The 70,345-nt window shown below is 50.4% G+C and overlaps 1 protein-coding gene and 1 long non-coding RNA gene across 4 annotated transcripts; both read left to right on the forward strand.

Moving 5' to 3' along the window:
- Window positions 1-25,002: 25,002 nt before the first annotated feature.
- RRM2 (ribonucleotide reductase regulatory subunit M2) lies at window positions 25,003-32,316 on the forward strand. The gene is made up of 10 exons (XM_028099528.2): window positions 25,003-25,167; window positions 25,260-25,334; window positions 25,706-25,849; window positions 26,137-26,253; window positions 26,790-26,923; window positions 28,589-28,683; window positions 28,813-28,946; window positions 30,341-30,445; window positions 30,532-30,645; window positions 30,723-32,316. Exons 1-10 carry the CDS (start codon window positions 25,060-25,062, stop codon window positions 30,873-30,875), a joined length of 1,179 nt encoding a protein of 392 aa, XP_027955329.1. The 5' UTR covers window positions 25,003-25,059; the 3' UTR covers window positions 30,876-32,316.
- Window positions 32,317-33,018: 702 nt separating this feature from the next.
- LOC114205924 (uncharacterized) lies at window positions 33,019-51,756 on the forward strand. 3 transcript variants are annotated; one of them, XR_015768894.1, is made up of 4 exons: window positions 33,019-33,344; window positions 42,770-42,872; window positions 43,262-43,329; window positions 50,859-51,756. It is a non-coding gene; the product is annotated as an uncharacterized LOC114205924 (long non-coding RNA). The 3 variants fall into 3 exon arrangements; XR_003608497.1 differs by having other exon boundaries at window positions 42,770-42,867; XR_003608498.2 differs by lacking the exon at window positions 50,859-51,756 and adding an exon at window positions 48,611-49,209 and having other exon boundaries at window positions 42,770-42,867.
- Window positions 51,757-70,345: the final 18,589 nt, after the last annotated feature.

Here is a 70,345-nt window from a genome sequence, read left to right on the forward strand (position 1 = left end):
AGAGAGGAAGGAGGACTGACATGAGTTAACTCGAGAGTGGTCAAGAAAGCGTCGTGGGGCCAACACCGGAGCTGGGTTTTAAAAGAGGAGCAGAAGGTGAGTCTTCAAAAGCAGAGGTGAAGGCACGGGGATGTTCGGAGACTTGGGGGGTGGGGAGGGCAGAGAAATGCTGCCTTCTTCCAAATGCCCTCTCGGGCTCTTAGCTTCCTGCTCCAGTGGAAACAGCAACCTGATTTTTATTTGTTTATTTTATTATTTTATTTTATTTTATTTATTTATTTTGCAACCCGATTTTTAAATAGAATCCTGCTCTTGGAACAAAATGAAATCCTCGAGTAAAGAAAGGCTTCTCCCGGCCCCAGCCCATCTCCCGTTCCCAGCGCGGATGTCATTCTGTCACTTGGAGCATGACCCCCACGGGCCCCTGCTGGCGCTGCGTTCTAGACTAGACAGCGATGGTGAGGGTGCCACACAGCAAACACGGGGCGTGGAGTCAGCCCGGGAAGGAGCCTGAACACGCGCTGAACAGAGTCCTGAAGAAGGAAAAGTGACTCACCCAAAGTCCTGCGGCCAGACTTTCAGAGCTGCAATTTATTAAGGGCTCTGGGGCCCTGGCCCTCTGTGCGATTCTGATGGTTTGACCCGTAGCAGCATTATGGGGTAGACCCCGTGGTCCCTCCGTTTGACAGACAAGGCACTGAAGCTCAGAGAGCCCAAGACACTTGCCCACAGTCGCACAGCTCATTGGAGCCTCGGGCGGTCTCGCTGCAGAGCCCATGCTCTAGTAACACCAGGAGCTAAGGCCACGTGCCCTGGTCCCCAGCTGTGCCCTCCATCACCCGCAAGCCACCCCAACTAGCAGACCAGCAGACGGTAGCATGGACGGCTTTGGTGGCATTTACATAGCGTGTGGCCCCATCCTCTGAGGAGCCTCTCTCCCAGACTGAGGCTGTACCAGCATCTTCCACCCCCTGGAAAGATCCCGGTCCATCTTCAGTTTGCAAAACCTAGTGCTCACATGCCCACCTCCAGTGGCCGACTGCAGAAGAGAGTTATCTGAATGCGCGCGGAGCCTACACCATCGTGACAGCATGCGTCTCTAAGTCTCTCTTGTCCGGTAAGATGCGAGCACCTCCGCTCTTAAAGCAAACTTTGGTTACCATGGTAACTGGGCCATCAGCCTCTTCCCGGCCTGAACAGTGCCAGCAACACCCTGGTCTTATCTCTAAAACCCAGCACTCAGTGAGTCACTCACGCACCTCTAGCTGCAGGCTGCCGAGCTCTGGGTGGGGGCCGAGGGGGCGAGGTGGGGCAAGGAGGGGCAGGGAGGCTCTCCTTACTGGCGCCAGCGTTCTTCAGCCTCGGGAGCAAACCGCTGAGTCAGTACTTTGATCCTGGTAGAGTTAGGAGAGCCTTTCCTTAGCCATCCGTGTTTTGTTGGGGGAACAGGCATCGCGGGCGGTGCGGGGGGGGCCTGCTGCCTCCCAGACCCGGCTTCTGTTTCTTTGTTGTTGTTGTTGTTGTTGTTTAAGATTTTATTTTTTTAACTAATCTCTGCACCCCACAAGGGGCCCGAACTCACAATTCCAAGATCGAGAGTTGCACGCTCCACCAACTGAGCCAACCAGGCGCCCCCCAGCGGTATGGATCAGAAGTGGCCCCGGTGTCCAGGGACTGGCGGTCCCCGAGGCCAAGAGCTGCAGCGAGCCGGGGACCAGGGCGTTGGGCCAGGCCAGGGAGAGAGTCCCGCTGTGGCTGCCCTTCTCTTGGTGCTGGCTGCCTGGGCCCGTGGTCGGAGCTCCCCATGGCCCCCCCCCAGACCGTCGCCCAGACCTGGGGCCCAGCAGGAAAGAGGAGAGGTGCCAGGCAGTTAACAAGGAGGCGGAGAAACGGTCTCAGGTTGGAGAGTCAGGAGACATGGCAACACAACACAGGAGGGGTCCTGCACCCCCAAAATGACTGTAGGTGAAGATCTAGGAAATTGGGATCTAGTCTACAGGAACGTTAACGGTATGGTACTTACCACAGTCAGTGTCCTGGTTTTGTAATCCTACTATGGTGATGCCACATGTCAGCACTGGGGGGAAGCTGGGTGTGCTATGGAAAAACTCTTCCATAGCTCTAAAATTATTTCAAAATAAAGTGTTTAAAAATTGTGTGTTTTTCCTCATGAGAATAAAAGGAGGTACTGCCTTTCATATTTTGGGACCTCATAAACTCATTTTGCCAGACTGCCTTATATTTCCTAAATTCTTTACTGCTCCAGTTACTCAGGCCAAAAACCTTGGGGTCATCCTCAACTCCTCTCTCTCTCACATCACACCTTCAAACATCAGCAGTTCCCTTGGTTTGGCCTTCCGATGACATATCCGGAATCTGGCCACTTCTGACCACCTCCATGGCCCTCTCTCATTCCTTGCCAGCCTCCCTGCTCTCCATGCCCACCCCCGATCATGCCAGATACACGCACACCCCAGGGCCTTTGCACTAACCGTGTCTGTGTCACTCTTTCAGAAAGCTGCACACCTCACGTCCATCCACATGGATGGATCCTACTCAGTCCCATTTCATCATTGTAGGGAGGCCTATTTTCAATCAACCCCCCACCCTACACTTCAGACCTCTTTATTTTGCTCTATTTTCTTTCCATAGCACTTTCTCCTTCTAACATATAATTTAATATACTTATTGATTATGTTTATTGTTTGCTTCTGTTTTCCTCCTGCTAGAATGTACACCCCCCGGGAGCAGGGATTTTTTTCTGTATTGTTCCCTGCTATGCTCCCAGCACCCAGAATAGTACTTGGCCCTCAGTAACCATTTGTTGCGTCACATGCAGTCATTTCCTCTCCGGGGACAAGCATGGGCAAACTGTCCACAGAACTATTCTTTTGTAGGTGTTTGTTCTTCTAGAGCAGAAATATGTCTGGCTACACGCTCGCTGTCCAGCCAATGCCAAAACAGAAATGGGGTCTATTCTCAGGCAGTGGCATTTGGAAACGAAGACACTCAGATGTGAGTTTACACATCTCCACCATCTGTGTAGCTCCAGATAGATTATTTAATCTCACTGCGCCTCAGCCTCCTCATCCATGGAATGGGGATTAATAATTCCCGCGTCATCGTGTTGTGGGAAGTGAATACGACTGAATGTAGGCGTGCATGTCAAGCCATCAGCATACAACAATGTCGAGCACGTAAGAGGCACTCAGAGAATGTGAGCTAAAAATGCATTTGCAAAAGGTAACTGTTTAAAATTCAAAATGCATTTTTTTCCCAGAGAATCAATGAAAAAAACTGAAAAAAATGAAAAATTCCCTAGAGCGTCTGAGAAAATTTGGTAACAGAACTGAGGACGTATAATCGGCTCAAAGCTGGTATAGTTCAGTGAACATTTACTGAGGGCCAGCCAGATGCAGGCCACTGTACCAGCCACATGCCGGCCACTGTACCCATGACAGGTAGGACTGACTTCTTAAGCAGGGCACAATTTTGTCTACCTTCTGGCTCTGGACTCATCAAGAGGAGTAGAAATCAGTTGTCAGCGCTCAAAGGACACTTAAATGCCCATCTTTCCAGGTGGGCAAGCTGAGACCTGGAGAGGGTGTAAATAATTTGCTCAGGGTTACACAGCTGCTCCTGTCCAAAATTGTGTTCCTTTTGATGTTCGACATGACTGTATCAACGACTATTAGATGGAATAAAATGTCTTCTTTGCAATACAAATGTGTCCCAGCGTCTTCTATATAATGAACAACTGTGTCACTGCTCTCAGGCGAACGTGAAGCCTGAGCTCCCTCCTCCAGCGTCTCCTTGAAAACATGTTTTCTATCAGCTTTTCTCAGGTGTCCTAGGCAGCAGGGGAGAGGTCTCCCGTTTTGTTTGTTTTGCTTCCAGCCTGGAGGCGACTGACGTAGCGCCGAGCGCGCCCCCTGCCGACCATGAGTGGTACCGCTCTTCCAGGACTCCAATCCCGGCTCAGGCTGAGTCGGGGTCTCGCAGAACCTCTCTTTATGAGCAGGGCTGAGGGGCAGCCATCTGCCCTTAAGCTGAGGGTGGGACACTGGCTGTGGGACTTGACTTTAGCCTTTGCAACGCGCCCTGTTTGATTTGGGTGGGGGTGTTCATTTGAGGAGGGCTGAGGAGACACGCCCCATCCGCTCACCCCCAACACCCCACACCATCACCAACTCGTTCCTTCAATGGCACTTGGCTAAATTTAATATCTAGCATGTCCTACCACGTGCAAGGCATTGTCCTCAGAGCTGTGGGAAATATGGAGATTAATAAGATCTTTACGTAAACTCACAAAGACGAAAGCGCAGCGTGTTGTTCCGTCCACCCCGCGCAGCCCCTAATACGTGCCGAGGGTTGTGCTCTGACACAGGGCTGCCAACGTGGGACACCGTGCGCGCTCGATAAATGCTAGGGCTCATCATCTTCACCACTGGTCAGGGTAAATGGACTCACTCAAGGTCCGGGAGTGGGAGATAAAGGGCGGAATTAAAGGTGTATGTATATACCTGCTTTGGTTCAAATGATTTTTCTCTTAGTGCCTCCATGGCGCTAGAAAAAAGAACTTGGGCTTGAATGGCTTCTCTCTCTTCCTGGAAAGGCCAGTGAGAGTGGAGTGGGATCTTCTTTCCCACACCTCCTCCTCTAGCTGGAGAAGATCCAGGGGCTGGAGGCCAGGTGGTGGGTCCAGCGACCGGGAGCGGGGGGTACAGGCCACCTGTGCCAGTCCCTGAGACTGATAGGGTCTTCCCTGCAGGACGTCTTGGGTCTCCAACCTGCTGACGTGGCCCCAGGGAAGGAGATGGGGGGGTACCATTTCCCAGAAGCCTTTGTCAAGGAGTATCTCTTAGGGATAAGTTTTCAGAGAAGGAGATGGAGTCCCCATGGCTTTTGGGGACCCTGTGCAGCCCACTGGGATGGCAGCTGTCCTTGGTGCTTCTGATGTCAGCCCGGGCCAAGTGGAGTCACCTCGAAGAGCCAAGCTGGCCAGAGCCCGCTACAGGGGAAGAGGAAGACAAGAGGTGGTTTCCTAGGAATGATGCCTGAGCTGCGTGCTCCCAAAGGGGTGGGAGAGAGAGAGAGAGTGTGTGTGTGTGTGTGTACATTGTTTTAAGGGAATATTGTCTAAATTCCAAAGACATGTTGTTTGTTGTCAGGCCCTAAATTGATCACCCGTCTCTATGAGGAAGTAAGTAAAAAGTTCAGATTTTAAAGTACTAAAAAATATCAGGAGGATTTTTTTTTAAAGTAACATTAAGTAATGTTTAGACCTTTTCTGCGCTGTTCCTTTAGCTCTCCTTGAGCTGTTAACACAGAACCGAAGGGTGTCTCACACACACACCCCCTCTGGTCTTAGAAGGGGCAGGAGGGCGAGAAAGGTTGGCCATGTGTAAGAAGATGCCTGGGAATGAACAGGCATGGGGGTGAGCATGTGAGCAGGGCCGAATGATGGTGCCAGAGATGGGGTGGAGGTAGGGTACTTGCCAAACTGATGGCACTTCTGGGTGCCAGGGGCGGGGGGGCGGGAAGGGGTAGGCAGGGTGGGACAGCTGCTCTGGGCTTTTCAGGCACTTAAACCAATAAACACCCTTTTGGCTCAAGTGTCTTATCACTTGCAACCAGTGGAGTTCTGAGTCCCCTTCTGGGTTCGTTCTGCTTGGCTCTGCATTGAGTCCACCTTCCACTCTGTGCTTCCGAGTCTCAGGCTTAATTCTCTAAACTCCAAATGCAGCAGGAAGTCAAAGCTTCTCTTTCCGCCCGTGGCCAGCAAGCGGCCTGAAATTGGGCTTCTTTAGCCCAAGGCTTGAGTTGGTTGCCCATTCTTAATGGGGTAAGAGCCGAGAAATTGCCAGGGTCATGTCCTTCCCCTACACCTTTGGGGGTCCAGGAGGAAAGTGGGGAGCTGACCCATGGGCCTTGAGGGCCTTACAAGGACTTGGACATCTGCTTGTACGAGATGAGACGAGTGAAGTGAGAGTGATCCAGCCCACGCTGGGTGTGCAATCCAGGAATCCTTCTACTTCCTGGAACACCTTCTTGACACTTTGGGTTATATGAACCCACCCACAGTGTGATTCTGCCGGTTTCGAACCTGCCCATCTGGCAGGCCCCATCTCTAAACTCCGTAATCTCCCCACACTCCTGTCCTCAGCTGCAGGCCAAGCCTAGATAAGCCTCCCTAGATAAGCCTGCCCATCGGGCACCAGCAGAGAAAGAATAATGACACCTCCCCTGGGTCTCATCAGGCCATGCAGTGGGGCTTTTGGATGGTGGGTCCAGGGGGGCCCTTGGAAAACTCTGGAACAAAACTCCTAATGCTCATAATAGCTACCACTTATTGAGGACTACCAAACGCCAGGTACTCCACTAGACGCCATAAATTCTTTCACTGAAGCTTCACACATCCTACTGAAATATAAATGCCCCATTTTATAGACGAGGGAGGTAAGGCTCAAGGAAGAGGCAACTTGCTCAGTTACAGAGCAGGATGTGACAGAGGACAGCAGACGAGGTCTGTCCAACTCCAAAGGCCACGTTTGGAGTGACAGCCCTCTGTCTCCATGGCCCACCTCAAATGAATCTCTGGTCTCTTGTCAAATGTTTTCAACCCTTTTCACCAAATAGGGTTATGTGATAGGCAACAGATAACAGTATGAATTTTGTTCCCAACTCTACATCGTCAGCCTATTAAAATACTCCTGTAAAAGTTAATGCTGGAAATGCAAACCCAAACCACAATGGGTATTATTTTAAAAACCCATAAAATAGGGGCGCCTGGGTGGCTTAGTCAGTTAAGCATCTGCCTTCGGCTCAGGCCCCGATCCCAGGGTCCTGGGATCAAGTCCCACATTAGGCTCCTTGCTCAGTGGGCAGTCTGCTTCTCCCTCTGCCTGCCACTCCCCCTGCTTGTGCTCTCTCTCTCTGACAAATAAATAAAATCTTTTTAAAAAATTTAAAAATAAATAAATAAATAACCCATAAAATAACAAGTGTTGGTGAGGATGTGGAGAAAAGGGAGACTTTGTGCCCTCTTGGTGGGAAGTAAGAGGGTGCAGTCACTATGGAAAACAACATGGCAGTCCCTTAAAAAATTAAAAATTACATTATTCTCTGCATCTTTTTAATTTTTAAAAAAATGAGGAAGGAAGGAAAACGTACATGTCACATTTTCTGGTAAATTATATCAGAGCAAAGAAAATATGTAAAGTTTCTTAATTTTATCCTAATGAAGCCACTTGGATTCCAAACTATGTGAGAAACAGAGTGGGAATGAAAAGATATCTAAAATTGAAATCAAATTGTATGGATAATTAACATTTTTGACTTTCTAAATCACTCAGATGAAGGTGGAAATCAAAACCAAAAATTCAGAAAGAATGCAAAAATGAGATCACACCCATTAAAACCTGTGGAATTTGGCCAATATATACTCAAAAGAACATACAAGGGCATTAATGATTTCATTAAAACAAACAAACAAACCAGCTAAGCACAGTGTGGGATCCCGGATTGGCTCCTGGAACGTTAATGAGAAATCTGGTAGAATCAGAATAAAGTCTGTAGTTAATAATTTGGTACCAATGTTAATTTTTTCACTTTTAACAAAGGTAAGATGTCATTATTAGGAGAAGCTAAATGAAGAGCACGTGGGAACTTTCTATAACATCTTTGCAATTTTTCTATAAATCTAAAATTATTTCAAAAGAAAAAGTTCAAAGAAAAAGATAGCAGCTTAGAGCTACACGGGTGTCGAGAGGAAAGGCACAGAGCATCCACTCAGTGGCAGGGATCCTGGCTAAGCAGTGTGGACTTGACCCCTATGGGGGCCTTGACCTCTTGATCCCTGTCCTCTGGTCATGGCACCAGTGGCAGCTCCCTTGGGGGTCCAGCTCTGCGGTGCTCTGGAAATTGCTCCCGTAAGCTCCCCCCAGAGCCCAGCCCTCTACCACTTGCAATAATTTTGTAAGCACTGACTCCCCCTAGTCAACCCTTTTTCTGCTTAAATTGGCTACAGTAGTTTCTGCCTCCCTCACTGAATGATCCCTCACTGAGATGCAGATAGAAATACTGACTATCGGGGCGCCTGGGTGGCTCAGTCGTTAAGTGTCTGCCTTTGGCTCAGGTCATGATTCCAGGTCCTGGGATCGAGCCCCGCATCGAGTCCCGCATCGAGCCCCGCATCGAGCCCCGCATCGGGCTCCCTGCTCGGCGAGAAGCCTGCTTCTCCCTCTCCCACTCCCCCTGCTTGTATTCCCTCTCCCGCTGTATCTCTCTGTCAAATAAATAAAAATAAAATCTTTAAAAAAAAAAAGAAATACTGACTATTTGTACCCCAGAGAAGGACGTGAAAAAGTTATCAAAAGTTTACCTCCCTCCGCACAAAAAGGTGCTAATCCTTGAGAGTTTTTACAGGCAAGTTCTATCAAGCTTACAAGAGACAGAGCATTTAAACTCTATCAGAGCAAAGAAAAATATATAAAGTTTCTTAGTTTTATTCTAATGAAGCTACTTGGATTCCAAACTATGTGAGAATAGAAGATTTAATAATTTAAATATTAGCAATTTTTTTGTGTGTGACTGATGCAAAATCTAAATAATGCTATTGGTTCTAGTAGAGTAGTAAAAGAATAAAAGACCATGACAGACACAGACTAACCTTGGGGTTAATTGCACAGATTTAAGAACAAGACTGTAAGGTTCATATCCTAGTTTCACCTGTTTGATCTTGGGTACGATACTTAACTCCTCTGTTTCACCTTCTTCATATGTAAAATGGGGATGATGACATACCTCCCCTGTGCAGTTGTCAAGAGCTAAAATGAGTAAATACAAAAAGTGCTTAGGACAATCCCAGTATATAGTAAACGCTGTGTATTAGTTGGCTCTTATTATTAGCATCATTCCAGGATGCAATGTAGCACATTGCATTAAATAGGTTTAGGTTAAGAATCACACAGTTTTCTTGGTAGATGCCAAAAGAGTATTTGATTAGGGGCGCCTGGGTGGCTCAGTCATTGGGCATCTGCCTTCGGCTCGGACCATGGTCCCGGGGTCCTGGGATTGAGCCCCGCATTGGGCTCCCTGCTCGGCGGGAAGCCTGCTTCTCCCTCTCCCACTCCCCCTGCTTGTGTTCCCTCTCTCGCTGTGTCTCTCTCTGTCAAATAAATGGATAAAATCTTTTAAAAAAAAAAAAGAGTATTTGATTAAATTCAACACTTCTCATAAAAGCTCTCTGTGATCTGGGAATACCATGACATTTATTGAACATAATAAAGAATATGTATCAAACACTGACAACAGATACTTCAGGAGAAAGAGGGTGAAGTGAAGCCAGATCACAGATTCTCCTTCCCGTCATTCAGTGAGTATTTGTCAAGAACACACTGGGATCCTGTGCTCGGAATGCAGCAGTACACGGCTTGCTGGGTCCCGCTCTCATAAGCTTACATTCTAAGTAAGAAAAAATTCAAGTGACTAACAAGTGCTATGGAAAACATTACAATAGGGTTGTGTGTCAGAGTGACCAAGCCAGTGACACTCTGCTGAGATCAGAGTGAGAAGAGTGAGCTGTGAAAGAGACCAGGAGAAAGGGCATCTCAGGCCCTGAGAGCTACCCCGAGGGCTCTAAGTGGGGCTCAGTTTGGGATGGCCGTGGAACACAAAGAAGGAATAAGCACTTAGCTATAAAGATACTGAGAATTTGGGGCGCCTGGGTGGCTCAGTCAGTTAAGCGGCTGCCTTCGGCTCAGGTCATGATCCCAGGGTCCTGGGATCGAGCCCTGTGTCGTGCTCCCTGCTCGGCGGGGAGCCTGCTTCTCCTTCTCCCTCTGTCTGCCTCTCTGCCTACTTGTGCTCTCTATCTCTCTGTCAAATAGATAAATAAAATCTTAAAAAAAAAAGATACTGAGAATTCAATCCAAGGAGAAATGTGCAAAACCTACAAGAAGAATATGATAAAACTTACTGGTGGTCATTGAACAAAACCTCAATGAAGAAGTGTATCATGTTCATGAACAGGTGGACTTAGGATAATATTTTCCCCCAGATAATCTATAAATTCAATGAAATTATAATTTAAAAATTCTGGTAGTTGTTTCTAGTTTGTTTTAATTTGGAAATTGACAAATGAATTGTTAAGATTCATCTGACAAATAACTGTGCAAGAATAGTCCAGAAATACTTGAATAAAAGAATAATAGGGGCATCTGGCTGGCTCAATCCATAGAGTGTGGCTCTTGATCTCAGGGTCTTGAGTTCAAGCCCCACACTGGGTGTGGAGCCTAAAAAAAAAAAAAAAAAAAAAGGAAGAAGAAGAATGAGAGAGTCATGGCCTAGCAGACATAAAAAATACATTACATAACTGCAATAATTAAAAGAATATGGGAATTGATCAGTGGCACATAATTGAGAATTCAGAAATCATACATATGGAAATTTAGTACTGTACTTTATAGGATAAGGATACATTTAAAATTAGTATAGATAAAGGGGCTGCTGCAGGGCACGTGGGGGGCTCAGGCAGTTAAGTGTCCGCCTTTGGCTCAGGTCATGATCTCGGGATCCTGGGATTGGGGGTCTGCATCCAGCTCCCTGCTCAGCGGGGAGTCTGTTTCTTTCTCTTTTTTTTTAGATTTATTTATTTATTATTTATTTGTCAAAGGCGGGGGGGAGGGAGAGCATGAACAGGGAGCCTGATGTGGGACTCGATCCCAGGACCCTGGGATCATGACCTGGCTGCAGACGCTTAACCGACTGAACCACCAGGTGTCCCAAGGGGAGTCTGTTTCTCTCTCTCCCTCTGCCTCCTCTCCCCTTCCTATGCTCTGTCTCTTTCTCAAATAAATAAATAAATAAAATCTTTAAAAAAAATAGAAAAAGGGGCAGCTGGCTGGCTTAGTCGGTAGAGCGTGCAACTCTTGATCCCCAGGTGCTGAGTTCAAGCCCTACTTTGGGTTAAGTATAACTACTTAAAAAACAAAACAAACAAAAAATCCCTATCAACTAAAATTATTATAGAAAGGATAAGTGGATTATTCAATAAGGCTATTGGAACAATGACCTATCAATTTAAAAAAGCAGAGCTCAGGGGTGCCTGGCTGGTTCAGTTGGTGGAACATGAGGCTGTAGATCTCAGGTTATGTGTTCAAGCTCCACATTGGGTGTTGAGCTTACTTAAAAATAAAATATTAAAAAAAAAAAAAGGAGAGCTCAGCTACTAAAAAGTAGAGTAGAGCTCAACCTTATTCAGCAGATCAGAGATTCAAGCGTACAAGGTAAGTCATCGATATTCTGTAAGAAAATGTATCTTTGTCTGGTGTGTTAGCAGGAGAGCAAAACCAGAAAAGGAAATTTTTAACAGCCTCACCACATAAACACTTACAAACCTCTGAATGGTAAAAGACATCATGAATGATATTAAAAGATAAATGGCCAAGCCACAGACGGGGAGAAAATATTTACAAACCACCTGCCTGACAAAGGACTTGCCTCCAAAATATAATAAAGAACTCTCTAAACTCAACAGTAAGAAAACAACCAAAAACATCACCGGACTTTGCCAAATGTCCCTGGGGGTTCAAAATCATGCCCAGTTGAGGACCACTGAACTAGAAAATGAGCAAAAGACCCGAACAGACACTTTGATGGAGAGGATGTGTGAATTGAAAGTAAGCACAACATGCAAAGAAGTTCAATATCATGAGCCAGGAGGGAAATGCCAACTAAAGCTCCATTAAGACATTACTATACACCTACTAGAATGCTAACATGGAAACTACCAACAATATCGAGTGCTTGTGAAGACATGGAGCCCCTGGAACTCGCACTCCTGGCTAGTGAAAATATAAACGGTACAACCACTCTCCAAAACAGCTTGGCAGTTTCTTATGAAGTTAAACAGACACTTAGCATATGAGCCAGCAATTACACTCTTGAGTATTTATCCTAGAGAAATGAAAGCATATATTCACACAAAAATCTATGTATGAGTATTCACCATAGCTTTATTTGTAATAGCCAAAACCCAGAAAACAACTCAGACGTCCTATACCAGGGGAAGGGTTAAACACACGGTGGCACATCCACACCATGGGACACCACTCAGAAATAAAAAGGGATAGACTACTTACACACTGAGCAACATGGGTCCACCTCAAGCTCATTATGCTGAGTGCAAAAAGCCAATCTCCAAGGGCTGCATGCTGCATGATTCCATTTATATAATATTCTCTAAGTGACAAATTATGGTGATGGAGACAGATTGGTGATTGCCAGGAGTTAGGGATGGGGGTAGTTTGGACTATTAAGGAGTAACACAGGGACTTTCTTTGTGGTGATGGAAGAGTTCTGCATCCTGATTTGGTGACGGTTACTTAAATCTACACATGTGACCGATTTCTAAGAACCATGGACACACGGTGTTTACTCCCAGAAGTGCATGTAGAAACTGGTGAAATCCGGGGCGCCAGGGTGGCTCAGTAGGGTTTAGCGTCTGCCTTCGGCTCAGGTCATGATCGCCCGGGGTCCTGGGATGGAGCCCCGCATCGGGCTCCTTGCTCATCGGGCAGACTGCTTGTCTATCTCCCTCTGCCCCTCCCCCCCCCAGCTTGTGTGCTCTCTCTCTCAAATGGATAATAAATAAAATCCTAAAAAAAAAAGAAAGGAAGTAATTGGTGAAATCCAGATAAGCTTCAAAATTTGCTTAATGGTATTGTGCCAATGACAATTTCCTGATTTTGACAATCCACTATGATTATGTAACATATTGAGGGAATCTGGGGGAAGGGTACACCAGAACTCTACTAATTTTGCAACTTCTTGTGTATCCTAAACTATTTGAAAATTTAAAAGTTCTCATTTTTAAAAAAGACATACATGAAAAACCAGGAAAACATAACTGCTGTATATATGAGAGAGAAAGAGGTACTATCCCAAACAAATAGAGCTCCTGTAAATCAGTAAGAAGATGATGAATAATCCAATCAATGTAGTGACAAATATCAGGAAATTCGGAGGAGAAATATAAATGGACATTCAATAAATATCCATGTGTCGAGGCGCCTGGGTGGCTCAGTCAGTTAAGCTACCGGCTCTTGATTTTGCCTCAGGTCATGATCTCGGGGTCATGAGATCGAGCCCTGTATCGGGCTCCCCACTCAGCGTGGAGCCTGCTTGAGATTCTCTCTTTCCCTCTGCCCCTCCCCCCACTTGCATGCGCACTTTCTCTCTCATTTGATAAATAAAATCTTGAAAAATATCCATGTGTCCATATTCAATCTCACTAATAATTAAATAAATTCAAATGAAGACAATAAGCAAATATTAGTTTCCATCCATACAAGACTGATGGCCAGCGTATAGACAGACGGACACTCCCATTCACTGTCAGTGTAAATTGGCCAACAAATTCACAGGTAGCTTTATGGTACCGACCCAGATGTTAAATGTTTACACCATTTGACCAAGTAGTTCTACTTCCAAGAAATACAAAGGTGTACATTGCAGCATTGTTTAGAATAGTGAAAAATCGGAGATGACCGAAATGTTCATTACAGGTGATTGGTTAGACAAAATAACAGTAATGGCCACAAATATTTATCTGGTGTTTTTAACGTCCCAGGAACTTTCTTAAGTGCTTTACATGTATCGATTCACTTCATCCTCACAATAATCCTATGAAGTAGGTTCTAGGTACTGTTAGGCTCATTTCACAACGGGGGAAACACGCTCATTAGCAAGTGGGGAAGCTGGGATTCACGCCCAGGCATCCTGGGTCTAGAACTTGTACCCTTAACCAAATACCACATTTCCAGGTGCTGATGTGGAGGGATGTGCTGGCATAAGAAGTGAGAAAATCGGTATGTTATAAGAGGATCCCAGACAACAGTGTGGATATACAAAGAAAGTTCCGACGTGATCTTTGGGGCTAGCTATTATGGGAAGCATTTACCTTTTGTTTATACGTTTTTATATTGCTTGAATTTGTTATAATACAAAATGTATGGTTTTTATAATTGGAGAGATTATAAGGATATTTAAAGGCAATAGACCAAAAATTTAAGATAGGAGAGAGGGAGAGAGAGAGAGGAGAAAGGAGAGAGGGTGAGAGAGCAGAGTGGAAGAGGGAGAGAAAGAGAGAGAGAGAGACACCAGATAGGAATTTAACAGCCTCAAGCTCTTGGTCTACTCCCCACCCCCTCTGCTGTGGGAGGGTCTCCCCTCAGGCAGGGGCTCCTTCTCCTGAAGGTGAATGTGGAATCTCCTGGCTCAGTGGTAGGTGACGGGCCACCTTCTTCAGGCCTCTTCAGGGCTGGCCCTGCCCCAACAGCTGATACTGCCCCGGGGAAGAGGAGATCACAGGCCCAAGTAAAACTACTTCAAAAGAAAAACAACAAACTAGATTCCAAATACCATCAAAAACTGGAGATTAGAAGGGACAGACCAAGAACTTAAAATAAGCATAACATAAGAGACTCTTAATCATAGGAAACAAACTGAGGGTTGCTGCAGGGGAAGGGGGTCATCTGGGGATGGGGTCCCTGGGGGATGGGCACTAAGGAGGGCACGTGATGGAATGAGCACTGGCTGTTGTATGCAACTGATGAATCACTGACCTTTACCTTTGAAACTAATAATACACTATATGTTAGTTGATGGAATTTAAATAAATTTTTAAAAATTCTAAAAAAAATAATTTAGTCTCATAAGAAATTCTCTTACCCTGAAGCCTCTTGAGATAAATCAAGTTGTGGTTTATTTTCTTTTTCTTTTTTGGATAAGGAATTATTTATGTGTTTTAAATATGAACTCAGATTTTATACATGACTTTACAAAGTAACTACAAATTTATCAGTGCTATTAAATTTGGTGTTTTCTATTTAAAAAAATAAAGTATTTCCCTTCGCTATAAATAAATAAATAAACTCATAACAAGCATACAGAAATCTGTGGATTTGAGGTTCTAAAAATCACACCCGTCAAGCTTTAAAAATGCTAATATTGGCAACATGGTAAAAATTGCATCCCCTGCTATGATTTAAACTTATGATGAAAAAGTTCCAACGTCAATTTAGTGTGTACAAAGGGGCACACCACTTTTTGACATCGTTTTAGGGGCTACCTAAGCAAAGAGCACACCACCCATCCCAGCCGGGCCGAAGCTCTGAGTCTGCACACCCTGGAGGTAGAACTCTGCCAGGCTGTGAGGCAAGAAAGCAACTTCTTGACTGGGATCCAAGCTTAAAATGTATCCACCCTCCTTGGGAGGAACAGAAATAGGGTCACTTTGTGATTAACAACCCCATCAAAAAGCTCCATCTATTTGGAGGTAAGGGATGGGGGTGGGAGGGTGGGAGAGCTTCCAGCTTAACCATTTCCTGTCCAGGACTGAGTGAGCTGCCCAGAAACTAATTACAAAGTTTTAACTTAAGGGGCCTGGAGCAAAGCAGGGAGCTGCTCCCTGGGGTTAAGATGCTGCCCAGAACAAGGCCCTGATTTATGCCTGAGTGCAATAATAGTTCATTTGCTGTGTTAAAGAACAAAATTCAGCTGAGTAAATTTCAAAGATCTTTAATTTTTTTATTTTTTTAACTTTTAAAAAAGATTTTATTTATTTATTTGAGAGAGAGCCATAAAGAGAGCACGAGTAGGGGGAGGGGCAGAGGGAGAGGGAGAAGCAGACTCCCCCCGAGCAGGGAGCCCGACTCAGGGCTGGATCCCAGGACTCCAGGATCATCACCTGAGCCGAAGGCGATGCTCAACCGACTGAGCCACCCAGAGGCCCGGGCTTTATTTTTTTTTAAAAGATTTAATTAAGAAAAGCAAAGCTGGCGGCATCACAATTCCGGACTTCCAGCTCTATTACAAAGCTGTAATCATCAAGACAGTACGGTACTGGCACAAAAACAGACACATAGATCAATGGAACAGAATAGACAGCCCAGAAATGGACCCTCAACTCTATGGTCAACTCATCTTTGACAAAGCAGGAAAGAATGTCCAATGGAAAAAAGACAGTCTCTTCAACAAATGGTGTTGGGAACATTGGACAGCCACCTGCAGAAGAATGAAACTGGACCATTTCCTTACACCACACACAAAAATAGACTCCAAATGGTTGAAAGACCTAAACGTGAGACAGGAGTCCATCAAAATCCTAAAGGAGAACACAGGCAGCAACCTCTTCCACCTCAGCCACAGCATCTTCTTCCTAGAAACATCGCCAAAGGCAAGGGAAGCCAGGGCAAAAATGAACTATTGGGATTTCATCAAGATAAAAAGCTTTTGCACAGCAAAAGAAACAGTCCACAAAACCAAAGGACAACCGACAGAATGGGAGAAAATATTTGCAAATGACATACCAGATAAAGGGCTAGTATCCAAAATCTATAAAGAACTTATCAAACTCAACACCCAAAGAACGAATAATCCAATCAAGAAATGGGCAGAAGACATGAACAGACATTTTTCCAAAGAAGACATCCAAATGGCCAACAGACACATGAAAAAGTGCTCCACATCGCTCGGCATCAGGGAAATCCAAATCAAAACCTCAATGAGAAACCACCTCACACCCGTCAGAATGGCTAAAATTAACAAGTCAGGAAACGACAGATGTTGGAGGGGATGTGGAGAAAGGGGAACCCTCCTACACTATTGGTGGGAAGGCAAGCTGGTGCAACCACTCTGGAAAACAGTATGGAGGTTCCTCAAACAGTTGAAAATAGAGCTACCATACGATCCAGCCATTGCACTACTGGGTATTTACCACAAAGATACAAATGTAGGGATCCGAAGGCATACGTGCACCCCAATGTTTATAGCGGCAATGTCCACAGTAGCCAAACTGTGGAAAGAGCCAAGGTGTCCATCGACAGATGAATGGATAAAGAAGCAGTGGTATATATACACAATGGAATATTATGCAGCCATCAAAAGGAATGGGATCTTGCCATTTGCAACGACGTGGATGGAACTGGAGGGTGTTATGCTGAGTGAAATAAGTCAATCAGAGAAAGACATGTATCATATGACCTCACTGATACGAGGAATTCTCAATCTCAGGAAACAAACTGAGGGTTGCTGGAGTGGTGGGGGGTGGGAGGGATGGGGTGGCCGGGTGATAGACATTGGGGAGGGTATGGGCTATGGTGAGCACTGTGAATTGTACAAGACTGTTGAATCACGGATCTGTACTTCTGAAACAAATAATGCAATATATGTTAAGAAAAAAAAAGAAGATAGCAGGAGGGGAAGAATGAAGGGGAGTAAGTCGGAGGGGGAGACGAACCATGAGAGACGATGGACTCTGAAAAACAAACTGAGGGTTCTAGAGGGGAGGGGGGTGGGGGGATGGGGTAGCCTGGTGATGGGTATTAAAGAGGGCACGTTCTGCGTGGAGCACTGGGTGTTATGCACAAACAATGAATCATGGAACACTACATCAAAAACTAATGATGTAATGTATGGTGATTAACATAACAATAAAAAATTATTTTTAAAAAAGATTTAATTAATTAATTTATTTAGAGAGACTGCACACATGCAAGCAAGGGTAGAGGCAGAGTGAGAAGCTAGAGAGAGAATCTCAAGTAGACTCCCTGCTGATTATGGTGCTCCATGCGGGGCTCGATCCCACGACCCTGAGATCACGACCTGAGCTGAAATCAAGAGTCCGTCGCTTAACCGACTGAGCCACCCAGGCGCCCCTAATTGGCTTTTTTAGTTGATTCATGAATCAGGCAGCATGCCATCTAGCAAGTAAAGGGGAGCACCATGGAGCTGCAGAAAAGGACTTTTAAAGCTAGGAAGGAAGTGAGAAAAAGAAAATTTTAGCAAAGAATCCAATGTTTCAGGCAAGGTCTCCTAAGGGTAACTAGCTGAAAGGCTCTATCTGTAACTTTCCTAGTGCTGACCAGTATTTTCCAGGTGTCCTGGTTAAAGGTTACATTCCCAGGTTGCGGGGGGTGGGGGTGGGGTGCGGATTGTTGAAACTGCAGTTAAGTTAGGTATTAAGTCTCCGTTTACTGACCTGGGGATCTTAATAGGAATGACTCCGTTTGGGGCCTGTGTTTTTCTTGGTCACAGCCGTCAATACGAAAACAAATTTTGAAGAGCTAACATTGAACCAAAGAAGAGACACTCTTTTTTAGCAAATGCCAGTACCCTTGGAACAATGAAAAAGTGAATTGCAAAGACATCCTCCTGCTCACTAAATAAGAGAAAGTCTGGGCTTTTGACCCAAGCTGCCCTAGCCTCTCTGCAGTCTTCTGGGCCAAGGCCGTGCTTGAATCTGGTGCAAGGCCATGTTTAACCCAAATTGGCAAGGGCGATGTGTGAGAGTTCTCTGGAGGGGCTTCCTGGTCCAGCTGAGATTCATAATCCAGGCTCATGACCTCTCTGCCATGATGCCTCGTCTTCCTCATTCATGTAATTCAACCAATGTCTGCTGACTGGGGCTACCTCCTTCCTTCCCACCCCCACACCCTACCTGACTGCCTAGGAGGCCTCTCCAAACAGGGCGCACAATGCCAGGGAGGATAACGGGGCAGCTCCACAACACAGGGCACAGGGCATGGAGAAAGCAGTCAAGGTCCCAGCCCGGACCAGGCCCACACTGGCGCAGATGGCCTCGGGAGGAGACGCCACTTCAGCACGGATGTGACCAACCCTGGCAGGCCTCAGAGCAGCCTCACGTGACTGTCAGAGGACCCGATGCTTCACGGGAGTAGGAATTAGGCAGGGGGACATGGGGGGCTTTGTGGAGTGGAGACACTTGGGGCTGGGCCCTCTTCCTCATGAGTCTCTCCTTCAGTTCCTTGGAGGAAGCCTTGCTCCCCACTCGTGATGGCCAGAGGTGCTGTCGGGCCCTCTGGTTTGAATGGGAGGCACCATTTCTGCTTCACTGGCCTGCATCAAAGACTACGGTGGCGGTGGTGGGGAAGAGACAGAAGAGAGAGCCGGAATAATGACCCAGGGACCCAAAAATGAACTGAAGGAGGAAACGGGGAAAACCACATTGAAATAGCTTCAGTTTTGTATTTCAGGAGACTGAGAGGTCAGCTAGGCTAATAAATGGAAAGGACTGGACTTCCATAAAGCACCTTTCAGGAGCTTTAAATATCCTACTCTGTTTAATTCTTAGAAGAACCCCCGTGCGGTAAGAATTATCGTGCCCATTTTATCAGTAAAGCAACAGGCTCAGGAATATCCAGCGGCTTGTCCAAGGTCATCTAATAAGTAAGAAGTGATGCTGGGATTCAGGTGTGAACCCAGGGCTGGTCCCTTCACTCCACTGCACTTGGTCTAAAAGCAGCTGAACTTGTGGCAAGTGAATCATCAGGGCTGTGTAGGATTGATTTACTTGGGCTTTGCCTTTCCCCCTCCTGAAGTTATTATTTAGCTCGAATGCATGAGTGGTGAGTGTGGCCTCCCAGAATTCCTCTCCGCTGACCTGCCCGCCCCCCCTTCCTTCCCCTCCCAGCCCACCCTCCTCACAAATGGCAGGACTGGCTCCTCCTCCTACTTGAAAACCTATTTGCTTAGGTTGCTCTTGGTGGGCCCGTTCAGAATACCATTCAAAGCTGCTGTCCCCTCTCCCCCCAAACATACATACGTGCACCACTGTATTTAGAAAGAAGTCAATGATGTGGCCCCCTTATCCAGGGAAGGAGGCTATTAAGGAGAAATGACCAGTAATAAGCCAACAGGAAGCTGAGCTTGGTCATGAGGAAATAAACTTATCCTGGGCCTGCACAGTTGTGCCCTTACATTCTTTTCTTTCTTTTTCAAGTCAACCCTTGGGAAATCCTCTTTCAGACATAGCCTGGACGGGGCAGAAATACAGCCTTCGGGGGAGGGGCTGGGCCTGGGAGCAAGATGGTCAGAGCAGGGGCTTCGAGGACAGCTGGGGAAGGTCCTGGTGGTCAGGCAAGATAGGGCCCTGTGGTAAGCTGGGGTGGGGTGGCGGGGAGGTGTTTTCACAAGAGAGCTGTGGAGGGGAGAGTCCCGCGTCGGGTTTCCTGGGGTTGTCAGAGGGCCAGAGGGCAGAAAGCGGCTGACCCAACCCCTCCGTCAGTCCACTGTTCCACTCTAGAAGTTCCACAGCAAACAAGTCACACGTGGGATGAAGTATTCAGTTTTCCGGCTTCCCTTGGATGCATTTTCCCCAACAGAAGGTTCCGAGCATCCTGAAGATGTGAAAGCGGAATAACAAGTTCAGAAGAAGGAAGGGGTGCTCTGGAACCACACACAGAGTGGAGCACAGTTTTGAGAAGGGCTGACCTAGCTGCCTAGTGGTTGGGAAACAAAAGAACGTGGCCACGGACAGAAGGGGCAGGTGGATGGTAGAAAGGAAATCTCATACACAGAATTTGGCATATCTCTAGGATGGAATCTTATTCAGCCTTAACAATGAATGAAATGCTGACACATGCCACACCATGGATGAGCCTTGAAGAAGTTATGCCAAGTGAAATAAGCCAGTCACAAAGAGACAAATTTTCTAAGATTCCACTTATCTGGGGTACTTAGTCAAGTTCATAAAGACAAAGTAGGATGGTGGTTATGAGAGATTGATGGGAGGGGGGATGGGGAGCTAGTGTTTAATGGGGACAGTTTTAGTTCGGGTTGGGGAAGAAGTTCCAGAGACGGACGGCAGTGACTGATGGTTGCACAACGGTGTACCGTACTTAAATGGCCCTGGTTTGCCCCTTGAAAATGGTTCAAATGGTAAATCTTGGCTTACGTATATCTTACCACAATAAAAAAAAAAGAGCTAAATCTAGTAAAGCCTTTAGATCAAACTCCCATTTTGTAGTAAATACGGGGGTTAGCAAAACAAGTTAAATGACACCATGAAGACACACTGAGGCCGGGACATTCTACAAGAAAACTGGCCTGAACTTCAAAAAGTCAATGTTGTTGCGGGGGCATGGGGGGGGGCGGGGAAATAGGATTGTTCTAAATAAAAGAGAACAAAAAGACACAATAACCAAATGTAATGTGTGCACTTAAAATGGACAAACTTAAAAGACATATTTGAAACAGCTGGGAAAATTTGATATTAGGTAATACTAGGGAATTAATGTTAGCTTTCTTAGGCGTGAATATCCTACCATGGTTGTTAGAGAGTGTCCTTAGTTTTGGGAGCTACCTGCCAAAATATATTGAAAAACCGGGGGGCAAAGTGGCATAGCATCTGCAATCCACTTTCGAATGATCCAGAAAAAAACAAAAGTCTCATATACCCACCGAAGGGGAGAAAGAAAATACGGCAAAATGGAAAGGACTGTTGAATCCTAGGTGGTGGGTGAACACTGGAGAATTCTTCCCATTTTTGTGTCTGTTGAAATAGTCCTAATAAAAAGCTAGGGGAGAGAATGGCTAAAATTAACAAGTCAGGAAACAACCAATGTTGGTGAGGATGTGGAGAAAGGGGAACCCTCTTACACGGCTGGTGGGAATGCAAGCTGATATGGCCACTCTGGAAAACAGTACAGAGGTTCCTCAAAAAGTTAAAAACAGAGCTACCCTACGACCCAGCAATTGCACTACTAGGGATTTATCCAAAGGATACAAGCACAGTGATCCAAAGGTGTGCATGCACCCCAACGTTTACAGCAGCAATGTCCACAATAGCCAAAATATGGAAAGAGCCCAGATGTCCATCGACAGATGAATGGATATAAGGTGTGGTAGGGGTGCCTGGGTTGCTCAGTCTGTTAAGTGTCTGCCTTTGGCTCCCGGGGTCCTGGGATTGAGCCCTGGGTCAGGTGCCCTGCTCAGCAGGGAGTCTGCTTCTCCTTCTCCCTCTGACCCCCGCCTGCTTGTGATCTCTCTCTCTCGTGCAAATGAATAAAATAAATCTTAAATAAAAATATAAATCTTGAATAAAAATCTTAATAAAAATCTTAAAATCTTAAAAAAAAAGATGTGGTATATACCTACAATGGAATATTACTCAGCCATCAAAAAGAATGAAACCTTGCCATTTGCAACGAGGTGGATGGAACTGGAGAGTATTATGCTGAGCAAAATAAGTCAGTCAGAGAAAGACAAATACCATATGATTTCACTCATACTGGAATTTAAGAAAGAAAACAGATGAACATAGGGGAAGGGAAGAAAAATAAGATAATTGAGAGGGAGGCAAACCCTAAGAGACACTGAACTCTAGAAAACAAACAGGGTTGCGGGAAGGGAGGGGGGTGGGGAGGATGGGGTGACTGGGGGATGGGCATTAAGGAGGGCACTTGACGGAATGAACACTGGGTGTTATATGCAATTGATGAACCATTAAATTCTACCTCTGTAGCTAACCAAAAAAATAAATAAATAAAAAGTTGGGGGAGAAAAGTTCTAGCTGTGAAGTTTAAGCTGTGCGACCTTGGACAGTCTCCTTGCCTCCCTGGCCTTACTTCCTTCAGCTGAAGAACAGGGTCAAAAATACCCCACACAGTTGTCCGGATTGAAAGCGCCAAGCACCTGGCTCAGGGGCCCAGGTGCCCTGAGTGTTTCTCTTACGGGCGGCCCTAAGAGTGTTTGCAGATGTTGGAACTTTCCCCGGTGAATCATTTATTTCTCGGATTCTAACATTTCTTTCTCTTCATTCCTGGCATTTTGCCACTCTTCATTAGTGTTAATAGACAGTCCCTAGCCGGGTGTCTGGTAAGAGTGAGCAGTGGCTTTGAGAAAACCACTTGAGCTCCCGGGCCGGTTTCTCTGCGCCGGGTGTAGGAGGATGGGGAAGCGGCCCCCTAGGGGGGGCCCGGGGACGAGTAAAGGCGCAACTGCTAGGGGCCCGGCGGCGGGAGCGCGGGCCACGGAAGTGGGGGCGGGGCTTGCAGGTGGGCGGGCGGGGGAGCTCGAGCCCAAAGGAGAGCGGCCTCTCCGAAGTCGGGGGCGGAGCCTCTTTCTGGCCAACCAATCGTGGAGCAGATGTCAAAAGGGGCGCCGAAGGGAAATGAGAAAGAACCGCAGATAACCGGGCGCCTGGCCGCTCTGGGGGCCTCCTGTCCAGCTGATTTGGGCCGCCCGGTCTGGTTGCACGCCCTCCTCTCTCCGGTCCCCAGGGCTAGAGGGGAGGCTCTGCGGGCCAGAAGCCCTGGTCGGCGGTCTCCTCTGGGAGTGACCTCTGGGCAGAGCCACGTAACTTACCGCGCCCGCTTCCTCCTGTGCAGTGAGAGCAGTAAAAATCCGTAGGAGGCAAGACGGGACATGCCCAAGTGACTCAGAGTTGGGAGGCAGTGAAGCAGGGAGAATGGCGACCTTTCTTTCTGCCTCGTGGTACCACTCGTCTTCCCAAGTTCTCTACCACGCACATGGGTTATTTGGGGAGTCAGGAAAAAGTTAAGCGGAACGCGAAGTCATAAATTCTGGCTAGCTTACAGAGTAATACTTTACGGTTCCTGTACACACAGAGTATAACAGAAGCGAAAAAGCACGTGGTGCCCAAGAGCAACCGGAAGGAGCACTTCGGTTATTGATGATGTGAGATAGGGATGTGAATTGGGTATTAGAGGGTACCAAGGAATCCTTGATAATTTTCTTAGACATGATAATGGCTTTATCGGCCATAAAATCATCACTAAAAATGCCCATTTCCTGAAGTTGGATGCTGAAGGAAGGTGGAATTGACCACGTCTGGGAGTTGCTTTAAAACTAAGGATGCCAGACCGAAGTTTTACTCGTTGCTTTGTCTAAGAGAAAAGATTGTCATTCATCTTTCTCTGAGGCTTGAGAATACATTAAACACAGTATGTATGTGGTACTACGAAAGGCAAGAAACAGACCCATGTGAGGAGGGGATCGTCCCTACCTCCGACCTCTTTATTGTATCTAGAAAAGTCTGTAAAAAAAAGTCCAGTGTTTCTCTTACGGGCGGCCCTAAGAGTGTTTGCAGACGTTGGAACTTTCCCCGGTGAATCATTTATTTCTCGGATTCTAACATTTCTTTCTCTTCATTCCTGGCATTTTGCCACTTGCAGGGCAAATGTCTGTGGCAAATCTGAAAAACCAAACACAGTAAAATGAAAAGCGCTAATAAAGTCATGTCACCCTCATGACAATGCAGGTTTTCAATCTCCTCTTCAGGCTACTTGATGCCCAATGAGCAGTACATGGATTCCCAGTTCTTCAATCTTTCTGCTCAGTTTCTAATTTTAAAAAATGCTGACACTGGGGACAGTGGCCTGACAGCAGACACAAGTTCAGTGGGAAACTGCACCAAAGGCCCTCCCCGGCATTTACTTAACTCAGCTTTACCGTGGACTGAGCATTTTACAAGAATTATCGCATTGATCTCATTTTATTAATAATCCCACAGGGTAGGTCCGGCGACCAGTCCCATTATACCAAGGAGGGCACTGACTCTTTTGGCCAGGTGACACGTCCAAGTGACACAGCAACTGCACTGCGGGACTCAGTAGCCAGTGGCCCTAACCGTTAGGAAGCACGGCTGTCACCGACCCTCCCACAAATCTGCCGGAACTCGAGGACCCCTAAACCCCCACCCAGGTACACGTATCCAAACGGTCGCAACCCCGCGCTTCTCTCGCAGCCAGGGGCGTTCCCAGGCATTTGCACTAACCTCATTTGCAAAACCACTTGCCCCGACCTGCGAAAACGGTTCAGGGGTGGGGGAATCCTCTCCCGCTCGGGGGCGGCCTCCAATCGCGTTGCTTTATTCAATTCCGGGCGCTTCCCGGATAAGCGAGTCCCGCGCGCTCCACGGCCACCGAGGCGCGCGGGGACTGCAGCCCTTGCCCGGGGGGGCCCGCAGGGGCCCAGGCGGCGGCGCCCCTAGTCCTGTCCGCGGGCCCGGGGGCCCGGGGGAGTCCCGCGGGGGGGTCCCGGCGGCGGGCGGGCGGTGCTCCCGCGCGGCTCTCGAATCGCGGACGTCCGGCCGGTGCATCCAATGGGAAGGCGGTGTCTGGCCACGCCCCCTGTGCGCGCCCCTCCGCGGTGGGCTTTTAAAGGCCGGCGGGGCGGCGCGGGGCTCCTAGGACCTGCGCGCCGCCTCCGCTGCCGTCGCCTTTCGCCGCCGCCATGCTCTCCGTCCGCGTCCCGCTCGCTACCATCGTGGACCCCCAGCAGCAGCAGCAGCTTCAGCTCTCGCCCCTCAAGGGGCTCAGCCTGGCGGACAAGGAGAACACGGTGAGCCCGCGCGGGCCGGCCGGGCCGGGGCGGCGGGGGGGGGGGGGGGCTGTGGGTCGGGGGCCTGCCCCTCACCGCGCGTCTCCCCGCAGCCCCCGAGTCTCAGCGGGACCCGCGTGCTGGCCAGCAAGACCGCCAGGAGGATCTTCCAGGAGCCCGCCGAGCCGGTGAGTGGCCCGGGCAGCCGGCGGGGAAGCGGCCTTGGGGGGGGGGCGCTGCCGATAGGGGGCGCCAGCCGCCTCTTGGCGCCAAAGCCTCATTGTCTCCTCCAGGGTTTCAAACCCTAGCCACTCCCTGGCCCGCGCTTCTTTCCCGCCAAGGCATTCCCTCCCTGTCCTTCTTTACACTTCCGCAGATTTCCTCCTGTTCCTCTGTCACATCCCGGTTCTGTTCTCTGTAGGATATACATGGGTGACCGCTGACCCACACACTGAACCCCCCGGGATTGCCGGTCGTTGAACGCACTAGGCCCGAAAAAATGTCGATTTCATGTGGTTCCCCCTATGATTAGCATTTTCATTACTTTCTCGCCCAACAGAAAACTACGGTGCTTGGCCCCAGCGTGGAGGACGAGCCACTACTGAGAGAAAACCCTCGTCGCTTTGTCATCTTCCCTATCGAGTACCATGATATTTGGCAGATGTATAAGAAAGCTGAGGCTTCCTTTTGGACAGCTGAAGAGGTAATCAGAGTCAGGAGCTGGAGACTTAAAAGGAAGTTTAAGCATTGACCCCAGCCCTAGAGGAAGCCCCTGCAGTGGTGGTTGTAACTTGCTTGAAATATACTCTTTGTTCCTCCTGGGGGTGGTTGGGGATGGTTGCCCACGGAGGATGTGGAATGGGAGGGAGCCGTGCATGGGAGGGATGTTCTTGATCAGGTGGTGTCGGTAGACTTAAGGTTTAAGGATTATGTATGTGTATGTGTGAGGCCCCGCATGCCTAATGTCCCTTGTGAACGTCTAAACTTCAGGTGGATCTTTCCAAGGACATTCAGCACTGGGAATCCCTGAAGCCTGAGGAGAGATACTTTATATCCCACGTTCTGGCTTTCTTTGCGGCGAGTGATGGCATCGTAAATGAAAACTTGGTGAGTTTCCAAAAAACATCTGCTTTCATTCACTTCAAGATTAAAGAGAAAATGAATTCTCTCTCCTCATCTTTTAAGTTCTAGTAGTTGTATTACATGGTGTTGCCTGTTTTATAATATCCTTTGCAGTTCTTTCTTTCCTGTGGTTAATTTTTCCCCCCACTGGCTCTTGAGAGGCTCAAAGACAATGTTAAGCGGTAGTAATAGCTTTACTCCTTGTGGCTGTGACATTTGTGGTTTTGCTCTTTTAATAACTTGAGTCTATATACGTCTTCTAGTGAGTGGATCCTTCGTGCCATGAATTAGGAAGAAATGAATTGATGAGTGTTCTTAGGATCCCTATAAAATAGACTATCTATTTCCTGATCTGTAAGTTGAGCGATATGGCATAAAATGCCCAGCTTTACCACAGAATAATGAAGTATTGTTTCTAAAAATAGATGCAAACCCTATAATGGTACAAAGGGAGTGTGATGTATCCAGGATCCTCAGCGTGGATGCTCCTCAAGCTGAACTGTGACGTGTTTTACCACTAGGTGGAGCGGTTTAGCCAAGAAGTTCAGATTACAGAAGCTCGCTGTTTCTATGGCTTCCAAATTGCCATGGAAAACATCCATTCTGAGATGTACAGTCTCCTCATTGACACTTACATTAAAGATTCCAAAGAAAGGTGAGTATTTGGGTGGCCTGCCAACATGTCTAGGACTCACTAATTGTTATGTTATTTCAAGTTTTTGAGTTTACATAGGGGTAGAAGAATGACTCTTAAGTGACTAAGCAGACAAAGCAGTTTCTACCACCCATTTTCCCGTCTGCTCTGAGGAAGAGACCTACAGCCACTTTATTAGCAAGTCACTTAAAAACGAAGTTCTGAGGTTACTCCATTTTTAGAAGTGGAAGTATACAGTTGGTCGTTCAGTCTAATGCCTTTCTTTGAAAACAAAACAAAACACATCCGAGGAGGCCGTGTACAATGAATGAAATCCTAGGTCTGGCAGTCTGTACTCGTGTGGGCAATCTGTTAACCTACAATGGGAAGCTGGGGCAAAATGGAGGGGTTGGAGGGTGCACCCGAGTAGAACATTACTCTCCTCTTCAAGAGCTTGTAATACAGTACAGAAAATCAGACCTAGAAGCGTGAGTGAGAGGAATTCCATAATAAAGCAGAGGCTGCAGTTTACTGTTAGATGAACCTTAGGCACGGGACTGTGTGAAGAGATGGTTTGCATCATGGGATCACAGAGGAGAAAGAAAGGTAGCTTCAGGCCCATTGTACATTTTTAAGATTAGAGAGGAGAACGTTAAAAATGGCTGTCTGAGTGGTCTAGATACTGAGGTCAGCTTCAGGATGAGAGTCTTGCATGGAACAGAAGTGGTAGGGCTGGAAGGTAGGCTCTTGAGGGTAACCAGGAAAAATGTGATTTGGGAAAATGAGTGGTGGCTTGGAAGCGCTGGCAGGATTGGGGAGACTGGGGGGGAGGGTAGGACGAATTGAACACATTTGTAGGCAGAAATGAGGAAAGATAAAGATAGGCATGACCCGGATAAATAACCAGAAGGGGCAGGATCAGGAAGGTGTGGTGATTGAGCTTAAAAAGCTAGGGAGAGGCAGGCCCCGGTCTCAGGATGTAGACATGGAACGAGAATGAAGGGAGCCATATGGTCTGATGACCTTGGCTTCAGAGAACAAGGTTGCCTGATAAGGAACAGGCTGGGCAGTCTGTAGACTCCCAAGCAGGGCACAGGGTTACATTGGAGGCAGAAGAGGGTAATAAGGAAGACCCAGGTAAGTGGGGGGCCAGTTGATTTGCTTTCCTGATCTGGAACCATCAGCGTAGCATAGAATTACGGTAGGAAGCAAGCCCAGATTGTTCAGTTTATTGGCTTTAATTGCTTTATTATATATATATGGCATTTGGGGCCCATATAATTGACCTGATGGTAGTCTGGTGAGGAAGGTGCTATCTAGCAAGATAATGGTCAGCATAGCTGAAGTAGTCTTAGCAGTTAAGACTTTATGGCTTCTCAAGTTCAAAGATAGGGCCTGTGAACTTTGTCATGACCTGGGCTTGATACAATTAAGCTGATAAATGCTCTTGGTGTGATGGACTAAGACTTCTAATGTTAGTAGATCTCGGGGATCCCCTCTGAACTAAAGAATAGGAACCAAGTGAACGTTGAGATTTTAAAAAAGAACACTGGAGGGGGAGCAAAAACAGTAATGAGAAAACATTTCAATTTGAGGCTCAATTTGGCCTTGGCCCCAGTGGTGCTTTCCAGATGTTTGTGCTGGGAGGTCTTTGCTGTAACTGCTGACGCTCTGGGTGTCTACTAGGGAATTTCTCTTCAACGCCATCGAGACAATGCCTTGTGTAAAGAAGAAGGCAGATTGGGCCTTGCGTTGGATTGGGGACAAAGAGGCTGCCTACGGTGAGGACCCCCCTGGCCCCGCGCCCCCTGAGCTTCATCCTCTGAGTGACATCACTGCTCTGCGCCCCCCCCCCCCCTTGTGCACGTGCTCGGTTGCTAGCTAGAACTATTAGTATTAACTCTTCACAGGAGAACGGGTTGTGGCTTTTGCTGCTGTGGAAGGAATCTTCTTTTCTGGTTCTTTTGCGTCGATATTCTGGCTCAAGAAACGCGGCCTGATGCCTGGCCTCACCTTTTCCAATGAACTTATTAGCAGAGATGAGGTGAGTCTAATTCACATAACAGGTTAATGGGCACCCCAAACATCTACAACTCTTGGGTTCACTCATGGGAACTCCAGATAAAAGATTGCCTGATATCCCACATTTAACATGTGAGTTCAGCCATATCCGTACTTGGCAGAAAATGAAATGCTTTAATTTACTGGAAGTACTTGTGTTCTCAATACCTTTTTTTTTTTTTTAAGATTTTATTTATTTGACAGAGAGAGAGACAGCGAGAGAGGGAACACAAGCAGGGGGAGTGGGAGAGGGAGAAGCAGGCCTCCTGCCGAGCAGGGAACCCGATGCGGGGCTCGATCCCAGGACCCTGGGATCATGACGTGAGCCGAAGGCAGACGCCTAACGACTGAGCCACCCAGGCGCCCTCTCAATACCTTTATATGTCTGGTGCACCCTAGGTGATGGGGTGTTTTATATTCTCTTTGCCCAGTATTCTGTATGACTCTACTGTACTTCAGAGTTGGTCGATAAGCATCCTAGTGAAGAACGAGAATCCATTCTGGTCCAGTTTATGTCTTTGAGTGCACTTGGATTAAACTGGAAGGGCAGGTGAAGATGTCCAGGTGTTCTAATTTAATTCCAGTTGGCAAGGCCAGGGCCATGAACCCTGCCATACTTGGAGCCCAGTGGGCAGATCAGTTGGTCTTGCTTTATAAGAAGCTCTTCCTTCTGTTATAGGAAGATCAGGGTTACTTGGCACTAAGACTCGTAGACTCCATTCACTGGAAATTGTGTTACTGATTTCCCGAGCATTAGGCTGTAAATCTCACAGCCAGCTAGCCTGGTCGCCGAGTTTTGCCTTTCCTGCTGGGAATGGTGGCAAAACGGGAGCTCACGGATACAGGAAGAATGGTTTGAGAAGTCCTACCCCATCCTTGGCTACCACACAGGGCAGCAGGGACCGGACCTGGCCTGCTGTTATTCCCCAGGGGAGCAGTGTTGAGGACCTTGGGTGCAGCCGAACCTGCCATGACCTTTGCAGAGGAGATAGCAGTTGAAGCCCTCTTCCCTTTGACCGTTGAAGTGCTTGAACTGCCGCCACACAAGGTGTAGGGAGGAGAATGCAGAAAAGGGGAAAGCCATTTCCTGTTTCGCGTTAACGATGCAAGTCTGGTTCTTTTTTTTCTTTCATTTTAAAGATCTATTTATTTATTTGTTTGACAGAGAGAGAGAGACACAGCGAGAGAGGGAACACAAGCAGGGGGAGTGGGAGAGGGAGAAGCAGGCTTCCCGTTGAGCAGGGAGCCCGATGCAGGGCTCGATCCCAGGACCCTGGGATCGTGACCTGAGCCGAAGGCAGATGCGTAATGACTGAGCCACCCAGGCGCCCTGATACAAGTCTGGTTTTAATAGTGATCTTAAACCTTTTCTTCTAGGGTTTACACTGTGACTTTGCCTGCCTGATGTTCAAACACCTGGTCCACAAACCTTCCGAGCAGAGAGTGAAGGAAATAATTATTAATGCCGTTCGGATAGAGCAGGTGGGTGTTGCATCAGGGTCTCTTGTGCCAGCTAGAAGGTGTCTTGATGCTTCCATTTTATTGAGAAGCTCTGTTTTGGTCTCTAGGAGTTCCTCACGGAGGCCTTGCCTGTGAAGCTCATTGGGATGAATTGCACTTTAATGAAGCAGTATATTGAGTTCGTGGCAGACCGACTTATGCTGGAGCTAGGTTTTGGCAAGGTAAAGTATTGTTCATAGCCTTCTGGTTCTTCTGAAACTGGTGTTCTGTATTTAAATTTTCCTGTGAACCTTTTCAGGTTTTCAAAGTAGAAAATCCATTTGACTTTATGGAGAATATTTCACTGGAAGGGAAGACTAACTTCTTTGAGAAGAGAGTAGGCGAGTATCAGAGGATGGGAGTGATGTCAAGTCCAACAGAGAATTCTTTTACCTTGGATGCTGACTTCTAAGAGAAATGAAGATGTGCTCTTATTTTGCTGATTTTTTTTTTTCCCCTTTCTCATCCAAAAAAAAAATCAGCTACTTGAAGTGTATCAAACCAGCTACACCATGAATTAATAATGTTCATTAATAGTATTGTTAAAACTGTGTAGCTACCTCATAAGCAAGCCTGTTGATTAGTGATGCTAGTTGTCTCACTTAGGAAGAAGCAGAGGCAAAAGCTACTCAGATTCTTAGGAAAGACCTTGGCCGTGTTTGGCTTTTGCAGGCAGGCTGGCTGTCGGTGAGTTCACCGTGGCTCTTAGTGGCAGTCAGGGCCCAACATGTGTGGACCCTGGAGTGAGTCAGATCCAGCAGGATTAATCAGTCAGTTACTCAAAGGCCCTTGGGAGGTCTCAGCCTCGGTGCTTCAAAGCAGATTTTAAAGTTTACTTACTGATTTGTATATAAAACTGGCACTTTACATACAAATAAACAGAGTTTGTACTGTTGAAATAAAGGCCTGATTTAACCTAATTTGGTTTCTAGCCCACATGCAAAGCCTTCTATTGACCACTAATGGGAGCTGGTCTGGAATTTACTAGGTGGCCAAAGTCTGTCAAACCTGTGCGGATCAAGCACGTTATTTCTATTCTTTATTTTCTAGAATGAATGGATGTGCTCTTTGATCAACTTCAAAGTCAGCCCTGCACATACCTAGGTATTAGCTAGTTGGTGCCACAAAGAAGACAGGTTGTGGTTTGTATTTTGGAGGCCAGGTCGAGTGTTGTGGAATGAGAGCGAGGGGAAAGGAGCTTCTGACTTAAATCATTGGAGCCTGAAGTGTGATGCAGGCTGTCTTCTGGTCACCTGGGGGCGTGAGAGGGGCAGCATCCTCTTATTTTCCCCAACTTCAAGCTCTTAACGAAGATCTTTAGATCCTTAGCTCTAGGATCTGAGATAATATTGTAAATTGATTTTCCAATCATCCTTGCACAAAATGCCCCACTGAGGATCTTGCCCCAATTAAGTGGCACAACCAGGACTGAAGTTGGCTCCCCGAAAAGCTGAGCATGTATTCCGATTTGGTCGAATTTGTAAGTAGGTACTGTTGCCCTATTTCATTTATATTTACTAAATGTTTTTTAAATTAGAACTATTTTTTTTTTTTTTTTTACTGTGTATGTCTTTTTATATCTGTGGTTCATAGTTTGAAATAATTGCCCAGTTAGTGCAGTTCACGATTGAAGCAGATAGAATTCAGTGCAGTTACTTCCAGCATCTGCCTCAATCTGAGCATTTACCTTATTGGATTCCTGACCTTCAGGAGAAAACTTGAGTTGCGTGAGCTATATTAACACATGCTCTATTCACATCGTAATTTTAGATTGATAGTATAATATACTTAATAGGGCTAGTTTGAATCGACCTGCCTTTGTTTCCCCCTGCCTTCTCCTTTCCAGGACCCCCCCCCCCCCCAAAAACCCAGCCCGGCCATGATGTTGGGTGGAAGGTGGTGGATGATACGCACTGATCCTTTGGCTGCATTTGTTAACCTGTTGTATTGTGTTGGCTGATCACTGGCCTGTTCTATTGTCAGTTTTTTCATTTATTGTATAAATTGTCAAATAGTCAATTTAACAATTTCTGTAACAGGGGCTTTCTATCTTTTAAATTATTGTTACCTAAAGTAAATCCAGATTATGTGGTTCTTACACTTGTGCAACACGAAAGTGAATAAACTTTTTTGCCTCGCATGTCAGGTGCAGGTGGAAGTCGGAAGTCGATTTCAGGACTCGGCCTCCCCGTTAGCGCATTAGTGGAAGGATTCATTTTTGCCAACTCCAGTTCAGTTTCCTGATCTGTTTAAAGGGAAGCAGATTTTAGTCAAGCATTTCAAAGTCTAAAAACTGAATGTGGCACAGGGGTTAAATGAACAGTTCTTATGTCCGTTCCTTGATAAATTAATTTGCATTTCAGTTTAGGAAGAAAAAACGAGAAAGTCTTTTTCATGAAGGTGTATGCGTTCATTTGCTTTTCATCCATTTGGGGGAGGGGACTTGGCTAATGCCTGAGAGGTGATGAACAAAAGCGTGCCCTGTGCTTCTCTTGGAGTTTGTGGGCCAGGGTCAAGGGGGCTTAACTTCCCAACACCGCTGGGCGAGCCGCTACCCGGCCTCCGTTTTCCCAGCTGTTAAACGATGGGGCTGGGGACCAGATGGGGCTAAGGGTCTTCCCAGCTTTGCTCTTCCTCATCAAATTGAGCTGCGTGGACTTCTTTATGGGCTTGGATTGGCCCCTTTCTCTGTAAATGGCCTTTCCTGGCCCACCTTCCTAAAGCCTTTTTGAAATCCTTACCTTGTATATCCTGCTACTTTCGATATGCAGGTATCTGTGACGACCAGCTGCCGGGCAGGCACCGTTCTGAGGTGTTGGAGGTGCGGCTGGGGGCCTGGCCGTCCCTGTGCGGCTTACGTTCTCAAGGAGGGAGCTGATGCGTGAGTGAACCTGTTAGACAGTGAGCCAGAGCAGGGAACGAGCAGCGGAGAACTTGAGGTGGACGGGAGCATTTAGGAGAGGTGTCGGTGCCAGGGCCGGGGGTGACCTTGTTTCTCTGTGGAGGAGGAGGGGGATGGGGGGCTAATCCAGATTCCCTCCCTGCTCTTCCTATAAAGGCTCACGTGGAAGGGGCACCCACGTCTGTATCCATCCCTGTCTTCGCATGAGGCCCCCGAGGATCAGGCCCTGGTGAATGAGGAAATGAATTGGAGCGGAGTATTTTGGGGTGGGTAATGTCTGGGGAGCAGGTGTGTTCTGTCTTAGAGGAACCTAGCAGAGATCTTTGCCTTTATACCCCAAGGGCTCGCTGAATGTCATTTGATTTGTGATGTCAGGTTGATGGCAGACCCAGTGGGGGTGTTGGGGCAGCCATGCTGTCAGGATCAACTCCGAACAGCCTCCCTGTGGGCCCCCTACAGTCTGCTACACCTGCCATCCCCCTGTGCGGGCTGCCCGCCCCAGAACACGCTTCCCGTACTTCACTTACTGGACCTGCATCAGCTGAGTGTGGTTAAGTCACGCAGTCAGAATTGTCTGCCTGTGATCTGACTTGGGTGCTGGCTCCTTGCACAGCTGGAACTGGATGGGTATTTGTTAAGGCCGTCGGGCCAGGGAGCTGACTGGCTGTTCGTGTGCTAGTGCGGATGCATAGCTCTGTCGTTGTTGGTCTGGAGATCCTGATAGTGGTTTAATTCTGCATAGCAATACGGTTGCAATACGGAGCGGCTGTAGCTTTGAGGGAACAGGATTGTTATGTATGGCTTGGCCTGTTCCAAGAGAAAGCTGACAGCACACCCCATCATCTCCCCTCCCCCCCACACACTTCTGTAGAGGAGGCTACTTTGGTGCACTCTGGGTACTTGAGAAAGAATGTGATCAGTGGTGGCCCCTGCCATTCCTGGGAGTGGATTCTCACATCTGGTTATTTTCTGATGAGAGTAGCTGAACCCGCTATGGATGTAAGTTTCAGGAACCACAGTCCCCTTGGCCTGGTTCTAAGGACTGGAGTGGTTCCAGCAAGAGAGTGGACTGAGGTGACCTGAACACCCTCCCAGCTTCAAACACCTGCCAGTGATCACGAAAGTTAAGTGGGTATTGATTTCCTAAGAAAGAGGAATTTTCAGATGCTGGGAACAAAGACAGGGACTGGGAAAGCTTGGGCTCATTGCAGCCCTGGGGGTTGGTTATTCATCTCTTCGAGAAATTGGGGGTTGAGGGACCAAATACCCGCTTGGATCTGGAGGGGAGGGATTGACCTGCACTAGGGGAGGAGCTAGAACCTGAACCTGCTATCAAGCCAGGACCCCCAGTGAGATGGGACTAGGAAATAATCCCACTGGCCAGGTGGGAAGGATAAGCTTGTTCATCTTCCTAGGCTCCAAAAATCAAAACCCTAGGCCCGCACCTCTCACAAGTTTGTCGGCTAGAGACATACATAACCCCAACCTGGGTGCATGTGATCCTCCAAGATGGCGTTCACGTTTACAAATTAGGAAACACTGGAGGAAACCACATGGATGTAGGAATAATGGGTATAAAAATCCAATTGGGTGGCTCAGTCGTTGGGCGTCTGCCTTCGGCTCGGGTCATGGTCCTGGGGTCCTGGGATGGAGCCCCGCGTCAGGCTCCTGCTCGGCAGGAGGCCTGCTTCTCCCTCTCCCGCTCCCCCTGCTTGTCTTCCCTCTCTAGCTGTGTCTCTCTCTGTCGAATGAATAAATAGAATCTTTAAGAAAAGAAGAAAAAAGTTTTAAAAAAAATCCAAGAACTGGAGCGCCTGAGTGGCTCAGTCGGTTAAGGGTCCGACTCTTGATTTCAGCTCTGGTCGTGATCTCTGGGGTCCTGAGATAAAGTCCCTCAGCTGGCTCTGTGGGGAGTCTGCTTGGGATTCTCTTCCACTGCCCCTCTCCCTGCTCACACACTCTACAAATAAAGATTTCTTTAAAACTCCAAGAACTTCCTGTTACGATGATAGATGATATAATGGGATCAGAAGGAAAAAAATGAAAACCCTAAGAACAGTGTACTCTAAAGAAGTGGGCAGATTTTTTAAAAACTTCCAACAATTTCTAGGACTATAATAAAACTGGAATTAAAGGTTTTGGAACTTAAGAAAAAGATGCTTAGAAGGAGGAGACACAACTGAGGGTGAATTGGTGATGGGAAGGGACCTGATGGAATTATCCAGTAGATGGGGGAGAAACGTGGAGGATGGAAGGGGGTGCGTGTTCTTGTTAAAGGATGTCTTACCGTGAGGGACTGGATGCTAATGTTTAAAGAGATAATGACGATGTTTTAGAAGTGACTAAGTCAGAAAGTGCAAGGCATCCCAAGTCAGATAAATGAAAATAAATCCATACCTAGGCTCATTTGTAGTGAATCTGCAGAGCATACGGACAAAGGTCATTCAAGTTTACAGGAATGGTAGATCTATAAAGGAGTAATTTTTAGGCAGAAATTCTCAACAGCACTACAGTCGAAGCCAAAAGGTTATGGAAGCAAATCTTGAGATGCTGAGAAAATCAACTTAATCAGAAGTAAGACTTCAAAGTTCATTCCTACCCCCTCTTCAAAAGAAGGACTAAAGAATACACTTTAAGGAGAAAATTGAACCAAAAGGAGGGTAGTAGGCAAAGAAATGGGTAGCCTTGTAGTGAATCTAATCATGGATAAAATCAAGTGGACCCAGGCAACTGGGTGGCTCAGGCGTTAAGCGTCTGCCTTCAGCTCAGGTCATGATCCCGGGGTCCTGGGATGGAGCCCCACATTGGGCTCCCCGCTCTGCAGGAAGCCGGCTTCTCCCTCTCCCCCTCCCCCTGCTTGTGTTCCCTCTCTCGCTGTGTCTCTCTCTGTCAAATAAACAAAATCTTAAAAAAATCAAGTGGACCCAGAATACTGGACAACGTAGCAGGGAGACAGTGGGGGCAGGTCCTCCTGCTGTAAATAAGAGCGGGCTAGCGGGTTCACCAGATCTGTGAAAAGTCTACAGTCCTGCTTACAAGAACACACGAGTGTGTCACTTTCAAAGTGGCAGAGAAGGGGTACTGAACAGGTGATCGGTCTAATAGGAAAGATGAGAAAAAGCAGAGAGTGGTAAATGGAAATCCTGATAAGATCAATAAGCCCAATAAATGCGGGTACACAAACCAGTTAAATCACAGAAGCTTCAGATTCGATGAGAAGAATTCTAGCTAGAAGCTATTTCTGAAAGTTAACACAATGCGAAAGGGTGGGAAGGATGGGGAAAGCCCTGGGTGGGTGACACTGTGTTAAAAGGAAAAAGGACTTTAAGGCAAAAAAGCTTACTGGAAATGGAAGTTCGGACCTGAGGGATGATCTGGGGAGAAGCAGTTTGTAACTTTGTCCTTGACCGCATGGCTTCTCTGTCTGCAGGGTCTTTGGGCATTGCCTTATCTTACCTCCCAGGGTCTGATGGCGGCTGGACATGGTGGCCAAAGGAGGATTGTCTTGTGGTTCTAATCTAATCCTCTTTAGTCACAGTCTGTTTTTTATCCTTCCTAGTGCTTTGCATTGTCCCTGTTTGCTTTTATGCCAAATTCAGAGAGTCCTCTGAGTCTATACGCAGTTGGTTGGCAGCTCAAACCTGGAGCCCAGCCTTTAACTTCTGTCTCCTTCGAGTTCGTACCAGACATGAGAAGGTGCCTGGTCCTCCTGTGTCCAGGGTGGGGGGTTTTGGGGCCCAGTGTGGGCTGGGCAGGTGTAACCTATTGGCTGTTTACAACATGAGAACGCTGCGAGTGGCACCATTTGGCCACACTAAAAGGGATGAACTAACGGGATGAACAAGGCAAGGGCTTGGGGCCTGGGTGGTGGCAGGTGGCAAGACTTGCTGAGTGGGGATGTCAGGCCAGTTTGGGGCGGGCTGAGCCTTGTGAGGTGTGGCCTGACCTGAGAGTTTATAGGAGCGGGACCAAGGCTGCCTGTGACCCAGAGAAGGCCCTTTCTCTCTCTTTTGTTTTTAAGATGTATTTGAGAGAGAGAGAGTGTGAGTGAGAGAAAGGGGCAGAAGGAGAGAATCTTGAAGCAGACTCCCCACTGAGTGCGGAGTCTGAAACAGGGCTCAGTCTCACGACCCTGAGATGACCTGAGCCGAAACCAAGAGTTGGACGCTTAACCGATGAGCCACCCAGGCACCCCAGAGAAGGCCTTTCATTCTGCACTCTGAATTGGGTGGAGATGGTGGGAGGGGAGCTGTTGTCTCTCCTGGCATTGACTAGTTGGTTCAGGAGTGGGTAGGGCCTTGGAAAGCCTTGTTTTTCCTTCAGAGGCCACCCACCGACTGACCTCTTTTGCCCTCTGTCCAAAGCCCCCTGGCCACAGCCCCTGCTGTTCCAGATGCCACGGGGTGCAGAGGGGATGGGGCTGCCGTGTCTGTCAAGAGGAGCCCACAGTCAGGACAGGAGAGCTGACCTGCGGGTCTTCAGAAAAGACGGGGTCTTTGTGACCTTGTTCATTGCCTGAATCCAGCCATGCCTGAATTCTCCTCCCCCGACTTTTCACTTAAGTAAGCCAATAAAGTCCTAATAGAATCAGGACATTTGTGCCACATGCAACCAAGTCAGACCCGAACAGAACCCACAGCCCTGAGTTCATTGGATCCACCACCACTCGGAGGGGTGGGGGTGGGGAGCGTGAATGATTAGCCCCATTTCACAGATGCGTCCCAGAGGCTCCGGGAGGCCATGGGCCTTGCTGAGGACCGCAGGTAGAAACACAGTGGCCAGCCAGGGCTGGAACTCAGGCGTCCTGGCCCCACGGCCACGTTCTTGTTACTACCCACAGCCCTTTATGAGAGAACAGGCACCCTAGGCCTCCACTCTGGTCCCGAGGAGACTGCTCCTGCTCAGCGGGGATCGTGTCCTCGCTCCCCTTGTCCAGCTCTGCCTCGCCACTGTCCCCGAGGCCAGGTGGCCCATCTGGGCAGGAGTCTCCCCAGTCGTCACTGGCCCAGGCTTTGGACCCAGGGAGCCACTCCCAACCTGCTTCTGCCTGCGACTCCCAGATGAGGTCGTGGGCCTTCAGAGGCTGCACTGCCCTGTGAAGGCTGAGGAGGGGTCATGCGTCACACAGCTACTTGGATTCTCGGGCTTAGTAACGAGGTGGGGAGCAATGACTGAACTTGAAGATGGAAAACAGGAAGGTTCCAGCTGTGTCCAGAAAGAGCTTGGGAACTAGCTGCCTGTGTGTGGTGCACTGTGCCTCCCCTCCACTTGGGGGGGGGGGGCGCCACCCGTGCAGGGGTCCAGGACACGTTTGCTTTGGAAGGTGTGCAAACAAGTGCCTGCCTGAGGCTGGCCTGGCCTCCCTTGGGCTGATCTGAGTTTCAGTCGCTGAGCTGTATCTCCACACCACAGTGGGCCTGTTTGTTTCTATCGGTGCAGGGACAGGACAGCTTAGAAACTGTCACTGTGAGGGGCGCTGGCTGGCTTAGTCGGTAGAGTTTGCCACACATGATCTCGGGGTTGTGGGTTCGAGCCCTACATTGGGTGCAGAGATGAAAAGGTAAAATATTTCTAAAAAATTGTCATTGTGAGAATCAGGTGACTAATGCCTGGTGTATCTTTTTCAACAGCTTTGTTGAGATATCATTACAGACCGTCCGATTCCCCCACTCAGAGGGCACATTTCACTGGCTCTTATGTATTCACAGAGTTGTGTAACCACCACCACAGTCAACCTCAGAACCCTTTTCTACCTTCAGAAAGAGACCCCGCGCGTGTCAGCAGTACTCCCCGTGCTCCCTCCCCCTCCCAGCCCCTGGTGACCCCTGATCAGACGTTCTGTCATCATAGGTTTGATTTGGCACGTTTTTGAGATGCTCATTAAATAGAAATTATTAATGGAAGAAGCGCTAGATGTTTATTTCTGAGAGATCATTTAGAAGATTAGAGGCAACAAAGAGGTGATGGGTCTACCTTGCAGGGAGAGATTTATGTGTCAGAAAGCTCTTTTTTTCCCTTGCATATTAGAACAAATTCTGCATTAAAGAAAAATTCATGACATTGCCTGGAAGTGGTCTTTGCTAGCTGAATTGGAGAGCCTGCGAGCTGGCTGGCTGACCTTCGTTTCTTCATCCCTGGATCATCAAACATTGACTTCGCCTCTCTCCTCCTGTGCCTGGCCCTGTGCTGGGGGTGGGGGCTGCAGGGGCCACACTGAAGGTCGTGGCTCAAAAAACTAGGCCCAGGAGCCACATCTGGTCCACATCCTGTTTTCGTACGGACTCTGAGCTAAGAATTTTTAAAGATGTATCAACAGAATATTTCGTGACATGTCTAAATGACATGAACCCACGTTTCAGCCCTCACAGATGGTCTCCCTGGGACACAGCACACTCATGTATGTACCGTCCTGGCAGCTTTCACGCTGATGTGGCAGAGTAGAAATGTGGCGACTGGCCATATTTAGGTAGAGCTAAAATATTTTCTATTTGGATCTTTCCAGAAGGCACTTGGTGACTTCTGAGTGAGATGTGACCTTGCTCTTTTTATTTTTTTTTTAAGATTTTAATTTTATTTATTTATTTTTTGAGAGAGAGCGAGCATGAGAGCAGTGGGGAGGGGCAGAGGCAGAGGGAGAAGCAGGCTCCCCACTGAGCAGGGAGCCCGATGCGGGGCTCGATCCCAGGACCCTGGGATCATGACCTGAGCCGAAGGCAGATGTTTCACCGACTGAGCCACCCAGAAGTTCCGAGACATGACCTTGCTCTTGAGGGTCCACAGTCAAGTCAGGAAAAGGGAAAGTGGTAGATGGTCAATAACGGGCAGGAGCCAGGAAGCACGGGCAGGAGAACAAATTCCTAAATTTATAGGAATTTTGGGAGCATATTAACTTACTAGGATTGCCATGAGGAACTACCACAGACTGGGCAGCTTGAACAACAGAAATTTATTTCCTTACGATTCTGGAGGCTGGAAATCTGAGATCAAGCTGTGGGCAGGGTTGGTTTCTCCCGAGGCCTCTCTGCGTGGCTTGCAGACGGCCGTCTCCTGTGTCCTCACACGGTCGCCCCTCTTGTCTTTCTGTCCTTATCGCTTCTTACAAGGATACCGGCCAGATTGGATCAGGGCCCACCCTTATGATTACTTTAATTCAATTACCTCCTTAAACACCTTATCTCCAAACCAGTCACATTCTGAGGCATTGGGGGTTGGGACTTCAGCGTGTGAGTTTTAGGGGGACACAATTCAGCTCTAACACTGCGCTGGTTATTAAATACAGCCATTATTAAAAAGTAAATTATGTAAGCCTAAAATTAAATGAATTATATGAAAGAGAAATATGGGAAATACTCAAACCCTATCTCCCCACACATTAGTGCTGCTGAGGCTGTTCATGCCTCTCATGTCTCTACGGTAGAAATAACTATAGAACATATGGTAGAAATAACTATAGAACAGTGTATTGCTGAGCATTTGGTGGTTCGGAATCAGCTTTGGTGGGAGTATTTACACCATGGGAATTAGTAAGTGCTACAATTCAGCGTCCCTTTCTGGAGAGCTGGTTATTAAACATTTACAAACACACCACTGGTGCAGGGCACTAAGGGCTCAGATGGTCAGCCTGGGCCCTGTGGGGTACAGAGGAGGATGCCAGGCCCTGGGGAGGCAGGAAAGGTTTCACAGACCAGGGGATGCCAAGTGGCACCGTGGAGGGTGAGTCAGATGTGCGGGAATAGGGGTGACCTGGGTTTGCAAAGCCCTGAGGCAAGAGAGGGCACCCCGTATCTGGGGATGGGGGACAATGGTGTAGAAGTCATCTGGTGGGAATCGAAGAGCATTGTAATGAGTGGTTGGGCAGGACCTGGGGTGCCATGCTGAAGAGCCTCTACTTGACCTGGCAGCCATGGGGAGCCATGGAAGGGCTAGGAACCGGGCGTGGGGGCAGGGACAGGGGGTGAGCGGACCACTGGCTGTCAGTGGGTTTGTATTTGTGCCTCTGCGTGGAGTGTGCATGCGAGGCACTGTGACTTGCTCTCAATTTGCCCTTTGCAGGTGGAGGGTTCTCCTCCACCAATGCTCGCCGAATGGCTGCATCGTCCCATTCATTTTGAAATCTTTAAAAGGGGACTCAGCCTTCCATCTCCAGTTAGAGTTAGAGCTGGAAATAATCTGAATGCTGAGCAAAAGGGGAATGGGTGTGCGAATTATGTCCTATCTCTAAAGGGCGTGCTAACCCGTCAATTATAAACGGTAAATAAATGAAGGTCATGCAGCCACATGGAGAGCAGCTTACAGAATACCAGACAATGAAAATAGCAGAACATAAATTCTATGTGTACCGTGGTTACAATGACATAAAAATATGTGTACATATGGATAAAAACAGGAGGTATCGCAAATGGAGAAATGAAAACAGTTGTCTTAGGGAGGTGGGAGTGAGCAGTTTTTCTTTCTGTTCTGTTTTTCTGTTTTAATTTTCCTGTAATAAATATTGAAGAGCGGTTGTGGCAACTCAGGCAGCGGCTCCCCGGGCAGATGGCAGGTGCCCTCCCGCCCCGCCGCCCCCCCCCCCCAGTGCCTGGAGGGTTGGGCCAGCCCTGCAGCTGTCCCCAGAAGTGCCCTGCAGCGTGCAGGCTGAGTCACGGAGACGTCACGGCCCCGCGCAAGGCTGTGCTGGTGATTCACGTGTGCGCCCACTCCTCTGCAATCACCTCTGGATGGTGCTTGGGAGGCTGAGGATCTCATCGGAAACCGGGAGCCAGTTGCTTCCGTCCAAAACGGCCAGCCAGGGGGCCAGATCTGAAGCCCCTTTCAGTTCAGAAAACCCTGGGCTTCGGAGCCCAGAGGACCCAGCTAAGTCCCGCTCCGCTGCTTATGAGACATTCTCCTGGGCCCAGGGGTTAAGTGTGCAGGTGGCAAAGCCAGGACCTCAGGTGTGAGGCTGTGCTGGGATGACGGCCCTTCTATTCTTGTGGCCTCCCCGGGGAAACTGTCAACCCCCGTGGGCAGGATCCATCTTCTTTTGCATTCCTCGTTAGGCCACAGAGGCCTCAGCTCTCAGAGTATAGATGGTTTCTGCTTGTGTCTGAATGAAGGGGGCCTGGTGTCTGATGCCTGGTCTTGGAGTCAAGAGAGCATGCGATTAAGGGTCCTGTGTCCCAAGATCACACAGATGAGGGTGTGATTAGGTCTAGGGAGGGAGGGGGTAGAGAGCAGGGGAAGGACCCCTACCTGTTCTTGTTGGGAAGGAAAGAAGGAGGGGTGGGGGGGGGAGTGCTGTTCCAGGGCCAGAAACAGTAGTGCACACAAGACAGAAAACAGTCGGGAGGAGGGGTGAGGTGTGGGGTTGAAAGGCCATTAATTTGTGTTTACTGAGCACCCTACTATATGTCTGCTCTGCTCAGGGGCCAAGGAGACAACGAAGCACAAAGCAGATGAAGCCCGGGCTCTTGTGGAGATTGTGCACTGACGGGGGACATGGGAAACCAGCTAACTAACTGAGGTGCGGTAAGTCAGGGGAAGGAAATGGAAGTAGGAAGGAGGTGGCAGGCCAAGGGCTCATGCTTTTTCATGTGGGTAGTCGAGGAAGAGCTCTGAGGAACTAGAGGAGGAAGTGGCGGACAAACCACATGGTTAGTAGAGGAAAGCTTGTTTTAGGCATTGACATTGCAAGTGCAAAGGCCCTGCGGCAGGGACATTTTTGTTTTTGTGTGGTGAGAGCAGAGTGAGGGATGGGGTTGGGGTTGGATCAGTGGGCGGAGGGGGGAGTGTGTGTGCACAGTGGGTCTTGTGGGGCCTTGTAGGCCCAGGTTGGGATTTCATTCTGAGTGGAATGAGAAGCATGGGAAGTTTGGGATCCGCCTTACCTTTTCAAAGGTGCATTCTTGTTTCTGTAGGTCCGGTATCAGTTGGCATGTACCAGTGGAAGCCGGAGCCGTGCTTGGAGGCTGTCACAGCTGTCCAGGTGAGAGGTGGTGGAGACTTGCCAGGGTAGTGAGGGGCAGGAGTGGAGGTGGCAAGCAGGCCAAGTTCTGCCTGCGCTGGAAAGACAGCCGGTGGGACCGGATCAGGGGTTGCCTGTGTGTGAGAGAGGAGTCAGAGGCTCCAAGGGTCCTGGAAGGATGAGCTCAGTTTGGGCCTGAGCGGTTTTATTTGGGGGAGAGGACGAGGGAGAAGGGCGGGTAGGGTTGACATTTGCAACCAGTCAGCCAGCCCTGCCAGCGCACCAGGCAGGGGTGGGGGGCGCAGGGGTGCGGCCCCTTGGAGGGTTTCCCAGACACTACATCTGGGCTTCTCTCTCCTTCCTGTGTTGCCTCCTTGGGAGGTGACACCCTTTCCCCATCCTGTTTCATCTCTGCAGCTATTACCACCCACCCGGGTCCCTTCCCGCCTTAGTTCCCGCCGCGTGGCTTCCTCCCCATCTCACCACTACCCTGCGTCTCTGAGAGCCTGAGACCTTTGCTTGCTTTCCCCCAGCATTTATGTAGTGCTCGCCTTTTCATGTAGTGACTCATTCACCCCTTACAATATCCCTTCACAGTTGAGGGACCAAAGGCACAGAGAGGTTGAGCGCTTGCCCGAGGTCACACAGCCAGTCAAGGGGAGGAACTGGTACTTGAGCCTGGGCAGCGGGGCAGGCTGGTTCCAGAGTGGCTCTGAACCTTTATGTCCACCGTGCTGCCCCCTGTGTCTGTGGCTCCCCTTCAGTTCTCACTGGGCTCCCTGGCTCGGGGATCCCATACCTACTCCTCCGGGTGTCTCCTTCCCTGTCTTCGCCCTCTGCCACGCCCCGCTCCCCACTCCTCTGCTCTGCAGGGTTTTCCCCTGGGGCCTCTTCACACCGGTCTGTGGAATTGCAGCTCTCCCCAGTGTAGGTTTTGAGTTGCAGACCGAACATTCAACTAGACATCTCCACTTGGGCGCCCCACCAACACTGCCCCAAACTGCACCCCAGATATGCTGGTCGTCTGTTGGGCGAATGGCACCCCGGCCTCTAGGAGCTAGGTCAGAGATTCATGTGTGGGCTCTGCTATTCCACGTGTGGTCAGGAGGGGGAGCCTCGCACCCTCCCTTCGCCCTCACCGCCCCCCAGTGCCCCCTGCCGATCCACTCCCAGACGGTGCTCCAGTGCAGCCCCATCCCCCTGCAGATCCCAGGGCCACCTTGCCTGGGTTACAGCCACACTCAGGGGCAGGCTGCCCACTCCCACTCTGTCTTCCTCTAGTCCCTTATCCACACACTGTCCAGAATGATCTTTCAGAAAGCAAATCAGGTGGTGCCACTGTGTTGCTAGAGCCCTCAGGGCGCCCCCCCCCACTCCTCAAGATGAAGCCCTCATCTGCCCCAGCCCAGGCACCCCGCTGGCTTCACCTAGACCGCACGCGGACCCTCCCTGAGCCTCAGGGCTGCAGACACACTGTTCCTGCGGCTCCCTACCATGCCTGGACCTTGCTGCCTGTCCACCTGACACACTTCGGGTGCCAGCCTGGAGACCAGTTTACCTGCCCCCCCCCCACCCGCCGCCGCCCTAGCAGGCTGGGTTAGGGGTGCGCTCTGTGCTCCCCTGGCCCGCAGCAGTACCTGCTCTGAGTCTGCCGTGCAGAACGGGACCAGACTGCCACTTTGCTGACCGTCCCCCCCAACCCCCAGGTTGTGAGCCCCCTGAGGCCGGGGACGGGGTCTGCTGTCCCCACAGGATGTTTGGCCAGCCCCCGACATGGGCACAGAACTTTGGATTCTCTTCATAAATGTTTATCGAATGAATGAGTGGATGCGGGAGCAAGTGAGTGACCGCCCCGGGAGAAGTTGCGCTCTGTAGCAGGAGGGTCATGACAGTGGGGATTAAAAGAGAGAATGCTTGGGGCGCCTGGAGGGCTCAGTCGGTTAAGCATCTGCCTTCAGCTCAGGTCCTGATCCCGGGGTCCTGGGATCGAGCCCCGTGTTGGGCTGCCTGCTCAGCCGGGAGCCTGCTTCCCCCACTGCCCCTCGCACCCCCTCCTGCTTGTGCTCCTCCCTCCCTCTCTCTCTCTCTCTCTCAAAAATAAATAAAATCTTAAAAAAAGAGAGAGAGATGATGCTTTGGAGCCTCTGGCCCATGAGGGGGTGGTTGGTACATGGGGCTCACTTCCCAGCTTCTCCTCTCCCCTGGCCGCCTGGCTAACCTGGGAGTGGTTGCAGATGCTAACTGACCATCCTGTCCGCTCCTTCACAGAGCCTTCTGGAGACTGTCCCATAACCCTGAGCTGCAGGCCTTCCGGGCCTTGAACCCCAACCAAAGGCGGAATCCTCAGGGCATACTGGCTCTTCCTTCTGCCCGTGTCCCTGGCTCTGGGCCGGGCTGTGCTCCCTTCCGAGGACTCAGAGAAGCCAGGCATCTCCTTGGGTGCTCCCAAGGTCCAAGACGAGGTCTTGCGTCTACTTGCTAATGCACCGTTTATTCCTTTTTCAATTTTCTCTGGTACCTGTGCTTGTCCAGATGTTTCCGTGGTGTGGTGGGAAGTGAGTTTTATGGGGATGCTGGCTGCGTGCCATTTGGCCTCTCTGTGCTTCTAGAGATTCAGGGGCCTTGGAGCTGGGGCTCCAGCTGCACACAGCTGCCTGCCTTCTTGCAGCGTTTAGCTTTTGAGGCCGGCGGCTTCCTCGGCCCCAAACATGTGAGTGACCTCATGACTCTGGCCCTTCAGTGATCCCCGACAAACTGTTCCAGCACGTAGGTGGAATTCCTATTTTTAATAGCCAAGTTGTTGAGAAATTGTAGGGCTTCTACTTCCTTTTGAACAGAAGGTATATTTATACCTTAGCTTCTCTAGAATCTAGGAAGTCATCCCGGCCCAGAGGAGGTCAGCAGGTGGCGTGTGGCGTGGGATCACCTAGGAGACGGCCCCAGTGACGTCACACTCGGCTCACTAGGTCAGCCTGTCCGGTCCTCTCGGTCAGCTGAGCTCCGAGGGGGCCCGCCTGGCCCTGCTCTCTCCTGGGTGTGTGTGGGGGGGTGAGGGTGGACAGGATCCAGGTCTTGGGGGCTTTCAGTGTCACACTGAGGGATTTGAACTCTGTCCCTGAGCCTGCAGTGAGTTTTAGTGGAGGAGTAAGCAGATCAGATGTGCACTTCCAAGAGGCTGGAGGGAGTGGATTGGAGCTGCATTCTGTCAAGTCTTTTATTTTACAAAGACCCGTGTACAGCCTCCCAGGATGCCAGGACGCAGTCACTCCAGCCATGTGCAATGCATTCCAGTGTTTTCTATTCTATTCTGTTTCATTTGTTTTTCTAAAAATACTGTTTGCAACCCTCTGCATTGATTTCCCATCCCCCTGAACGTTTCTGATCTGCAGTTTGAACAGCGCTGGGTTGGAGGGAGGAAGCCCGGGCAGAGGCTGCTGTCTCTGCCCAGCTGGGAAACTGCGGGGGTGGCAGTGCCAGGCCTGCGGCGGATGGGGCGGCTTCCATCGGGGTGGGCCTTGGGCCCTGGGGCTGTGCGCAGCGCCTCGAATCCGGAGGCTCAGCGTACCCCCTTCAGGAACCGTGGAGCAGTCCCTGAAGCAACGAGAGGGGCCCGTGATGGTATCGTGTTGGGGAATCCAAAAGCTGTGCTTTCATAACTCAGACATGCTGCGTGGTGTCTGAAAGTCATTTCATTAAATGTCGCATGGAATCAAAATAGAAATTACATCTTTGGGACAAAGCCCATTGAGCCAGGAGCCAGGCATTCTGAATTGGACCCAGAATAGTCTCATGGAAGCTGGGACCGTGGATCCAAGGCAACCCTTGTCGACATGGCCAGCTTCCCCCCCATCCCCCCGGCTCACACTTGAAATCCCCAGATGTGGCAGGTGGTCCTGGAGCCCAGTCGACTCGCAAGGATCAATGCAGCTGGGGTGGGGGGGTAGGCAGTGATGACAGCCCCCCTTCGTCACATTCCTAGGTAGCCATGCCGAGCTGAATAGTCATGTATCTTATCCCTGATCCCCACCTACTTCTGGGAGGTACACTTATTATATTTGAGGAGGCTCAGGGGGGTCAAGGTAGGGGTCTGAAGTCGCATAGCTGGCAAGAAGCTGGGTTTGAACTCCAGACCAGCTCCCACAGTCACTTTCTCTCCTGCATCTCCCTTGTTGCTCCTGGTTCTTGCAACTAGCTGGCCAAAGTTGAGGGACATGCCCAGATGAAAGCTGGGTAGCTGGGGGAGGGGCTTGGGCCTTGGCATGTTTGAGGCTCCCTGGCAATCCTGACATCGCGCTAGCTGGGGACCACTGCTCTGGGAAGGGGCACGAGTGGCCTTTGTATCTGCCTTCCATCCCAGCCTCTGCTGGGTGGTGTGTTCATTCAGCCAGTGCATGAGAAGGACCCTCTTCTGGAGGCCTGGTAGCCCACACCTTGCAGCCAGCCCTGAGGGCGTCCCCCCCACTCCACCCCTGCCTGCATGTGTGTGCTCACCCCCCCCCGCCCCCGCCCTTCCCTCGTGTGTGCACTCATCCCTCTACCCCTACGCCCAGGTGCATGCTCATCCCCCCACACCCTGCCCCTGGGTGTGTGCTCATCCCCCAGCCCTAGGTTTGTGCACACCCCCGCCACGCCCCCAGGGGTGTGCTCATCCCCCAGCCCCAGGTTTGTGCACACCCCCGCCACGCCCCCAGGGGTGTGCTCATCCCCCAGCCCCAGGTTTGTGCACACCCCCGCCACGCCCCCAGGGGTGTGCTCATCCCCCAGCCCCAGGTTTGTGCACACCCCCGCCGCGCCCCCAGGTGTGTGCTCATCCCCCAGCCCCAGGTTTGTGCACACCCCCGCCGCGCCCCCAGGTGTGTGCTCATCCCCACCTCCTGGTCCCTCCCTCCCCAGGTGGGCCAGGCTTGGAGGGCAGGAGAACTGGGGTGGGGTAGGGTGGAGCAGGCGTTGAGGGAGTGCCTGGTGAGCCCAGAAGGGGAGAGAAGAGGACAGGTGGGGAGGGCACCCACTTTGAGCCTGGGCGGAGGGAGGGGTATACCGGAAGAGTGAGGAGATGCCCAGGGGTTGACTTTCCAATCCGTTACTTTTGACCCTTACGCATGTTCTGTTCTATTTTTCTTAGGTTGATTTTGTTCTTTTTCTGACTTCCTACTTTGGACACCTAATTGATTTCCTTTTTGGCGGGGGGGGGGGTCTGTTTATTTAAATGTAAGTTTTTAAGACTATGGATTTTCCTCTGAGGACTTGTTTAGCTGACTCCTATAGAATCTCACATGCAGGTTTTCATTATTATTATTTCTAGACCTTCTGCAGTTTGGGTTTGGACCACTTCTCTGACTCGTGAGCTAAAGACTTTTCCTGCCTCAAGATTTTGTCATTTATTTTTAATATAATTGAACAGTGATTCTAGAATGTTTTATGTTGTTGCTGCCTTTTGGAATTTATTGGGATTTTCTCCTTGTTTTTCTGGAATGATTTCTTTCTCCTTTTTTCCAGCTTTATTATGGTATAAATGACATACAATAAGCTGTTCATGTTTAACCCGTGCTGTTTAATAAGCTTTGACATATGTACACGCCCATGAAACCATCAAGCTAATGCATGTCTGCGTCACTCCTGGTTTGTTCTCACCCCTTTGTGATTTCTCTCTTGGGTTCCTCCTTACCCTCACCCTGTCCCCGGGCCACCCCTTAGCTGCTTTCTGCCACTGTAGGTTAGCTTGCATTTGTTAGAATTTTATCTAAATAGAGTCTTATAGGGGCGCCTAGGTGGCTCAGTAAAGCGTCTGCCTTCAGCTCTGGTCATGAGCTTGATGTCCTGGGATGGAGCCCCACATCAGGTGCCCTGCTCAACGGGCAGTCTGCTTCTCCCTCTCCCTCTGCTCTTTCCCCCTGCCCCCTGCTCATGCTCTCTCTGTTTCAAATAAATAAAAAATCTTTTTAAAAAATGGAGTCGTAGAGCATATTTTCTCTTTTGTTGGCTTCTTTCACTTGGAATTATTTTGAAATCCATCTACTGGTGTAAAACCAGGGTCCGTCCCTTTTTATTGCTGTGTAGTATTCCATATCGTGGATGCACCATATTTACTTATCCATTCAGCTGTTGATGGACATTTGAGTTTTCCCCCTTTTTGGTTCTTATGAATAAAGCTACTATGAACATTCCTGTAGAAGTCTTTTAGGGACATTTGCTTTCATTCCTCTTGGGTAAATACCAACGAGCAGAAGGGCTGGTGAAAGAGTAGGGGTATGTTTAATTTTTTAAGAAATTCCCAAACTCTTTTCCAAGTGACAGTCCATTCATGTGCCCAAGGGCATGTGAGAGCAACATGAGAGTTCTATCTGCTTCACATCCTCATGTGGACATTCTTAAAGTTTAACCATCCTAGTGGGTGTCCAGTGTATCACCTGGAGTTTTAATTTACATTTCACCGATGACTGATGACATTGAGCCTCTTTGCATGTGCTTATTTCTCATACATATATCTTGTTTGGTTGACTGTCTAGTCAAATCCTTTGTCTTGAGGAGCCTGGGTGGCTCAGCCGGTTAAGCATCTAACTCTTTTTTTTTTTTTTTAAAGATTTTATTTATTTATTTGAGAGAGAGAGAATGAGAGACAGAGAGCACGAGAGGGAAGAGGGTCAGAGGGAGAAGCAGACTCCCCGCTGAGCAGGGAGCCCGATGCGGGACTCGATCCTGGGACTCCAGGATCATGACCTGAGCCGAAGGCAGTCGCTTAACCAACTGAGCCACCCGGGCGCCCTAAGCATCTAACTCTTGATCTCAGCTCAGGTCTTGATGTCAGTGTCGGGAGTTTAAGCCCCGCAGTGGGCTCCACGCTGGGCAAGGAACCTACTTAAAACGAAATACAAACCGCCCCCCCCCCCAACACACACAACGAATTCTTTGTCTTAATAGGTTGTGTCATAAGGATTATTTGTATATTCTGGATACATGTCCTTTGTTAGATATGTAAATACGATTTGTAAATATTTTCTCCAGTCTATGCCTTTCCTCTTCATTTTCTGCACAGAAAATCTTCCAAAGGTTTTTAATTTCACTGAAGTCCAGTGTGCTGTGCTTTTTTTCTTTCTATAATTAGTGCTTTTGTGTGCCCTAAGAGATCCTTCCCAACTGTAGGATCATGAGGGTTTGCTCCTATGTTTTCTTCTAGGAGCTTTGTAGTTTTAACACTTACATTTAGGCCCATGAGCCACTTTTTAGTTAACTTTTGTATATGGTGTGAGGTAAGAGTCGGGGTTTATTTTTTGCATGTGGCTGTCTTTGTGTTGACTTCAGAAAGGAGAAGGAGAAGGTTCCAGCTCCTCTGCTGTGTTCAGGCTACAAGGCCCCATCTGTTGTGGTTTCTTTAAATCAGCAAGTTTACATTCTCCAATGGGGTGGAGTCTTGTGAAAATGGCAAAATATATTAGAGAGGAATAAATAAGCTAAATGTTTTGGATATCTGAGTGTCATGTGTTAAATTGCAGCCTGGCTCCATGAGACTTCCTCCTGCCAGGTTTTTTCATGTCTGTGTTTGTGGTCAGCAGATGGACGGTACCAGTTTCTCCATCCGTGCAGCCGGTCGGCTACGAGGCTTCCCCAGAGGAGTGGAGAAGACACAGCTGGAATCAGCTCGAACCAGTGCGTCAGCCATTGGGCCCACCCTCCTCCTTCCCCGCCTCTCCAGCCCACGGGGTTTCCCCAAGGTCATAGCAGAGGGCGCTCCCAGAGCCAGAGTCCCCCAGCTGCGGGAGCGATGCCGAGCCAGGATTGTGTGACCCCTGTCATGCCCCCAGAGAGGAATAATTATGCCACCAGATTCTCACAACATAGACTCTGCTTTAAGGATAAGGAGGTTGAGCCCAGAGAGGTTGTTCAACTTGTCCAAAGTCACACGGACAATCTTCTAAACCAGGCCATCTGACTCCAAAGCCCCCACCCCACACTGCCTTCCAAGGACGGGGGTGTTCTGGCCAGGGTCTGCCTGGGTCTATGGGTAGAACCTGAAGGCACCCCAAGGAGCCTCTCTAGACTTCAGAAATATAACCACTCAAAGCTGAATTTCATGTCAGCTTATAATGGAACAGAGACATGCACAGTCTTAGAGGGAGAACAGCTCCCAGGCCTGTAAGACCTAACGGGAGGGGAGGCACTGCTGTGAGCCAAGAACAGGTAGACTGGCCGTGGGGTCCAAGGTGGGGGTGGGGGTGGCTGTGTTTCCTCTGGGATTAGGCACACCTGAGTCATCAGCCCCCCCGCCCCCACCGCCCACACCGGGTCTGTTTGTCGCCTGGGGAAGTGCTTACCTGCAGGAAGAGAGAACGGAGGTGCAAAAGCCAGGCCAGTTCATTCATCCATTCCCTCAGTAATGATTCGTTGAGCTTTGACCATGGGAAAGGGACTGCTTTGAATTCTGGAATTCAATAAAAAGCAAAATTGAAATGAGGGGAGTTTATGAGCTCAATCCATTTTCTTTACTGGGATTTTCCCAAAAGCCCCAAGGTGAGGGGTTACAATAGAAGTCAAGAGGAAATGGGCAGTGAACTTGGCTGCAGTGATGGGAGGCGGAGCCTGAGCTAAAGCAGCATGGGGGGCCAGGACAGCCTCACCTCTGCAGGGGTCAGGAGAGGAGAGCCACACAGAGGCCTGGCGCCTCGGGACACGAAAACCCAGTAATCCTGTCCAGAGAGAGGCCCAGGGTGGTAGATGAAGGCAAGACTGCATCTCTGGGAGAAAATAGTCCAGCTCTTGTCACAGCTCAGTTGCTCATTGTCAATGAAAAAACATGGCTTCTGGTTTTATACATCAGCCATGTGAGCTTGGCTAATGTGAGTCTTCCCTGTAAGCTAAGCTGTGCTCTGGTTCTGGCACCGTAGTGAGGTTTCTGAGTTGGGTCAACTGCCAAAGGCCTCAAATGCTATCTCATGAGGCTCTTGGCAGTCAACAAGCCAGTTTCAGCCATCAGCAATGTAGCTGGTCGTGTTTAGTTCAAGCACAATGATTGTGAAGCCTAGCGATCAAAAGCCAGATGAATTCCATTAACCCAGGCTTTTCACCAGCCTTGCAGCCTGGGCTAGGGCGGGGGTCATGATGTGGGCTGGGGAGAGATCTACATTAGCTAAGCTGTCCCTCCTGTGTACCAGAAAAAGTGCTACCAGAGGCTGGGTCATGGCTTCCTGCAGATATGTGCTGCTTGTCTGCCGTTCTGAACACAGGACCACCCAGTTCTTGCCCTGAGGCCCTGGGGGGTCCAGAGGGCCTGGGGGGGGGGCGCCTGGAGAACCAGCTCCCCATGTGTGAGGGTGGGGAGGTTGGCCCTGCCCTGCGCTCACCTGTCGGTACGTGGCTCTCTTTGTTTTTTCTCCTGGTGGAGGGTGGTCACTGCAGGCCGGATTTCCATAAATTCTGTAAATTGGATATTCAGTCTGTTATGAAATGTGGTTCTGGATTCCGTTGTTTCTGGAAGTTTTGACAGAATGCACAAGGAGCTAGCTGAAATTGAAACAAAATTGTAATCACCAAGTTAATGACTATGACAATACAAATAATCTAACAACCGCATTAATGCAATATTAGCTCTCGTCATTATACTAATAATCTGCTCGCAGCAACACACAAACAACAATTGGTTGGGGAGGAATGGTTCACTGCACGGGAGAACAAAGTTTGGGGGAAGTCTCAGAATTTTCTTCTGTGATCTGAAAAGGGAGAGAGGAGCTTGGGTTTCTGAAGCGCTCATGGAGGGGCCAGGATGCAGGGGTGACAGAGGACAGTCCCGCCTCGGCGAGGTGCCCAGGCTCACATGGTGGGGACAGCTTTAAGTGACTGTAAAGTGAAGTGGCCTTGAGAGGAAGAGGGCCATAGGGAAGGCTTCCTGGAGGTGGTGGCCTGAGCTGAGCCTGGAAAGCTAGTTAGGATTCATCGGATCTTGTCCCCTTTCTTCACCCCTTTTCTCAGGAGTCTGCTTTTGTCCCCCTCTTTACCTCCAAAATGCTCTTAGCAAGGGACCTTCACGTTGCCAGACCCAAAGGCGGGTCTCCCGTCTTCTCTGGTCCCGGCAGCACGTGCTCCTGGAAGCCTTTATGGCGTCTGGTTCCCACCAGCATCACCAGGCCCTCTTCTCTGTCTTCTCTGCTAGGTGCTCCTCCCTTCCTGACCTGGGACCAGGCGCCAGGGCTCAACCCTGCCTCCTCTCTTCCCACTCTCACCATGATCCGGACCACTGTCTACAGGACACCCCCCTGGGATGCCTAGTAGACTTTTTTTTTTAAGCCGGATTTCATAAAACAGAAAAATGCACATGCTCCATGGGCACAGCTCGATACCCGTCCACAGAGTGAATGTGCTTGGGGCCTTGGTTCCCAGATCAGGAAGGAAGCCCCTCCCACCACTCCGGGCCTCACCGGGGGCTGGCTGTGTCCCCGTGGGGTGGTCTTGCCTGGGTCAGTCCCGGGGACAAAGGGAATCCTGGGAAATCCGGCTCCTTGGGCTCAGCGTCCGCCTGTGGACGCGTCCCCATTGCAGCTGCAACCCAAGCTCTCTGCTGCTTGGAGAGAGGATTCCATTGTATGAATACGCCACAATTGATTCATTCGACTCCTGCCTGCCATTCGTGCTGTTTCCATTTGGAGAATTATGAATAATCCTGGTGGAGGGGGCTGATGGCTCAGCTCTCCTCCTGACCACCTTGCCCTGTGGGGACTGGGCTTGACTCGGGGAGGGGAGAGTGCAGGTGACATTGTGTTTAAATGGGGACCGCAAAACCACGGCTGTTGGATTCTCAGGCACCATAGCTGTCCTTTTTATTGTAAATAAAAGAGCGCAGAAGTTAAGGAAGGAATAAAGGAATGAATGAATGCATTTCTGTAAAGAACATTATCGCGTGTCTCCTTCTGTCAAATACAGGGCTGGTCATTTTCGTAAACGTCAGCATATTTAATCCTTGCCACAATCCTTTGAGATGGGGATGATTATCTTGATTTTATGGAAGGAGTGAGTGGGTGATGCACATAAGGCAGCCAGCAGAGTCGGTCAGAGAAAAGGGCTCCACAGACTTTTGCCCGTCGTCTCTATGGTATGAGGTGACCTAGCTTGTGAGTGGCCCCAGCCAGGATTTGAACCTGTGAACCTTACGTCAGCGCACCGCACAATTCCCACCCCCTCCGCCGCCTGTCTTTAGGGGGATGTGGGAGAGGGAAGGGGTCCCAGCTGTACCTTGCCAACCGGCACAGCTTCCTCTCTTTCGGCGGCGGGCTGTGTGGGGGCTCCTCATGGAGCCACCTCTGTCCTCTCCCTGCCTGTAACCCGGACCATGATGAGAGCCATGGGCCTGGACTCGGCCCCGGGATCTGGCGCCCTCCCTGCCCTGACCTTCCTCAGCCAGAGGATGAGATTAGCATACAATTGCAGTGATCTCTGCTCACTAATTTCATTTTCTGTGTCTGGAGTAATAGGGCCTCTTGAACTCATTATGCTAATTTAAATTCAGATAATAAGCAGCTTAGCGTCTGACTCTGGAGTTAGGGCTGAGGCTCTGCTCTGAGCAAGGCTGGGTGGCTCCCTACGGAGGAAAGGGCTCGGTGCTGCCAAGGAGTGGCCTCCTCCGCCAGGAGCCTGGGGTCAGTCAGCTGTGACCACGCTGCAGCCTCGCCAACCCAAGCTGGGCAGGCCCAGGAGAGCTCCTCCCCAGCACCCGCCCCTCTGGAGAACCAGCGAGGAGTTAGAACAGTGACCCGTCAAGAGCTGTGCCCCTGGCAGCCTGGTCAGGGCATTAGCCCTTTGGGTAGGATGGTCTCTTGGCTCCTTCTGTGAATTTGTCTTTCACGTCACACTCTTGGGCCACAGGATGGATGTCAGTTTCGAATGGGGGCCAAATCTGGCCCTAATATTTATTTACATCTGGTCCTGAGAGGTGAGGTGGGGGTGAGTGGGTGACGTTCTCAAAGGGGTCCGTGGCCCCAAGTAGGACAAGAACCCCATCCCTAGTGAGTGGGGATGTCCTCGGTTCAGCTTGAGCAGTTGAGGTGCTGTGGACAGCGGTTCTCACCTGCTCTGATGCCAAGACAATGAGCAGGCTCCCTGGGTGTCTCTTCCTCTGGCCCCCGGCGGATCCCAGAAGGTCACTGCCACACTTCACTATCCATTGATTCCTGCCCTTCAGCACTGGAGGTGCACGCTGAATTCCTTGTTTCTTCCAATGACCAGTCCTTGGCTGGCAGTACTGGCCTAGTGTCTACTCCTGTTTCTGGCCCTCAGGAGCTGAGGCCTACCCCTCCCATTCCGTTCCACACACCACCCCAGCCTCCCTCTGCTGGTGATGCTGAGGTCAGACTCAGGGTGTTTCCATGAGGACCCCACAGAGAGGCAGGACTCAAGTGCTGTTCTCCAAGGCAGGATTTTATTTTATTTTATTTTAAAAAATGCTTTATTATTTGAGAGAGAGAGCACAAGCTTGAGGTGGGGGGGTGGCAGAGGCAGAGGGAGAAGCAGGCTCTCCGCTGAGCAGGGAGCTGGACACAGGGCTTGATCCCGGGACCCTGAGATCATGACCTGAGCCGAAGGCAGATGCTTAACCGACTGAGCCACCCAGGTGCCCCCAAGGCAGGATTTTAATAGTGCAACCAAAAAAACCAGCTCTAGAGGATCGAGGCTTAGGAAGCACTGGTTGAAGTAGTTCAACAGGCTTCCCTCCTGCAAGACTGCTCAGAGCCTTTATAGGCTGCTTTCTTGGTATAGAATGGGGGCAGTTCCCAAACACAAGTGGGTATGACCTTCAATGCACACGTGTGCCACGTGGCAACCTGGACCAGGCATTCTCCAGGCTCTGGGAGGTGGGCAACATCGTCTCCATTTTACAGATGAGGGCCTGAGGCACCAAGAGGGCAGGGATTTGTCTGGGTGCACAGAACTCAAAGAGGAGGAGCCAGATCGCAGTGGGACCCCCCTCACTTGGAGTGATCTCTCTCGAGCCACTAGGCCCTCCGACGCTGTTGGTCCGTGGAATGGAGTGGAGCTGCCCTTTTCAAGTCCTGGGCTCTGAGTCAATTAGGATGCCTTCTTGTTAGGATTGCAGATACAGTGTTTTGGGGGGTAGGGACCCACTGATACCACTCGTGAGCTCTGGCCCAGGAATTGGGGGTGGTGTGATGTTTACTGGCTGTGTGAGTTGGACCTGTTCTTTCTCCATGTGGAGATAAAGGGCCCCTCTCTGTCCCCAGGAAAGCTATTGGCAACAGGTTCCTTGGTGTGTCGACAATTTGATGCACATACCAGTTTAGCGGGGAAAACCCATTTTCTTTGTTTGGCTGGAAGCCCCAACTTTTTTCTGGCAAAAAAGGCTGTGCATCTTCCACTAGCCGAGTGACACCTACAGGGAGACTCGGTTCAAGTTGGGGTCCTGCCTGAATGTGTGACCTCGGGGCTCCAGCTTTGGAAGGAGGGGATTGGACTTGCTAGTCTGCAGGGGTCCATGGCTTCCCTGATTCTCGCCTGGGCTCTCTAGGCAGTAACGAATGTCCTGTGGTTGCAGCTGGCCAGGCCTTCCCAGGGAGGGGGCCTTCAGATAGGGCCACCCCACGCCCCGTCTCAGGAGACAGGTGCGCCTGGCTGGCTGCTCCCCACGACATCTGCCAATGGGGGAGGTGGGGAGAGGTCGGGTGGGGGTGGGGGTGGCCAGCGGGACCGTTCTCCTGCAAGCGGGGCCCTGGGGTCCGGTGCTCAGCAGCTAAGCAGGTAATCATGCGTGCGCTTTGTTCCCCGCCCAAAGAAGCTCTCAGAGAACTTCCAAGAGGCTCCACTTCCTCGCTGATTTGATTTTTTCAGAGCTGGAGTGTGAAAGCCAGGCTGAACCTGCCTAATTGTGCCTGCGAAGGCTATTCAGAGAGACCGTTCTTGGAAGGAAATCAGGACAATTAGCTCTTGGCTGCGGGGAGAGGGGGAAGCGAGCTAATCATGGTGAATGTCAGCCTGTTCCCAGGGGAACCAAAGGGCACAGAGTTGGGAGAAGAAATAGCAGAAAGAGGCACATCTGCCCGGCTGGCGTCCTGGGGCTGGGTTCACCTCCACCAGGAGGGAGTAGAGGCTGGGGAGAGCCTGGGCCTGCCTGGCTGTGTGACCTTGGGCAAATCTCTTAGCTCCCGGGGTCTCAGTTTCCCTGAGTCTGCCAAACGAGTGTTGTGCAAAACAAGCAGATGGAGCCATTCATCACAGGAACGACAGGTGGGCACCGTGGGCCCAGGGCAGACGGTGCCGGAAGGGCTGGAAGAGAGACCCTGATCCTCTGGCCACTTCTCGCCACCACAGCCTCCCCACCCTCCCTGTTTTCTGCCTGGGCTAGAGGAGAATTTCTAATTCTAATGCAGATGCCTCATCAGGCTTCCAAGTCAGGTGGAAGTTCAAGTCCCAGCTCTGCCTCTTAGCTCTGCGACTTTAGGGATGCTCCTTAGCCTGGGTCACAGTTTCCTAAGTAATACACGCTAGTACCCAGTGGCCTGACCCCCAGTAGGTGATAAATGCTCATCGTCATTGCTCGGCATCGGAAATAAGGATCCACGTGAGTTCCTTTTCCCCATAAAGTGTGTGTGTGTGTGTGTGTGTGTGTGTCTGTTTGGACAGAAGTGTTTCTAAATGGAGTATGTGCTCTTTTCCTACATTTTTTGAATGGAGCCCGGGGAGCATATTCCAATGTGATTTTTTTCCCCTTAAAGAGAAACAGCTGTGTTATCAGCGTCTGTGTCTGTCCCTGGCTCTGCCCCTCACCAAGTGTGTGTGATAATCGCTGTGATCCCCAGTGACCTTATTTCTCAGTAGTGATTATTTCTCACTCCATCCATGCGTTGTGGGGATGATGCTTGTCAATACACTTAGAACAGGAACTAGCGCTTAGTGAGTGCTCGATAAACTTTAGCATCATCATCCTTGTTATTGGACGGCGCAGGGTGGCCCTATAAAATCCACATGTACCAGCGGAGATAAATCTATTCCCACGAGGCTGAAATGAGTGAATCAGAACTTGGGTTCAGCCAGTCCTGGCAGGTCTATGCTTGGATGACGTTAATGGTCACATATTTTGGAAACCACCCCCCGCCCCCAGGGAGAAGAGACAGCCCTCAGGGCTACTTCCAAATTTGGGGGCTTAGGAAACAGATGTGGGAGTGGCCAGAGAATCTGGCCCAGGGATGAGCCAGTTCTGCTGCGTGGACCCAGGTCTCCTGGTCCCGGTGGCCCACGTGGGAGCTGAGGTTGCTGTACCGGCCTCAGCCTTCTCAGCCAGGCACGTGGGGACAGGTTGCCACGGGCTGCCACGGCCACAAGAGAAGTCATCCTCATTTTATTCCTTTATCCTTTGGCTGCTCCTCAAATAAAAGGCTTTGTGTTCTGCCCACTCAGAGGACAGTCCCCTTTACCCTTTTAGCTCTCTTAATCTCAACACTTGGGAGGATGTTTTGGAGATTGTCATGCACCTTTCCTGGCAAGGCGCTCACGGAACCCTGTGGAATGAAATTTCCGGCTGGGAGCAGGCGGAGAGCAAATGTGGGACCTCCTGATGGGTGGCCCCGTGGCTCGTGGTTGTTATGACCAATATCCTCTCCTGGATGATCAGGGTGGTGAAGGAACTGAGAGCATGACCTTTGAGGACTGGTGACCCAGGAGAATCCTTCCCCGGAAGACACCTGGAAAAGCTACATCTGACTTATTGGAATAAGTGTGTGGTTGGAGGCAGTGTTGACTGCTCACCATGTGCCACACACACACACACACACACACACACACACACACACACGCATGTCTTCTCATGCCTGAGTTGCTGGGAGTGGCAGAGGCACAGTCTGGGCTCTGTGTAGAGATGTGCTTTCCGGCAGTCGGCGGTGTTGGAAGGTAGAAAGGGCAGTGAGTGGCACAGATCTGCAGCTGAGATCGGTTCACTGGGCTGTCACGGGGCCCGGAGGTCCTTCCACCCCGGGTTCACTGTGTAGTGGGGCAGGCGTGCAGCAGATGGAGCTCTCTCCAGGCCCAGCAGCTCCCCTCTGCTGCCTACCTGCCAGGGACACACAATTCCATCTTAATGCCTTTTCAATAAAGCCTTAAAGACAACAAGCCCCATTTCCTGAGCAGAGCAGAACAGTTATTTTACACTTCATCTAATTGATTAAAATTACTCCTCTAAATTAACCAGGCCTTGCAGAACAGAGTGGGGGTGGGTGAGAGCCAGAGACAGGACAACTTGCCCCTGGGGGGAGAAACGCTGCAGGAGCCCGACCGTGGTGGGGGCGACGGCCCTTCCCCTTGGCCATGCTCTCCCCACTGCACCCCAATCCCTGGTGCACCGCCCCCCATGCCAGCCAACAGGATCCTAACAGACTGTGGGCCCTCCCCGGACACCAGACTGTACCAACCGGGGCCTCCCTCGGGGTCCTTCAGCTGCTCACTGCTCACTGTGTGGCAAGTGGATGAGGTGAGCGGCATCCAGGTCCTGTCTGATCCTCCAAACTGCCCCAGGAGGTGGGTAATGGTGATCCCACTTCATAGCTGAAGAGACGGAGGCCAGCTAAGAGGCACTGGGGACTGGGGCTTCCCCTGCATGCTCCGAGCTGCAGCGGCCCCCAGGGGGCTTGGAGGGGTGTCCTGCTTTTGTACGTCATCTGCCAAACCCTGACTGGAGCGTGCTGCGCCCCTGTGGTTCTCCCGGCATCTCACAATGAGAACTTAGTTATGAGGGTGCTGGTTTGCTCACAGCCTTTCTGGGGGGAGGCCTTTACCATCTGTGAGGGCTGGGGCACGGGGCAGGGACAGTTTCTTACCCAGGAGGGAATTGGGACACCCCTCGCTTTGCTGGGGCTGTTGTTGGCATGGTGACAGACCCCTCCAGAACAAGTATGGGAGCTCGTGCCCTTGTGACTGGATGTGAAGTTCTGTTTGATGCCCGCATACCAACACCTGTTGGTCACAGCCTGTTTCAAGACCCGGCTCGGGTGCCGCCCCCTCCGTGCCGTCTCTGGGCACTCTGGCCTCGCGCTGGCCTCCCCTGGAGCATCTCCCTGCTGTGAACCCCGTTACGGGGGCCCCTGTACTGCACCATCTGCACTGCATCGTGCTTGCCGGGGTTTCCCTGGGTCTGGCTCTGCCTGCCCAGAGTGAGCGCTCAGTAAATGATCATTAGATAAAAGAACGGACAGATCGAGGCGCGAAGGAGCGAGCGAGTGAGAAATGAACGATGGGCGTTGAGTGGAGCCCCTGGATGGCTCCTAGCGCGCCCCCGATCCAGGACCTCCCTGCTCAGCTGCCCGCCTCTGACCCCCGGCTGGCCTGCAGGGGCCCGTTAAATACCTCCTCCCATGGCCCAGGGCCATAACTGTAAATGCCCACAGTGCCCTTGACCACGCCCTACACAGCTGGTGGCAAGGTCTGGGCCTCGCTAGAGGGCAGGGCTCCCTCCTGGCCCGCAGCGGTTGTGTGTCCGGGTGGGTCCGTGGTAGGGGACGGGGTGCATCGGGGCACGAAGGCAGTATCCTGCCTGGCTGGTCTTCCACACCGTTAGGCTGTGCCGAGCCGGCTGGCTGCTGACAAAGGACACAGCGATGGTGAAGATCGTTTTTCCCTTGGCTTTCCTGCCTCCTGGCTCTACGCCTCTCTGCTCTCTGCCCTGGGCCAGGACGAGATGGAGGCAAAACCCAGGCAGCACGGAAGCCGAGAGCCTGGACAGGAGGCCCAGGGAGTGTGATAGGGTGGGGCTGGGCCTCCTGGGGGAAATGTCCACGGCCCAGTCCTCCCAGGGCTCAGAGCCCAGGTCCCCAGGACCACAGTGGGTCAGGCCAGGCTGTGGGTTATGTTGGGGGCGGGGTGGGGGGTGGCCGGGAATGACCGCGCTGGCTAGGACGAGAAAAGGCAGGATGGCCGGCTCTCAGGTGAAGCTGAGAGGAGACTGGAGCCATGGAATCTGGGCAAATGTTTGTAGCCTGCCCGTTCCTGTTTCCCAAATTGAAGATGATCGAGCTGGTTCTGATCTCTCTGCCCTGGGAAGGCCACGGTGGGCGGCCCCCTGCCTCTCTGCATTGAATAAGCCCTTGTCTGCTTGCCCAGAGGCATTATCTCCAGGGCTTTCTTGGAGAAGGGTCTCAAAGCAACACATCCAACTCTTGGGGGGAAAACCGTTTCCTCCCCGGATTTGGGTCCAGTGGTTGGGCCTGTGAACGTTAACTGATAATAGATGGAGTAACTGGAGAAAAGACAAAGTATTACTCATATGCACGTGAGCACACAAAAGAAGAGGCTCGATACTCAGAGGCAGGGGTTTATATACTTAAGCAGGGAAAGGGAAGGGACAGAGAGCACCATTTTTGTTTTTTTTTTTAAGGGAAGACCTATGGGCCTTTAGGGGAATAAAATGGGAGATAAGACCGTGCTGCTGATGTTTGTGTATGCGGCTGGTCTCCTCCAGCTTCTTCCTCTCCCAAGGAGGGGATTTATGGCAGCTGTACTCCCGGAGAAGGGAAGCTCGGAAAAGGCTTCTTTCTGGACCTGTTGACTCTCAAATGCCTTCAGTTTAATATTATCTTCGTCCCCACTCTGGGGTTCCAAGTGGGTCCCCACACCGCTCTCCCCTGCCTTGCCACCCCGCTTTCAAACAGCTCTAAAGGTGGCTTGCCCATGAGTCCCCAAGGCCTTGGCTGACAACCAGTTTATAGAGACAGGGTGGCCCACCTGCCGATTGTCATCCAAATTCTGTCCCCGAGTGAGAGGGACCAGGGGAGCCGCCCCAGCCCCGCCCTCCAGGCCGCCGGCCCCATTCTCTTATTCTCTCTCGTTTTCTCGGTTCTCCTGTACTCCGGGACCCAGGGAGCTCCACCCTGGCTCCTCCTGCCCCGAAGGCCAGCTCTGGGGGGCGTCCTGAGGCCCCTACTCAGACTTTCTGGAGGGAAAGGGTGGGACTGCCTTTCTCCACAAGCTTCCCTGCTCTAAGGAGTGCTCAGGAACGCCCCAGTCTCCCCAGCCATAGCTCCTGCACCTGATAGAACCCCTTGCCACGTTTTCCAACTCCTAGATGACCCATTTGCAATTTTCCCAATTATCTGTCATATTTCCTCCTTGGCTGGAACCTGGAATTTGTTTTTGGGGCTGAGCAGGTGGCTGGAGATATAGAACATAAATACATCATGCTTGGGGAGTTGGCTTGGTTATCATGGAAACAGATGTCCTCCCTCCTGAGAAGGGGGTCTCTTGACCAGCTTGCTGCATAATCCCTTCGCTGGCTTTGACCTCACGGGAGGGGGAGACAGCAGCCCCCAGTCCAGCCCGTGGGCACTGGAACCAGAGGGGGACTTTGAGTAGGAGTCACGGATGCCGAAGTGGGGAGCTGGACGGGCTATGTTGTCAGTCTTGTTTTCCTGTCTGGGGTGTGCGTGTGAGAGAGAGAGAGAGAGACAGACAGACAGACAGAGGGAGAGACAGAGAGAATGAGAGAGAGAGAGGCACAGTGATGCTAAGTAGATAATGTCTGGCTAGCCGATTAGCTCAGCTACCCTTGGCGGCTGCAGTCAATCTGGGCCTGTAATGGGAACAGACACAGACTCTGGCTGCGAGGTGGGTCACTTAAGGCCTGGGTCTCTCTCTCCCTTCCCTGCTCCTTCCCTCCAACCTGCCTTTCTGCTAGAAGGATCCGTGAGGCTCCCCTATGCCTTGTAACAGCAGAGAGGGCAGATGGGCCCCCGCTCCCTCCCAGCCACAGCCTCTTGACAACACAGGAGATGAACGCCTGATTAGAAATCAGATGCCAGACAGAAGGCCGTTTTAAAAAAAAACCAGCCCAAAGTGAGAGGCCAGGAGAGGTAGCATCCGGTAGCTGGCCCCTCAGGGCTGCAGGCTGGTTTAAGATGTGGGGCCCGGGCCTCATCAGAAGAGAGGTCATTTAGGGCACCCTCTGCCCTGAGCAGACACATGTGGAGCCTCTCATTACAGGTGTGGGGCCTGCACAGACCCCAGGTGGTGAGTCTGCCATGGGGCACTACCCGCCGTCGACAGCCAACCCCTCTGCTGCTTGCTTGCAGCGTGACCCAGCTTCCTTAAGGGTAACCCTCGTCCCGTCTCCCCACAGGGCTGTTGAAGGGATAAAATGAGATAATACAGAATAGAGCTTTGGAAAGAGAAAACAAAAGACCCTCTATTGATCTTCATGGAGGAAGAGGGAAGATGCGCCAAAGAAGTAAAAGGAACTGCGGACACAGGGACTCTGAGCGGGGAAGCTGGGCTGTGTCTGCCTGTCGGTCTTTCCCAAACGCGGTCAGGCCTCCTGAGTCTGGCTCCCAGTCCTGCCCCCAGGCCTCTCTTGTTCGCACAGTGCTCCTGCGGTTGCCCAGAAGAGGGGCCTGCCAGGGACACGCACCGGAGCTAGCACAGTGGGAGGCACTGGCCGGCCCCAAGGCGCTCTACACGTGACCTGTGAATTTGGAAGAGCCTGGGGGAAGGCATGATTCAGGAGCCACGGCGGAGCTGCCCTGGGTGTTGGGTCAGTGATGTCCCAGCTCCCTGCACGACATGGTCCTTGCACGCGGAACAGGGCAGGTCAGCCGGTCAGCTGGGCAGAGACCGGAACCATCACGGACACTTCCCCGGAGCCAACATCCCTCGAATAGTTTTTCTCATTAAAAATTATTGAGTGTCGCTGTGTGTCAGGCGCTGTCTGGACACAGGGTCTTAGTGGCAAACACAACAGACAGAAACTCTGACCTCGTGGATTCGGGGGAGGGAGAGCACAGAGAGCTGTGAGCGCTTCCCTCACCCGGCCAGGATCTGGAAGGATCTGGGTAAGGATTCTGCTTTGGGGACGCCTAACGGCCTGCTGGAGGAACAGGGGGTTGCTGTTCCAGGCCCAGGTGCCCCCATCGGCCAGGACCAAAAATACCCTTTCGGGGATTAAAATGGGCTGTAGCATGAATATGTGGAGAGGGGGACATGGTCACCATGTGACCCTGGACAAGTTACAGTGTCTCGGCTCTAGATGGGGGTGCTGATCCCTCCCTCACACCACTCTGGGGAGGGCCCACGCTGCGCTGACAGGCACATAGCTCTGGGTCAACACCGCCTTCCTATCGCTTCCGCTGCCCCCAGCCGTGGAGGAAACAGGGCAGGCGGGCGAGGACAGAGCGAAATGAGGCTCTCCTTTCTCTACTTGTCAGTGATTTATGGGCATCCAGCTCAGCTCAGAGCTCAGGGAAGACACAGTGAGTGCCCTTTTGTTTTTAGTTCAATTTTGTGAGCAGAATGCTCCTGGGGCCGATAGATTTTTCCAGTAATGAAATTGTAAAAAGAATTGAGTTATGCCTCTCCAGCTTTAAAGGACAATCCGTGCCCTTTCCCCAACCCTCCCTGTGATACCAGCAGACGCTTGGTTCCTCCACTTTGGTCAGGTCCCTTGTCCCCCTTTCTTCTGACCTGTGGGCACGGCCTCTAGGCCGTGATCCTGCGAAGGGGGGGCGGATTTAGGGTGTTTGCTTCATTTCTGCACTGAGGAATGGAGACATACTTTGTGAAACCCCTCCTTTAAACATGAAGAATTTCCACATGGGGACGGCAGAACTTTAAACCAAACACTGGGCCTGGGCGATGGCCGGGGTCGCTGCCCGTGGAGCCACCCCGATTGTCCCCGGGCCCACAGTAATGCCCTCAGATAGGAGGTGCTGAGGAAATGCCTGTTGGACAGGAGACCGAGTGTCCTTTCCCCTCTCGAGCTCCCGTTTCTGCTCTCTGTGATGGGGTGATGGAGGCCCCTCCAGGTGCCCCCTCTGCTGGTGCATTGCCTTCTGTTCTTTCATCTAGGTATATATACATGCTTTTTCTCTTGTTTACAAAGTATATCAAAGGACGCCTGGGCGGCTCAGTTGGTGAAGCGTCTGCCTTCGGCTCAGGACATGATCCCGGGGTCCTGGGATCGAGCCCCGCATCAGGCTCCCTGCTCTGCGGGGAGCCTGCTTCTCCCTCTCCCCGTGCCTCTCCCCCAGCTTGTGTGGGCTCACTCTCTCATTCTCTCTCTCTCTCTCTCTCTCAAATAAATAAAAATCTAAAAAAATAAAATAAAAATAAAAAGTGTATTGAGGTATAGCACACACAGCAGAGTGCCTAGATCTGAAGTGTGTGGTTTGATTAAGTTTCACACGTATGTACACCCGTGGTGTCCCTACCCTGATCAGGATGTAGGACACTCAGTGCCCAGAGGCCCCTGCGGCCCCTTCGCAGGCAGTCCCCCGACTCCCTCGGTCACTGCTATTCTGACCTGTCGCTATGGAATAGTTTAGCCTGTTCTTGAACTTTGTATCAATGAACCATATAGTCTGTGGTCTTTGTGTCTGGCTTCCTTCACTCATCATCATATTCGTGAGACTCATCAACGTGTATGGCACTAGATTATGCTTTTTTAATTGCCACGTTAAGGATTCCACTGGGTGACCATAACACCATCTGTCAGTTCTCCTATGGATGGACATCTGCGTTGTGCCTGACTGTAGGCTATTATGAAGAAAGCCGCTAATGGCCTTATACACGTTTTCTGGTGGCCACACACCCACATATCTCTTGGGAATATATTTAGGGGTGGGAGAGCAGGGCCATGGGGTAGGCCGTGGTTTAGCTTTAGCACACAGGTGTACATTTTGAAGTCTGAAAATAGTACTGATAATGATGCACTTTGGGTTTTGTGGTTGGCCCTCTGCACTGAGCATTATGTCATAACTATTTTTTTGAGTTCAATCTTTTATTTCTAGATAACTGTAGGTTCACATGCAGGTGTGAGAAGCAAGCCTGAGACATCCAGTGTGCCTGTTATCTAGTTTTCTCCAGGCCTCTTGGCAAACGCAAGTCTAATAGGACCATCAGTATGTGGACCCCCATCTCCCTCAGACATCCCTGGTTTTATTTGGACTCATCATTCTGTGTGTTTACTTGGTTCTGGGCACTTTGATCACCTATGCAGTTGTGAGACCCACCACCACAGCAGGTACCGGAGGGGACCCCCTGGTGGCTCTCCCCGCTCCGTGAGCCCATCCTCCATCTTTATACGTTTGTCGCGGCAAAAGTGTTATGTAAATGGATTCAAATGGTCTGGATCCTTTCAGGGTTGGCTGTTTCAACTCGGCACAGTTCTTTATGAACCCAGGTTGTTGGGTGGATCAGTAGTTGGCTTCTTTGTTGCTGATGGGTGGTCCATGGAATGGATGTGCCACAGTGTACTTCCCATGTACCTTTTCACGGCCGTCTGGGTGTTTGCAAGGTTTTGCCTATTATGACTAAAACTGCTGTGAACATCTGTGTACAGATTTTTGTGTGATCATAACTTCGCCCAAGAGTGCACTTGCTGGGTCACTTGGCAATTGCCTCATGACTATTTTTGGAGAAGCCCAAGTTCATAGGTTATTCTGTTGCTAACCGATTCCAATGCAATCTCTTTCCATGACCCTGAAGTCTTCATTATGACCTCTCAGGGGCCCCCGTTCCTCATTTTGGGGGATTAGAGCCTCCTCTGTCTCACCTGGGTCTAGAGACATTTCCTCAGGGGAGGAAGGCACTTCACCCCCGATCAGCCTCCCTCTGAGAGGGTCCCCACTGAGACCCTCCTGTGGGGTGGCAGAGCCCGCGGGTTGAGCAGAGGACACACCAGGTTGAATCCCCTTCTGCCCAGGGGCAGGACCCCATGAGTTCACAGGCTAAGGCATTCTGCCCCAGACACACGTTCTCTTCACCTGGGAAAATGTAAGGTGTGTATCACCTGTTGGGTAGACTGAGGCCTTTGGGAAAGTGCCCAGAGCCCCACAGGGCTCCTTTCTCTGGGACAAGCTGACTCGGTTTGTTGCTAACTTGCTCACTGTCTTCCAGCTGAAAAGAACATCTCGGTTAGCCCAGAGAGAGGATTATAGTGAGATCATTCTCTCAACTAGAGAGACAGGCTGGCTAAGGCCATTGTGTCTTCAGCATCCTGGACGGAGATCGGTAACCAAATGGTTAAAAGAACATTCCAAGTTATCCATTATTTACCCCTGCTGCATAATGCAGGAGCCCCAAGCAGAAGGCCACGGCCAGGACCCTTTGTGTTCTGCACGTTGGCCTCAAATGTCAGCCCATGGCTTGGCAGCCAGCCCAGAAGGGATTCACCCCTTCTCTCCTGAGCCCCATTTTATGGGGAAGGGACGGGCCTCAGGCCTCCAGCCTCGCTAGGCTCCCAGCCTGGATTGTCTTGCTCTTCCTGTGGGTTCTTAACCTCCACTGCTTAGCCTGGAAGTCGCTCCTCCCCGATTCCTCCCTGGAGGGAGTGGGTGCTCCCTCCGGGACCCTCCCTCCCTGGCCCCCACAGCACTCTGGGGCTCTGACAGAACATTTACATTCGGTTTCTACCCCCTGCACTTACTGCACTTCGGGCGGACATTGTATTTCTTGATTTTGAGAAGGAGACGCCGACTAAAGAGGTTGCTTAAGTCCTCCAAGGACATAGCGCGTGGGTGAGAGGCCGAGCCTCGAGCTGCCTGCAGGACAGCGGGAGCTGTTCCGGACTTTCCTTCTGCCTGTTCTCTGGAACTTGACCCGTTTGTTCTGTCTGTGCAGAAACCAACTTTAGGTTTTGCTGCTTCTGTTCGTTTCTTTGTTCATCGATTTGTGTTCTTATTTTTACTCCTTCCTTCTACTTTCTTTGGATTTATCTTGCTGTTCCTTTTGTAACTACTCCAGAGGGCTCTGAGTTTGTTGCTTTTTAAAAAAATTTTGATTGTTTTATTAAAGTCCAGTGGACGTACGACGTCGTGTTAGTTTCAGGCGTGGGACACGGCCGTTGGAGAATTGTGTCCATCTCTCGGTGCTCGCCAGGCAAGTGTGGCCACCCTCCGTCCCCACGAGCATGGGACTCCCCCCGTCCTTGCTTGTGCTTGCTTTCGAGGATTTTTTGGGGCACCAAATAACCCATTTTCACGTCCGTGCCTCCCTCGGGATCATGGTTCAGGTCTCCCCCAGCCCCACAGCAGAGCGGCTTCCAGTTGCCTGGCCCACCCCCATAGGCTTGGCCGAGTGAGAGGCCACCCCGAGGTCACGACCACAATGGGTGAGGGCAGTGTTACCAGAGGGATGCCATAGAAATAAGCAATCCAGAACGTTGGTGCCTTAGCCATTGTTGGTCATGTGTTTTGACCAGGTACCACGTAACTGGAGCCCACCCCCACGCATTCCTGTTTTCCAGGGAAAAAGAAGGGGTGATAAGGGACAAGCAGAGGGGAGCAGTCTGAATTACCTGGTCCTGATGTCATGACGCAAGGCTTCCCATATCCCACTCAAACGGAGGCTGTTTCCAAAGCGGGGAGGCTCCCACCACCCTATCATGCCGGGCCCGAGGCTGGCAGGTCCTGGCAGGTGCCGGCAGGGCGGACCTGGCCTCTGGAAGGCTGGTGGGGCGGAGGCAGCATCCACCGAGGCAGACCCCTCTGGGCCTTGCCCCCGCCCCTCCCTGATTAAGTCACGTTTCTTGTTCCCACCGACCGCAGAACAGGGCTCTGTTTCTCATCGGCTGACAGACTCACAGAAGCGGGATTCTTCACGTTGGCTCTGCTGCCTTTTCCGGCTAAGAGAGGCAAAGCTGAGCGATACCGGATCGCAAATGTTCTTGCGGTCGGGTCTCGCTGATCCGCACAGGCCTGGTGTTTTGCTGTTTTCATCATGGGGCCCGCAGTTCATAAACAGCCTCTGCTCTCCTCCTCTCTCCAAACTGGCTAATCACGACAAAACTTCAACTTGCTTTCCTTCCAATATTCCTCTTTGCTAGGAATTTATGCAGCCCGCTTGACTGTGAGGAGGATGACCGGCCTGCTCAGGCCGACGCGGACTATCCCGGCTTTAGCACTGAAAGCCCAGTGTTGTGGGAACCCCTCAGACTGCGCATAGGGGCACAGCTGCTCATCTCCTCTGGGAGGCTCCCACTTGGGGAAATTGGGCTACCCCTGTGGTTGGCAGCAGACGGGGGAAGGAGGGACCCCGACAGAAGGTCCGGATGGGAAGGTTGGGTCCTGTGGCGCCAGCCTGGCTCGGGGCTGAGGCCTCCGTGCAGCCCCCGCCCCAGCTCCCGTTTCTCTCTCTGGCTCCATGCAGGGAGCTGGGTGGCTGGAGGAGGAGACCCGAGCCCTTCCTGTGTCCCAGGACGGACCCCGGTCCAGTAACTCCACTGTCGCTGCAGGAAGGCCGGCACGAGCAGCCTCACATCCTGGGGTTGGGAGGGGCTTGGGGGTCATCTCGTCCTCATCCTCTCACTTCATTTATAGTTGGGGAAACTGAGCCAGGGAAGGAGCCTTTGCCAAATAATAATAATGCCAACTCAGCTTTGCTTCTGTAGCCTTTGTGGGTATCCAGTTAGCACAGGTCTCCCCAGAGGGGAGCTGGGTGTTAGCCCCGTCTCCACCGTGAGAACCAGCGTGGAAATGGCCAGTGTGGCCAACTTGTCAGACTTTTCACACTGATAGCAAATTGTGCAGGATGGGGGGGGCAGATTTGGAAGGTTTCTGCGATGTTTTATTTGACTAATAATTATTTTTCCTTTGTACCAGTATTTTAACAAATGTTTTGGAGGAAAGACAGCGTGGAATCAGTATGCAGCTGCCAACCTTGGCTGGTGCTGACTTCCAGACGAAGGAGGGGGGCGGGGAGGGAAACAGGGAGTTGAGAGAGACAGGGGTGCGGAAGGAAGGCTGAGGGCATTCATTCATTAATCCACTCTTCTTACAAAGAAAACTGTGTTCAGAAAACTATTCATTACAAAATTCTGGAATGTACTGACCATATGCTTTTAAAAAGCTTTTTAATGATGGGAAATTTCAAACATACACAAATAGAACATAATGAGCCCAACCCACCACATGCTTTTCAACAGCGATCCGTGCGTAACCAGTTCTGTCTCATCTCTGTCCCCATGCATTCTCTCCTCTCCCAAACACGGATTGTCAAGGAATTCCAGCCATTCATGTCATCTGTAAAGGGGACTGTATTCTCAAGTATACTAAATGCGTTCTTGAAAATACCC

This window comes from Eumetopias jubatus, unplaced genomic scaffold, assembly GCF_037043125.1.
Source record: "Eumetopias jubatus isolate StellerSeaLion01/CBP00866 unplaced genomic scaffold, mEumJub1_p1.0 scaffold_9, whole genome shotgun sequence".
NCBI classification, from domain to species: Eukaryota; Metazoa; Chordata; class Mammalia; order Carnivora; family Otariidae; genus Eumetopias; species Eumetopias jubatus.

What these genes read in the sequence shown, in the direction of transcription:
- RRM2 (XM_028099528.2), top strand. Translation starts at nt 25,060, where the DNA reads ATGCTCTCCGTCCGCGTCCCGCTCGCTACCATCGTGGACCCCCAGCAG. An exon ending in CCTTTTGGACAGCTGAAGAG is followed by an intron (nt 25,850 to 26,136) that starts GTAATCAGAGTC and finishes TCTAAACTTCAG; the next exon opens with GTGGATCTTTCCAAGGACAT. An exon ending in GCATCGTAAATGAAAACTTG is followed by an intron (nt 26,254 to 26,789) that starts GTGAGTTTCCAA and finishes TTTTACCACTAG; the next exon opens with GTGGAGCGGTTTAGCCAAGA.